Source organism: Microcebus murinus, chromosome X (assembly GCF_040939455.1).
Source record: "Microcebus murinus isolate Inina chromosome X, M.murinus_Inina_mat1.0, whole genome shotgun sequence".
NCBI classification, from domain to species: domain Eukaryota; kingdom Metazoa; phylum Chordata; class Mammalia; order Primates; family Cheirogaleidae; genus Microcebus; species Microcebus murinus.
Window position 1 is genome coordinate 55,881,883 of NC_134136.1, and position 69,678 is coordinate 55,951,560.

Here is a 69,678-nt window from a genome sequence, read left to right on the forward strand (position 1 = left end):
GCATGGTTCCCAGTACCAGACATGGGGGTGAAGATGTGTGGGCTGGTTGGAGTGTGGCCAGCCCTCGGGGCCCAGCTGCAGGGCGCAGGGCCAAGTTGACAATGCCAGCCACTGGAGACAGAGTGGCAACTGCTGCCTTCGCCTCCAAAATGCCAGTTGAGGTTTTCTCTCACTTTGAGGTTTAGAGACTATTTCCATTTCTATTATGCCTTTGTTTTGCCCTGTTTTCCCTTTTCTTTTTAATAGTGTTGGTGGTTGTGCCTGGAGGTGAGACAGGGAGGGCAAGGAAAGAGAACAGTGAAGTCAGCAGAGTGTGACCTACTGCCTTGTGGCTTCATTTCCAGCACCACCCACTCCCACCCAGGGGCCTGTGCCTCCAGGCAGTCCCTCCCAGGGCCTATTCTCCATGGACAAGGACCAGCAGGGCTCCCACTCTGCCCTATTTTTCCCCCATTGCAATTTCCCTATACTGTGGCCCATTCGCTCAGCACCCAGCTCTCTGCTGCTGCATGAGGACATTCACTCTGTCCTGGGCCACCTTCTCCTCTCATTGGACACCCTCTCTCTGAACAGTCTCACTCACACCCATGGCTTCAGTCACCATTTACATGCTGTAAATTCTACATTCATTTCTTTAGCCCCACCTCTCCTCTGAACCCCAGACCTACATATCCAGCTGCCCTCTCTACCTGGATGGCTCACAAGCACCTCAAATTCCACATGTCCACAACCAACCTCACCATCTCCACTCTACCCATCTACCAAATAAACACACCCCTCCACAAAAAGAAAAAAAAAAATCTTCTCCTTCCCCAGTCTTCTCCATCTCAGTGGAGAAGACTCAGCACTATCATCCCTCTAGTTGTTCAAGCCAGAAAACTGGGGGACATCCTGAACTCTGCTCTTTACTTCACCTGCCACCCACATCAACTCTATTAGCAAGTCTTGTCAATCCCACCTCTTATATAGCTCTCAAATGTTTTCACCTCTCTACAGTCGCACTGCCCCTCCTTTAGTGAAGACTACCGTCAGCTCATTCATAGACAAGTTAAATAACCTCCTAATTTGTCTTCCTGCCTCAGTATTTACCCCTGGCCCATCTAAGAGACAATCAGGTGGCCACCAGCTTTTCCTTAAAGACAAATATGATCTGTCTATCTTCTGCTTAAAAGCCCCCTCCTGCAACTTCTGCTCCTAACCACATTGGAGTAAGCTGTACCAGGCTTTTTCTCCTACCATGAAAACAAAACAAAACAAACAAAATCCCAGAAAACTGACTAAAATACACGAAGCAGCTGTTTTTAAACATTGGACAACAGGCAGTGCAGGACTGTGATTTCTGAGAGAAGGGGAACAAACGAGGTGAGGTCTATTGTGACCCTTAGTTTCTGCTTGGAGGCACATTCTGGAGCATGGGGTGGGAACAGGAAACCCCAAAATCACATAGTGGTCTCCATGAGTTAGTGAGAAAGACATTGGAGTTTGGGGGACTGAAGTGGCTGAAATTTACAGGGCAGAGTTCTGGAAAGGAAGAAGTAACACAGAAAAAAAAAAAATAGTTCTAGCTATCTGCATAGGGATCTTCTTGACTGCATTGCTGAATACCAAGCTACACATACATAGCGTGAAACTCTGCAAGTCTAGGCAAGAACTACCAAGAAACAGTAAGCTTAAATTCCCGGAGTCCTCACAAGCATGGGAGACATGCAATTTCCCACCAATCAGAGAAACCTTGTGTAAAATCCAGGGCATCCAATGGAGGCTTCAGGAAGGCTCACACCTCAGCAGCACGAATAAACTAGTCCTAGAATAAATGCTGCTCTAGATCTTCTCTAATAAACCTTAAAAACAAGCCTTGAAAGGCACATGCTGCTGTACAGGAAACATAACTGCCTTCCCAAACAAAGTTCAAAACTCCTTAAGGTAAGACACAAAATGCAGACACTCGACAATGAAACAGCCACTATGTCTAGGATCCAATAAAAAATTATTAGACATGTAAGGAAACGGGGAAAACGTGCTGCTTCCATAGCCAGGAAAAATAAATCAGTCAATAGAAACAGAGCTGGAAATGGCAAAGATGATACCATTAACAAACAAGGACTTTTAGAACAGCTATTATAAATATGCTCAAGGATTTATAGAAAAGCATGAATAGAGTGAGGAAAGAAATTTTTAAAAAAAATATTTTTAAAATAGCCAAAATAAATTTTAGAGGTGAAAAATAAAATATTTGAATTTAAAAATTTACTACATGGACATAACAGTAGATTAGACACTACAGAAGAAAATATTAATGAACTAGAAAAAATAGCAATAAAAACTATCCAAAATGAAGCACACAAGAGCCAGATGTGGTGGCTCATGCCTGTAATCTTAGCACTCTGGGAGGCCGAGGCGGGAGGATTGCTCACGGTCAGGAGTTCGAGACCAGCCTGAGCAAGAGAGAGACCCCATTTCTACTAAAAATAAAAACAAATTAATTGGCCAACTAAAAAATATATAGAAAAATTTAGCTGGGCATGGTGGTGCATGCCTGTAGTGCCAGCTACTCGGGAGGCTGAGGCAGAAGGATTGCTTGATCCCAGGAGTTTGAGGTTGCTGTGAGGTAGGCTGACGCCATGGCATGCTGGCCGGGGAAATAGAGTGAGACTCTGTCTCAAAAAAAAAAAAAAAAAAAAAAAAAAATGAAGCACACAGAGAAAATAAAGACTTAGAAAAAGTTAACAGAATGAATGAATGAGTAGACAAAGTGTAGTATATTCATACAATGGAATACTATTTGTCCATAAAAAGGAATGAAGTACTGATACATGCTATCACATAAATGAACCTTAAAAATATTATGCTGAATGAAAGAAGCCAGCCACAAAAGACCACAATTTCTATTATTCCATTTATGTGAAATGTCCAGAATAGACAAAACCGTAAAGACAGAAAGTGAATTAATGGTTCCTTAGGGATAGGGGAGTCAGGGGGATGAGGGATAGCTTAAGGGCATAGAGTTTCTTTGGAGGTGATGAAAGTGTTACAAAATTGACTGTGGTGATGGTTGCACATATCTATGACTATGCTAAAAGCCATTGAACTGTACTCTTTAAATGGGTAAGTTGTACGGTATGTGAATTATATCAATAAATCTGTGGTTTAAAAAATATTAATAGAGCCTCAGTGATCTGTGGTTCAGCATCACACAATCTAATATATGTGTAATAAGTGTTCCAGGAGGAGCTGAAGGCAGAAAAATATTTGAATAAATAATGGCTGAAAATGTGACAAATCCAATGAAAACTATAAACTATAGGCCGGGAGCGGTGGCTCACGCCTGTAATCCTAATACTCTGGGAGGCCGAGGCGGGTGGATCACTCAAGGTCAGGGGTTAGAAACCAGCCCGAGCAAGAGTGAGATCCCGTCTCTACTAAAAATAGAAACAAATTAATTGGCCAACTAAAAATATATAGAAAAAAATTAGGCCGGGCGCAGTGGCTCACGCCTGTAATCCTAGCTCTCTGGGAGGCCGAAGCGGGCGGATTGCTCGAGTTCAGGAGTTCGAAACCAGCCTGAGCAAGAGCGAGACCCCGTCTCTACTATAAATGGGAAGAAATTAATTGGCCAACTAAAAATATATACAAAAAATTAGCCGGGCATGGTGGTGCATGCCTGTAGTCCCAGCTACTCGGGAGGCTGAGGCAGGAGGATCACTTGAGCCCAGGAGTCGGAGGTTGCTGTGAGCGAGGCTGATGCCACAGCACTCACTCTAGCCTGGACAACAAAGCAAGACTCTGTCTCAAAAAATATATATATATAGAAAAAAATTAGCTGGGCATGGTGCCTCATGCCTGTAGTCCCAGCGACTCGGGGAGCTGAGGCAGGAGGATCACTTGAACCCAGGAGTTTGAGGTTGCTGTGAGCTAAGCAGATGCCATGGCACTCTAGCCTGGGCAACAGAGTGAGACTCTGTCTCAAAAAACAAACAAACAAACAAACAAAAACTATAAACTATAGATCCAAGAAGTTCAATAAACTTCAAGAAGGATAAAAATGAGGAAATCAAACCAAAGCACATCATAAGCAAATTGCTAAAACCGATAAGGAGAAAGGAGAAAATGCTAAAAATAGCATTCATACTATACACAGGAGAACCAAGCTAAAGATTAGCACAGACTTCACAACCAAAATATTGCAAGTCAGAAGACAATGGAATGATATCTTTAAAGTATTCAAAGGCTTCTACTGTAAGAAATGTTAAAGGAAGCTCTTCAGATTGAAGGGAAATGATACCAGTTGGAAGCACAGATTTGCAAAAAGAAATGATTAGTTCCAGAAACAGTAAACCTATGGGTAAATATGAAAAGACTTGCTTTCTCCCATTTTAAAGTTTTTCTTTAAAAGATAATTGGCTGGCTGGTCTGAAGGTAGTGAGTTATCTCACGTGATTGTTCACAGTCAGTTACAGATTGAACTCCTTGTTCTACTACTTTCCCCCCTCCTCACTACTGCACTTAACTAGCCTTAAAAAAAAAATTTAGAAAAAAGATAATTGGCTGCAAATACCAATGAATTATTCACTTTAAAATGGTTAATTTTGACTGGGCGCGGTGGCTCACACCTGTAATCCTAGCACTCTGGGAGGCCGAGGTGGGCGGATTGCTGGAGGTCAGGAGTTCGAAACCAGCCTGAGCAAAAGCGAGACCCCATCTCTACTATAAATAGAAAGAAATTAATTGGACAACTAATATATATGTATATAAAAAAAATTAGCCAGGCATGGTGGCACATGCCTGTAGTCCCAGCTACTCGGGAGGCTGAGGCAGAAGGATTACTTGAGCCCAGGAGTTTGAGGTTGCTGTGAGCTAGACTGATGCCACGGCACTCACTATAGCCTGGGCAACAAGTGAGACTCTGTCTCAAAAAAAAATAAAAAAATAAAAAATAAAATAAAATGGTTAATTTTATGTTATGTGAATTTCATCTCAATAAATTATTTCAAAATGTATAAATGACTGTTTAAAGCAAAAATATTAATATGCTATAGGGTTATATGTAGGAGCAAAATGTATTACAACAATATCACAAAGTATAAGAGGTACAAAAATATGCTGTTGTAAGGTTCTTACTTGTTCAAGAAGTCTTATAACAGTATCTAAAGGTAGATTGTGATAAGTTTAAAATGCTTGTTTTAAACCCCAGAGCAACTGCAAAACAAAGCTGTAGCTAATGAGCCCATGGTGGAGATAAAGTAGAAAATTAAAAGATTTCAATAATTCCTTGATACTCATCCCTCCAGGAGATGTAGCTTAATTCCCATCCCCTTGAGTGTGAGCTGAATTTAGTGACTTGCATATAATGAACAGAATTTTAAAAGGGAAAATCAGTAGCTTTACAGTAGAGAAACCTGGCAGACACCACACCACCTTAACCAAGTGATCAAGGTTAACATCGCCAGGAAGTCATGCTGATATCACGTACCCCCTGATATGACAGGATGACAAAGGCACATCACCTCAATGGTGTTCTTCACAAAAATCCATAACCACAGAACAACCAAAAAAAATCAGACAAACTCAAATTGAGAGACGTTCTACAAAACACCTTACTTCAAAACTGTCCGGATCATCAAAATACAGAAAAATCTGAGAAGCTGTCACAACCAGGAGGAACCTAAAAAGGCGTGATGACTAATTGAAATGTGACATCCTGGATGGGATCCTGGGACAAAAAAGACCTTCTTGGGAAGACTGGGGAACTCCAAGTGAAGTCTGTAGTCTAGTTAATAGCATTGTAACAATGTTAATTTCTTAGGTTTGAGAAATATATCTTGTTTATGTAAAGTGTTAACATTAGAGAAGTTTGGATGAAAGGTCTATGGGAACTCTCTGCGCTCTTTGCAACTCTTTTGTGAATCTAAAATTATTTTAAAATAGAAAGTCTTTTAAGAAAATATACAATCGAAATGAGAGCAGAAAAAGAGGAAAAAATTGACAGATAGGTGTGCCTTTAGGTAGGTTTTTGCCCCTCCCTTCCCCTCCCCTCCCCCCTGGTTGATTTCCACTGACTTTTACTTCCTTCTGTGCACCTGTGTTTTTACCAGTTAGTTCCAATTTAATAGTGAGTACATGTGGTGTTTGTTTTTCCATTCTTGAGATATTTCACTTAGGATAATGGTCTCCAGTTCCATCCAGATTGTTGCAAATGGTATTGATTCATCATTTTTTATGACTGAGTAGTACTCCATGGTGTATATATATATATATATATATACCACATTTAGAATGGCTGAAAATTTTTTTAAATAACAATACTAAGTGGAAATAAAACAATGGGGACTCTCTTACATTGCTGGTTGGAATATAAAATGGTAAACCATTGTGGAAATCAGTTTGGTAGTTTCTCATAAAATTAAATATAAGCCAATGATTTGGCCCAGTAATTTCACTGCTAGGTATTTACCCAAAAGAAATAAAAATATGTGCCCACAACAAGCCTTATACAAGAATGTTCATAGCAGCTTTATTTATGAAAACCCCAAACCAGAAATAGTCCAGATGTCTAGCAATGGGTGAATGGATAAACAAATTGTGATATATCCATAGACTGGATTGATGGTATACCAATACAATGGTATATCAACATAATTATAATTTGTATCAATATACAACATATACAGTGGCATATTAATACAATAGATATTCAGCAATACAATGGAACAAACTACTGATACATGCTATAACATGGAGTACCTCAAAAGCGTTATGTTAATTGAAGAAACCAGACACAAAAGCTAGGTACTGTATGCTTGTATTTATTTGAAATTCTAGACTAGGTAAAAACTAATCTATACTGACAGAAATCAAGATGGTAGTTAGCATTCAAGGGTAGAAAGTGGGAGTGAGATGGATTGTAAAGGTCTTCAAGGAAACTTTCTACCATGATGAAAATGGTGTAAATCTTTATTTTTTCACTTTTCCAATTGAATTTTATTCCAGTGCAAATGGTTTTACAGCAAAGCTAATTTTAAATAGTACATTTCCCCACTGGTAACAGCTCCATCTTCCTTCAACCCTTTGATCCAAGGAATTGAAGCTACTGCTCAGCTTTGAGTTTGGCGTTAGCTACAGACTTTTAAGGAATCCAGAACAAAGCCTTGGAGCCAGGCCAGAAGTAGTAAATGACTCAGTCGGCTCCTCACTCTGTGCCCACAGGGAGGGAGCCAGTGACTCAACAATCTATGACCCCCAGTGTGTGTGGAGTGGGAGCCTCAGCTGAAGGGCAGGATAGTGTGATTTCAGCAGTGTCCCTACTTCCCTGGCCCCTGTGCTGCTTGGCTCCATCATCACTACACACCGTGGTAGGACACTGATGAGAAGCCAGCACCTGGGAGACACAGGGATAACCTTGAACCTCCCTGCTGCGTCCTTACCCCTGCCCGAACCCACCTGCTGGAACAGGCAAGCAAGGACAGTTCTGTCTGGGCCACAGTTGCTCAACGTGAGGGCTGCCATATGCCAGGCATCATGTTAAGCATTTAACATTTAATGCTCTTGTCAACCCTGTGAGGTAGGCTGGAACACTGTCCCCATTTTACAGAGGAAGAAACAGGCTCAAGAGGAAGCCACACCCTTGCCTAAGGTCTCAAAGCTAAATGACAAGCAAAGATGGGGCTCAAAGGTCTGTGTGACCTGAGCTCTTGGTTCCTCAAATACCTCAAAATTACCCCTTAAGAAACAAGGAAAGGTGCCGGGCGAGATAGCTCACACCTGTAATCCTAGCACTCTGGGAAGCTGAGGCGGGAGGATCTCTCGAGGTCAAGAGTTCGAGACCAGCCTGAGCAAGAGTGAGACCCTGTCTCTACTAAATAGAAATTAGCGGAACAACTAAAAATATATAGAAAAAGATTAGCCAGGCATGGTGGCGCATGCCTGTAGTCCCAGCTACTCGGGAGGCTGAGACAGGAGGATGACTTGAGCCCAGGAGTTTGAGGTTGCTGTGAGCTAGGCTGACTCCACAGCACTCTATCCAGGGCAACAGAGTGAGATTTTGTTTCAAAAAAAAAAAAAAAAACCAAGGAAAGAGAACATTTTCAGAAATTAGAAGAAAACCCAACAACCACAGTGACTGTCAAAGAGCTGAGTGGGCACCACATGAGCTTCAAGGACACAGCATAGCTGCCAACAACCTGCCCAAGCCCCAGGGGACATGTGGACTCTGTCACACTGGAGACCAGTGGCCCTGCTCTTTTTTTTTTTTTTTTTTTTTTTTTTTGAGACAGAGTCTCACTCTGTTGCCCAGGCTAGAGTGAGTGCCGTGGCATCAGCCTAGCTCACAGCAACCTCAAACTCCTGGGCTCAAGCGATTCTCCTGCCTCAGCATCCCAAGTAGCTGGGACTACAGGCATGCCACACCATGCCTGGCTAATGTTTTGTATATATATTTTTAGTTGGGCAATTAATTTCTTTCTATTTATATTAGAGACGGGGTCTCGCTCTTGCTCAGGCTGGTTTCGAACTCCTGACCTCGAGCAATCTGCCCGCCTTGGCCTCCCAGGATTACAGGATGCTAGGATTACAGGCGTGAGCCACCACGCCCGGCCCTGCTCTTAATAAAATAAATAAAAGTCAGGCCCATTTCTGCACAAGGGCCCCCAAATTAAAACCACTGCCTTGTTTCTCAGTCTTTGCTTAAGAGAGCATGGTGCCGGGTGGGCAGGGGTATCCCTGATTTGGGTCGGAACAAGTATGCTAGTTCTTATCCAAAGCTTAGCTGCCTTCCCATCTCCCTGAGTTGTGCCTGGTGACTTCTGATGTCAAATACATGAAGGGGCCAGCTCTTCACGGGAGGCCTGTGGGCTCTGCTATTCTGTCATTGCCTAGCAAGGAGGTGACAGGCCAGGCGGAGCACCAAGTTCCTATAATGGCTGTAGCCAGAGTTCAAGGTTGGAGAGATGGGGAAGAACTGTCTCTTTTAGAGGCCTTAACATTAACTTCAGGGCATATTTATTATGAATCTGACATTGACTCTGGAGGAAGAAGTAGGTGGCAACAACATGAGGAGAACTTTATCCCAAGTCAGAGAGTTGGGAGTGAGGAAGGCCAGTGACAACCTGGGAGAGTCTGTTGGGCCATAGGAGATAGTCCACCTGACTTCTTCTTGGAAACTATAAAGTGCCATTAGCAAAACCACAGGCATCAGGAGACATACCCAACAAGAGCGCTGGAGAGACAGAAGGCTGTGCTGTGGGCAGAGGGCAGCAAGGGGACAGATGGTCCTCATGCCTCTGGCCCTGGGGCTGGCTGGCTATATCCTGCCCTGCCTTTCCCAAGGGCTCGCTTGGCTCTTATCCCCCTCCCTCAACCCTGGGAAGGCCAGCCTGGAGCTCCCCTCCCCCTCACTCCCTTCCATCCTGTGCCTGCCTCCTTCCTCCGCTGCTGCCCTGGGCCAGGGCCTCAGGCCAGTACTGGTCCTCCGTGTACTGCTCCACGTCTGTGCTGCTGTCAGGCTCTCTGTCCTTGGGGCGGGCCCAGGAGCTGCTGGCCTCCTGCTGTTCCCACTGCACTTCCCCAACTGGTGAGAGCTCCATGGCTGTCGTGGCATCTTCCGCTGAGGAGTGCCCTCGCTGGTCCACCTGGATCTTCTTGTGTAGCAGCTGCAGGGCCAGGTCCTTCAGAGAGACGTGGGCCCCGGGTGTGGAGGCCAGGCGGGTTGAGGAGGTTTGGGATATAGGTGGCATGCCCCGTCTGGCTCTGAGGGTGGACGTATTTGAGGGCCTGGAAGTCATTGTGCAACGTGTGCCCCACCACCACCTTGCCCTTCAGGAGCTTAAGGATCTCTTCCTAGGCCACCTGGAAGGGGATGGCCTTGTGCATGTGCTGCCGAGTGATGTTGCTCCAGTGGGTGTGGGAGTCAACAAGGGGCATCTCAGGCCAGATGTACTTGTCATAGAGGATGTCGCCATGGTAACTCACCAGGGAGCAGCAGGCCAGCTCACAGACCCACCCTTGGGGTCCTGTGCCCACCATCTCACAATTGATAGCCACGTACTTGCTGGGCAAGGGCCCAGAGGCTTCCCTGGGGGCAGGCCTTCTGCTCCAGGGGCAGAACAAGCTCCAGCTCTAGGACGCTGCCTCCCTGCTGCTGGCAGCTTCTGTGCCTGGTGTTGCCCCCAGCGGGCTGGGCAGCGGGAGGCCCTGGCTCTGGAGGCATGCTCAGCAGCCCCTGCTCCTGCAACAAGGCCTTCCACGCCGTGAACCACTGGTGCTGTCGGCTCCTCCTCTTGTGCCATCTCCGAAACACATCCTTGGCATTCAGGCTGGCAAGGGAAGGGCACAGGCACTGGGCAGACTCAGGGCCTTCCTGGAGTACCATCCCAGTCAGTTCTCTGCTCGGGGCAAGGGAAGCCAGGTAGGTAATCCCCCAATGGGGCAGCCCCCAGAATCCCATGCGTGTCTTCTGGGCCGCTCGTGACATCCAGACTCTGGTGTAAATCTTGATCACAGCAGTCGGTTTACAGGCCACTTAGTGGCCTAGGGCCACTCCTAGGGTGCTCAGAGCCTGGGAAAATATATGTCATGCGGCCCCTGTCTATACATACTATTTGAATCACCCAAAATTACTGTGTCAGTACCATTCTGGTGGCTCAATTTCATGCAATTCTGCCAAAGAAATATTGCTCTGGCTTAGTGAAGCAATCCATTTGCCCTCCTGGAACAGGGTTCCAACCATGAGTCCCATAGATAATCCTATAGTTGAGAATCCTGGAATTCCTTGGGACATCTGGTAGGCCCCAAGCACGGGTTGGGGAGGGGCTAGAGGCTCAAAGAGTGCCTTGAAGGGGAGAAATGTGGACCAAGTCCTGTGTCTACGTGGGATCCATTCTGAGCTAAGAACAGCCCACCCCAATGATATTGTTGGCCCTGCCAGTCTCAGACACTGGAGGGCAACTTTGAAAATTTTAAAGAAAGTCCTATGAAGTACAGAGATGTCCCCTGAGGTGCAGGGCATGGATCAGGAACCCCATCTGCCGAGGTCTAAAGTGGTACTGGTACACATTTATCAAAACTCATTGAATCGTTCACTTATAATGAATGTATTTTATTGCATATGAATTATATCTCAATAAAGTAGACAATAATTACTAACAATAAAGAAAACTCGGCCAGACTCGGTGGCTCACGCCTGTAATCCTAGCACTCTGGGAGGCCAAGGCGGGCGGATTGCTCGAGGTCAGGAGTTCGAAACCAGCCTGAGCAAGAGGAAGACCCCATCTCTACTATAAATAGAAAGAAATTAATTGGCCAACTAATATATATAGAAAAAATTAGCCGGGTATGGTGGCGCATGCCTGTAGTCCCAGCTACTTGGGAGGCTGAGGCAGTAGGATTGCTTGAGCCCAGGAGTTTGAGGTTGCTGTGAGCTAGGCTGACACCACGGCACTCACTCTAGCCTGGGCAACAAAGCGAGACTCTGTCTCAAAAAAAAAAAAAAAAACAAAGAAAGAAAGAAAGAAAAGAAAACCCGGTACCTCAGATTCTCAGGCCCCATTCCAAACGAAGTCAGGCTGGGAAATTTTCATTTGTTTCTTCTCAATTGCCTACAAAATCATATCCAGGATGTGTTTCCCAGCCCAGCCTTGATCTACTGCTTCATCCTCAGTTCCTGATACTCCCTTCCTCACCCCACGCTCCAGACACACTGAACTTAGAGCCAATCCTAAAAAGTGCCCACACTGTCTTTGTAATCCTGCACCTCTACATATTACGTGTCCCCTGCTTGAACCTGCACCTTCGCCATGAAAGGAATGCCTACACATCACTCAAAGTCCATCTGAAATGTCCATTTTTATGTATAGCCTTCCCTGACCACTAAACAGAGCTAAGATGGAGGCAGGGAGGATGATCCTTCCTTGGTGACCCCACAAGTCTTGGAACACACTTTTTATGGCTATGACACCTGTCAAAATGGACGGTTGTTACCTGTCTGGGGGTCTTCTCCCATAACAAATTGCAAATTCCTCCAAGGCAGGGACAAGATCATCTTTAACCCAGAACATAGCACAGTGCCTGGCAACATAATAGGCTCTTGACACAAGCTGTTGAATGAATGAATCTGTTTCCCTTTGGGGACTCTTTAATGGGAGCCTTGGTTGGAGAGTGTATTCACCACAGAGTGACCTATAAACAAAAAATCTTAAGAGCTGGGACATACCAGAGAGGGGTGTATTTGGTCAGGGGTACATTTTAACCACACAGATTATGCCACCAAGGTATTTCAGCCTATTTGGGACCTGTATTTGTGAAATGGCCAGGGTCACGACTCATTCCGTGCCCTGTTAGATACCAATTATCATCACCAGCAACATCACTACCCTTTATTGGGCACTTATTATGAGTTGGGTGCTGGTATGAACACTTTTGTATATTATCTCATTTAATCTTCATAATAACCCTGCAAGGAAGGTGCTATTGGGCTGAACCATATGAAATTGGCAATATTTGCTTTTTTTCTGACCCAATACCATGTTTCCCCGAAAATAAGACCTACCCATAAAATAAGCCCTAGCAGGACTTCTAAGCATTTGCGCAATATGAGCCCTACCCCCAAAATAAGACCTAGTGATGGGCGTGGCTACGCAGCTTATCTGCACAACCCATGCATTTCATTGCGGAGCGGTAAAGAAGACGAGCAGCCCTTCTCATCTGCCCCACGAGAGCTCTATTGCTCCACATGAGAGATTAGACCCAATGATTCTAAAGGAAATAGAGACGCAAGAAATTCAGGATGGAATTCGGGGTTTGGGGAGTTATGATGATGTTCCAGAAGAAGACAACTTAACTATATTTGAATAAATGTAGATTGTTGGACCGTACTTAAAAAAAATAACACATCCCCTGAAAATAAGCCCTAGGGTGTCTTCTGGAGGAAAAATAAATATAAGACCCTGTCTTATTTTCGGGGAAACACCGTAGCACTATCATGTTTCAATCTAATATTACCATATCCTTTCTAGAGCTGAGGAAACCAAGGTTCAAGGAGGTGAGTCCCTTGCCCAGATTTGAACATTCATCTATATAACTCCAGAGCCCTTTTGCTATTTCCACCAGACTACCAGCTTCCATCAGCTGTGAAATTATTGCTATAAGCCAATCCATAGAGGCTAAGAGGTCGGACAGGGGCAGGTTTGGCTAGGATTTCAAATGCTCTTTTGCAGGAGGTATGAGCTGGCTTGGCCTGAAAAAGTTATTCTTTCAGTGGTCATGTTTACAATTTTTTTTTAGTCTCTCACTCATCCAGAATCCACCTCCCTCACCAGACACACACACACACACACACACACACACACACACACACGGAAGGGAAGAGCCAAGCAGCTGACTCACACACCACACCGCAGTGGCCTTGACTTTGTTCACGTAGGCCCAGCGGCTTGAGACTCCTGTCCAGGCTTAGGTGGTGTCCTCAGTTGGCACCCAGAGGAGCCACTGCATTCTCCCCACTACTATGGAGATGGCTGGAGTCAGTGCTCTGGTCCTGGGGAAAGACAGCCATCAGAAGTTGGCAGAGACTCAAGTCCAAAGTCAACGATGATGCCCGACATCTGAAAGGGTGCAGGCAATGGTGGGGAGTCCTGCCTGCTGGGTCTTTGAGCCTCCGACAGAACCAGCAGCACATAGGGCAGATCCCAACCCCACCGACATCTCCCCTGCCTGCTTACCAAGTCCTGTGAGCTGCCTGCTGGGGCAATAGGCCTAGCAGTATTAGGGGCTGGGAAGGAAGAGACATGGTACAGGATGAAATGACCGCTCAGGAAAGGCTCGCAGTGATTCCCGTTCATAGTAGGAGGGCAATGACAGAGCATTGCCTGGATTGGGGTTGGGCAGGGGATGAAAGCCAGGGAAATGCAGGCAGGCATCAGGTGGGCCTGAGAGGCCTGGCTGAGGAATGGAGGGGGAGGCTGGAAGTTCAGGCAGACCGCCAGGATGTTCCACTTTGAGATGAGTGAGGTTGGGGGATGAATCAGACTGTCTAGGAGGTTGGTCTGGGGCTGTAAGTCCTGAGCTGCAGGACAGAGGAACCGGAAGGGCTTCCTCCAAGAACCCCAGAAGCCTCTAGCCTTTCCGGGCATAACTAGAAAGAGAAGCAGACAGCCCCAGGAGCTTACTAAAAGACAGCTCGAACTTGTCTTCCTGTTTTCTCTCTCACGAGGGGGCAGACTGAGATACCACAAAGCACCCTGAGCCGGCAGTTAGGAAGCCTGGGTGTTGGTCTCATCCCTGCCTGTTGGAGCCCTCCCCTCTCTGGGCCGCCATGTTCCCCATCTGTACCAATGATTAGGCAGGATGGGTAGAGTGCAGAAGGCAGTTGATTAGACTAGAGTCATGGTTTTCAAACTTATGCAATTTGGAGCACTTTCTTTAAACAAAATCAATGTGTCAGCTCAACATGTAAAGCAGATGAAAGTAGAGCTGCTCTCGGCTACCCCCGCCCTACCCGGAGGTTCCCTCGAAACCTCCATGGCAGCCCAGAGCCCCTTTTAAAGATCACTGGGTGACAGCAGTGGCCCTCAAACTTGAGTACACATCACCATCACCTCGAGGGCTTATTGAAACAGACTGCTGGGCCAGCCCTTGAGTTTCTGATTCAGTGTATATAGGACGGGACCAAGAATCTGCATTTCTAACAAGTTCCCAGGAGATGCTGATGTTGTTGGCCCAGGGACCACACTTTGAGAACCACTGGCTTATTTTACACCAAAGGGCCCTTCTATGATTCATGTCCAATCATTCAATATTTACATTAATCCACCTTAGGTATGATTTTCTCAGGTTGATTTTCTGTGATATTGAAGCATGGGCGAGCAGCCAGCATTGTGCCTGGCACACATTAGGCACTTAGTCAAAGCTGGGAAGATCTAATTCTAAATGACCTGCCTACAAGGCTCTTTAGGTGTAAAGTCGTGTTAGCTACTGACAGAGGCAGAAACCTTTCCTTTAATGAGTTTACAGTCTGCCATGGTCCCCACCCCCCAGGAAATAACACCCCCGCTAATTCCACCATTAGAGGTTATTCCATGTTAAGCATTATCCTTTCCAGACATTCTCTTTTTTTTTCCAGGTAAACCCTCTGGGAAGGGGTAGTTGTTCGGTCCCTCACCCCTCAGCATTTCTCAGATGTTTTCCCTATGTGTAGGGAACACAGCCTTGATCCTCTGGGAGTTTTTCCAGGACAAGGGCCTTACCTGTATCATTCTTCCCAGCATGCCCATGGGTCCTAGCCTGGTGCCCAGAACACGGTGGGCACTCCATGCAAGTTCGCAGAATAGAATAAATGAAACGTGAGCACCAGCTTCATCCTGCCTACGTGGGCCACTAGCCCCCCATCATGGTCAAGGCTGCTCGCTTGGGAATTTTAGAAGGGCATGTAGGGAGGGCAGGTCTCCAGCCACATTCACCTGGGATTACTGCCCAGAAGGTTTTGCAAACTGGCTCCAGGAATGTTCAGGGCCTCCCACGTCCTCCTTTTCAGCCTTGCCACTTTCTTAAACAAATTGGCACTGACCCTGATGACAGACTTGATCATTTCCCTTTGCTTGGTGATTGTGTTAAGTGACTGCCAAAGGCCTGTTCCTGAATAGTCAGCACATTCCTCAGGACGGCAAGTGGGAGCCCATCTGCTCCTGGAGCGCTTCCTTTCCTTTATTGTGCTATTTTGGCTTCAATTTCCCATTTGGACAGGAGCATCTTCCAGCCGGTGAAGAAGGGGAGAGGGTGGGAGGAGCACCACAGCCTCCCTTCGTTTCTCACTCATCTCCCTGGTTTGTCTGGAATTAAATCAACAAATATGCTACATGCCAGGCACTGCTCTTAGCATTCTACATGTGTCCTCACAGTTAATCCTTACAACACCCCTGTGAGGAAGGCACAAATAGTATCCCCATTTTCCAGATGAGGAAACTGAGGCTGAGAGAGGTGAAGTGACTTGCCCAAGGTCACACAATGTATGATAGAGCTGGGATTGATCCCAGGCAGGTCTGGCTCTGCAGGCTAAGTTCTTACTCATTGGCTCCACCACCTTGCAGGGCTTGAATTCTTCAGGTTCTAGATCTGGACCCAATGGTATTTGAGGCCATAGTCCTCTCCTTCCTCCCTGTCTGTCAGCAGGACCTAAGGTCACTTACAAAAGATTTTCTCCAACCCTTGCCACTGACCCATTCATTTAATGCAATGTTTGAACTTGCAGATTCTAGGCCAATGTAGACTTTACCCTTGGGTTAGTTGTAAGGGGCTGATGTAATAATATAAAACAGCTGCTGGGAATCTGGAGCTCATTGTGTGTTCTTCTCCTCATGCCTTGTCTCATTTATGTCTCATGTTAACCCTAAAATAGGCTGTAGGGAGGAACTGAGGCTGAAAGAACTCCCAGACAACCACAGACCCAACTCTCGGGCACTTCACTGCTACACTAGATGTTAAACAGCAAGGTAGCCCTCACTAGGTGGCAGCTGTCGTCCAAACACTCTCCTGTATTGATTCATTCAATCCTCACACCAACCCCATGAAGGGCTATTATCCCTATTATTATCCCTCTCTGTGCCTACTTCATGGAGGAAGCTGAGGCATCGAGAGGTCAATTAACTAGCCCAAGGTCACACAGCCAGGAAGTGGGACATCTGGGGTTGGAATCCAGACTATTGGCTTAGACTGTTGGGTTCCTGGTGTAGGCTCTTAACCACTACACTGCCCTCTGCCTCTTGGCATTGAGGCCACCTCAGAGCATTTGAGGTGCCATATTGCTATAACCTCATCTATCTCTTCTTCTTCTTGTCTCCCTGCTGTTCCAACTTGACTTGATCTTCCCAACAACCATAACTCTTGTAGGCTCTGCAATTCAAATTACAGCTCTGCAACTAGCAGTGTCACCTCTGTTTCTTTCTGTGCCTTGGTTTCCTGATCTGTAAAGTGGGGATGATATGGTTATGAGCCCATAGGGTGGTTGTGAGCTTGTAGGCCAGACAGGGTGGAGTCCCCATTGCCACCACCAGCTCGTGTTGCATCTTCTCCAGCCCAGGCCCGACATCCTGCTGGGGGAAATGGTGCTTCGCGCCCTTTCACTTATCAGTCTCACCCTCCGTGTCTGTCTCTTCCTGTCCCAAATGAAAGGCAGCCCTCAATTACAGATTCCCCAGGCTTTTCAAAACTTGAGGATTACAATTCCTCCCAGGAGATCAGAGAAAACCATTTCCCTAGCACTCTAAGCAGGAATTCTATTGTCATTTGGTAATTCAAACATGGCCAAGGTGGCCCAGCCCATCTCCTTTCTTCCCCACCCTTACTAGAGATAAGGAACAGACAGCTTGACTAGAACACACCCCAGCAGCACCACATGGCCAGGGTCCCTGAGAAAGAATTCCACATTAAGGAAAGGCACCCATTTCAAATATTTATTTGGATTCTGAGCATTCCTTGCTATACCAGTGACTATGGAAGTGACCCTCTCCTTATTGCCTTCTTTATAGAAAATGCCGAGGTAGGCTGGGCGCAGTGGCTCACACCTGTAATCCTAACACTCTGGGAGGCCAAGGCGGGAGGATTGCTTGAGATCAGGAGTTTGAGACCAGCCTAAACAAGAGCGAGACTCCATCTCTACTATAAATAGAAAGAAAATTAGCCAAACAACTAAAAATAGAAAAAATTAGCCGAGCATGGTGGTGCATGCCTGTAGTCCCAGCTACCCGGGAGGCTGAGGCAGGAGGATCGCTTGAGCCCAGGAGTTTGAGGTTGCTGTGAGCTAGGTTGGCGCTACGGCACTCTAGCTTGGGCAACAGAGTGAGACTTTGTCTCAAAAAAAAAGAAAAAAAAAAATGCTGAGATACTGGTCATGGAATATAAATTATCCCGTATCCTTCTCCATTTTCCTAAGTGTCTTTGTGCTATAATTCCAGTGTCCTTTACTTGCTACTGGTATCTTGTGTCTTAAGTTCAGTGGGGTAGAGCATGGGGTTACTATCAGCAGGCAGCTAGGATAGGAAAAGAATGGCCCATTCTCTTAGTTCTTCATTCACAGGCCACACTCTAACCTTGGCCACTGACTGAGCCCTAACCCCAGCCTAGATGTTCCCTAACACTGTTCACAGACTGGGCCTAAAACCTGGTAACTGGCTTCCCTTAATCTCGTTCACAGGCTGAGTATATATGATAATTACAGAATGAAGGAACTTCACCCTAAAGAGGTAAAGCAACTTGGCCAGCATCACATGGAACCAATCCTCCATCCCGGCCATACACTGACCCTGAACTTCACCTTAAGTTGGTAGCCACTAAGGACAAGACTTCAAGTGTGTGGCTGTATCAGTGCAAAGGGATCCCTATTATAAAGGTTCCAACTCAAAGACAGGTGAGTGGACACCACATCTTTGTCTCTGAGGGAGAGCCTACTGTTCCAGTCTTCACAGAGTACTGGGGCTATTAAAAAGAATTCTTGCCTAGGGAGAGTGATTTGTATGATGAAAAAAATCAATAAGTTGCTATTTAATGCAGTCCAACTTCACTTACTCAAACTAATTGGAGATAGCCTTTCAAATTAGTGAGCCATTTGTATTGTAAGTTACTTGTAAAGAAATGAAGCTTTATTGCTTTGAATAATTCACAGTAGCACCAAGTAGGCTAACAAATTGTAGCCTAATCGAGGTCTTAGGAGACTTGCCTTAATGAAATGAAAAGAATCCCCAGCATCAATCATTTGTATGCAAATGATCCTGCCAAAGAAATGACAAAATTTGCTGCCTTAAAGAATGGAAACCCAGCACAGAGTCCATTTATTCAATTTATTTATTACTTTGCTAAGAGTGGCCAAAGTAAGGCCAGTTAGGGCCTAAGCCATTCCCATTTGGTACTAATGGAGTGTCTTCTGACAAAGTTTTACTGTAAAAGGAAACAATTGGAGAGTGGCCTTAGAAGTAGCAGGTGCAATCCATCTACTGATGGAATAAAAGATGGTTTTGGAATACTGTCACTTCCTTTAATTTTTTTCTTAAGAAGACATTAGGAAGAAAAAAAAAGTTACCAACACAAGTCAAGTACCTCAGTGTTTTGTCAAAACCCGGAACAAACATTAAGGGGAAAAAAATTCGAAGGTCGAGGAAGGGAAATAAACAAGAAGGATAAGTAAAGCATGAATCATCCATTACCACCTGATGGCTCCTTAAAAATAAAAATAAAACCATGGAAGGAAATAGAGTCAGTGCCATAGTTTGGCATTTTGATAGAGGGCCTGGCACAGACTCTGTGTCTTTTTATTTCACAAAGAAGGAATTGACCTTTGGCATCTGATTTGGATTGCCTTTTCGGCGAGGCCTTATAGAGCACAAAGTTACATGTGCTCCCCCAGCACCGGTGCCCACTGTCCTGGACACTGTGAATGGAGACAGGAGAAGCATATTTTATTTGCATGTAGTTAATAACCCCCGCCTTGTTTCCCAAAGGCTTTGAGATGGTTTACAACAATAAAAAATAATAATAGCAAAATAAAAACAGAGAATCAAGACCAGGGAAAATAACAATAGAAAATTTTAAAGATCAAGTGTTGAAGAGCTCAAAGACCATATAGAGTTGCACTACAGGTTGCTAAAAGAGGCAGAGTTGGGATTCAAACCAGCTCAGTCCACTGGACCACCTCCTGCAGGAACATGGGCTCCTCAGATGGACCTATCTATAAGTGTGATCTTGGGCTAGATACTCGACTTCTCTGAGTCTGTTTCCTCATCTGAATGATGGGCCTAATAAATACTATTTTATAGGCTGTTATGAGGATTCAATGTGATAATGTCAGTAAACCACTGAGCCCCACTCTCTGGCAGAGAATAATAAATGGTAGATGTGAAAACAGATAAGAAGAAAGTCTCCCCTGATGCAATATAAAGCATTTGCCCATCATGGCATCTCATTTGACCCTCACACCAGCTGGGCCTTGGGCCCCGGATCACAAAGAAGGGAGAGCAGAGGAAGGGGGGAACCTTGGAGAAGCTTCCTGCAGGAGGTAGTACTCCAGTTAGAGCTTCTGAAGGACAGGTAGGAGTATTTGAGGAGATAGAACCAAAGGTGAGGAACGAGCTGGCAGTGTATGGGGACAGTAAGAAGACCTGGAACAAAAGCAGAGGTAGGAAATAAGAATAGAGAGGGAAGGATGGGGCAGGATCCGCTCATGGTGTTGCTTGAATCTGGCCAGATGGTGAAGGAATGTAGATGCCATTTGACAGGAAACGGGGAGTCATTGAAGGATTTTGAGCAGGTTGAGCAGGGGAAGGATGTGACATGTTGGAAGGGATGTTTTCAAAGGTGGAGTCTGTCTGCTGCTGTCTGCTGCTCTCTGCTGTGTGCAGGCTGGGGTGGGGGTTGGGAGGATTGGAGACTGGCAGACCAGCTGCAGTGATCCAAGGAAGAGACACATGATGAGAGCTCAAGCTAAGGCAGTGGGGATGGAGAAGATAGGTAGTTCCCCATCCCAGTTAGGGGTACCTGAGATTCAACATACTTCCCTTCTAGACTTGAAATTTCATGAGGGCAGGGACCGTGCACTGCTTGGTTCATCACCATACCCCCAGGACCTAGCATAATACTTGGCACATAGTAAGCGCTCAGCGAGTGTTTTATTAATGAATGAATGAATGCCTCCATGCGGACAGACACTGAATAAGCATAAGAATGGTTGATTGATCAACAACAAGCAATAGCTCAAGGAAAACAAAATGGAGGGTCATCAGAAAAAAAAATAGCAACACTTTAACTGACTTTCTTTCATTGTCCATGGTCTATACCGACAACGTGGTATAGGAAGGCAGCCCAAAAGAAAGCCAAAGCTGGCCGGAAAAGAAGCCATCTAAAGCAGAACATGTACCCACAATAATGCTCTGTAGGCAGCAAATCAACCGTACGTCCCCTGGACAGTTCGCACAATGTAGGAGCACCACAAAGCAGGTAAATTACAGACAGGAGAAAATGAAAAATGGCATCATTTATCTCACAAAAGGATTAACTGAGGATCCATTTAAAGTAGCAAACTGCCTTTCTATTATACTTAATTTGAGACTAGGACTTGACATACTAAAATTGGATTCCCATTCAAGACAATAGAGAGTAATGGTAAAAGCTTTGATTTGGGAGTCCAGAGACCCAACCGCTGGCCTAGGCAAGTAGCAGAATGTGGTGGTTAACAGCACAGGCTCTCCAGCCTGGGCAACACAGTCAGATCACGTCTCTACAAAAAATCTTTAAGATTAGCCGGGCGTGGTGGTGTGTGCCTATAGTACCAGCTACTCGGGAGGCTGAGGCAAGAGGATCTCTTGAGCCCAGAAGCTCGAGGTTGCAGTGAGCTATAATCATGCCACTGCACTCCAGCTTGGGTGACAGAGTGAGACTCTGTAAGAGGAAAAAAAAAAAGCACAAGCTCTGCTCCCTGGATCTGCATCCTGGATGCAACCCTGACTAGCTATACAGCCTTGGAAAAATGGCTTAGCCTTTCTGAGCTTCAGTTTCTTCATCTGTAAAATGTGAGAATACAACATCTGATTCTGCCTCATGAGGTTATTGTGAGGATTAAATGAGTGTAATGCGTTCAGCAGCACCTATCAGGTCTCAGTAAGTATTGGCTTTCACTCTAAATCCTAACTATATGACTTTAGGCAAGTCACTGTCCTCTGGGCCTTGGTTTCCTCATGAGCCTGAGGCTTCTTTTATCCATACATTGGGGATGTGGTCCCTATCTGTACTACAAACTCATCATCTATCACACTTAAAAGGATCTCCACCCTTCGGGGCACCCAACTGATAACTCTGCCCTTAGAAGGACCATTGGGATTAAAAAAAAAAAAGAAGAAGGACCATTGGGACTCCTAGAAGAGAGAAAAGGTCAAATAGATACAAGACTAGGGTAGATGCATTTTCCTTAATATATTTTGTACAAATCCCAACTCTCTCAGCTTCCACCCCTAAATTCTAGCCTCTTCCTCCCTTCCCAAGCTGCCCTACTTTCTTAACCATCTTTATCCCAGGCCCTAAGGAAGGATGAGCCCAAAACCACAGCTTTTCTCTGGACAGCTCCCCTAGCCAATCCCCCATTTGGAATTAGGTCCTCAAGTACCTCCTTAGGTTTCTCTTACCACCCCCCAGTCCAACCCAGAAAACTGCAATCACATCAACCTCTGCTGCCCCCTGCTGTCTGGCTCCAGATGTGCTAGCTCCTGTTGGGCACATTAAGTCAGTTTCCAAAAGACCTGTCAGTTTTTCGAGACCCTACTTGCCACTCTGACCCCAGGAATACAACGCGGATGTCTCCCACAGTATCCATGCTCTCCCTTACCCTTCACAAATGAGCAATCTTCCCTATTCAGACCCAACATAGCCAAGCCACCTCACAGCTGGTGCAGTCCATGAGTTTGGATCTGTTATCTTCATCAAAGAAGGTAAGCTGCAAGAGCAGGCGTCCTCGAACTACAGCCCACAGGCCACATGCGGGTGTTTTTGCCCATTTGTTTTTTTACTTCAAAATAAGATATGTGCAGTGTGCATAGGAATTTGTTCGTAGTTGTTTTTAAACTATAGTCCGGCCCTCCAACGGTCCGAGGGACAGTGAACTGGCCCCCTGTTTAAAAAGATTCAGGACCCCTGTGCTAGAGACATCCATTGTTCTCATCTAAGTCCCTTTCTCAAACATTCCACAATCATTTACTGAGCATTTGCTGTGTGCCGGGCAATGTGCAAAGTGCTGCTCATGTATTATCTTATTAAATACTGGCACTGATCTTGCAAGTAGGTAAAATTATTATTATGCCCATTTTACAGGTGAAGAAATTGAGACCCAGAGAAATGAATGTCTTGTGCAAGGTCACAAAGCCAGCAAATGGTAAAGATGGTACATAAAAACAGATCTACATAGCTTTAAAGATCACGTTCTTAACCACTGGCCATGGTTTGGAGGGTAGTTTAGAAAGGAAGTAAAGCAGAGGAAGACAAACCAGTTAGGGTCTGTGGCAGGGCGGTAAGCAGAGAAAGCAATGCTCTTTACATGTAATTAGGAGGTGGATTTGACAAGACATGGTGACTAACTGAATGTGGAGTCAGGGAAGAAGGAGAGGTCTGAAATGACCCTCAGGATTCTGGCTTGTGCAACTGTGTGGACAGGGACATGTTGGGGTGTGAGGGAAATGAAGAGATCCATTGTGGACATACTGAATGTGAAATATCCAGGTAGAGATGGTCAGTTGGCACTTGGTTTTATGACACTAGAGCTCAGGAAAGAGGTGTGGGCTAGCATCAACTTGGAGATGGGTGAGCTTTATGGGGGAGAGTGTGATTCATCAGAAAAGAAGAGGACTGAGGCTGGAATATCAATATTTAAGAGGAAGGGAAAATAAAAGAAGTGGAGGAAGGAAATTAAGCAGCAGCAGCCAGAGATGAACCAGAGGAGTTGATCCAGAAACAATTGTCAAGGAAGTCAAAGAAGGGAGGGGAACAGTTCTCCTAGATCAATTACCACAAAGAGGTCAGTGCCCTTAAAACAGTTCTTTAGATTTTGTAAATAGAAGGTTGTTCTGGTTATCTACTACTATCTTCAAAAAAAAAAAGTCACCCTAAAACATAGTGGCTTACAAAAACAAAAATCCTTGCTCTTCTTTAAATATTTGGCAGAATTCAGCAGTGAATTCATCAGGTCCTGAGCTTTTCTTTGTTGGGAGACTTTTTATTATATTATGGCTTTGATCTTGTTACTCATTATTGGTTTATTGAGGTTTTCTATTTCTTCATGGTTCAATCTTTGTAGGTTGTATGTTCCAGAACTTTATTTCTTTCTTCTGGGTTTTCCAATTTGTTGGCATATAGTTGTTCATAATAGTCGCTAATAATTCTTTGTATTTCTGTGGTCTCCGTTGTTATGTCTCTTTTTTCACTTCTGATGTTATCTATTTGGGTCATAGCACTTTTTTTCTTAGTTATTCCAAAGGTTTGTCAATTTTGTTTATCTTTTAAAAAAATAAATTTTTCACTTCGTTGATCTTATGTATTCTTTGGTGTCAATTTCATTCATTTCTGCTCTGACCTTTATTATTTCTTTCCTTCTACTAATTTTGGGTTTGGTGTGTTCTTGCTTTTCTAGTTCTACGAGGTGCATTGTTAGGTTGTTTATCTGAAGTCTTTCTTACTTTTTTTTTTTTTTATTTTGGCATATTATGGGGGTACAGATTTTAAGGTTTCAATAAATGCCCATTTCCCCCCTCCCCCCAAAAGTCTGAGTCTCCATCATGACCATCCCCCAGATGGTGCACATCTCACTCATTATGTATGTACATACCCACCCCCCTCCCCCCTCCCACCTGCCCAATACCCTATTACTGTAGTACCTATGTGTCCACTTAGGTGCTAGTCAGTTAATACCAGTTTTCTGGAGAATATATCTGGTGCTTGTTTTTCCATTCTTGGGATACTTCACTTAGTAGTATGGGTTCCAGCTCTAACCAGGAAAATATAAGATGTGCTATATCACCATTGTTTCTTAGAGCTGAATAGTACTCCATGGTATACATATACCACATTTTATTAATCCATTCTTGGATTGATGGGCACTTGGGCTGTTTCCACAGCCTTGCAATTATGAATTGTGCTGCTATAAACATTCGAGTGCAGGTGTCTTTTTTGTAGAGTGTCACTGGATCATTTGGGTAGATGCCCAGCAATGGGATTGCTGGGTCAAATGGTAGATTCAGTTGTATCGCTTTAAGGTATCTCCATATTGCTTTCCACAGAGCTTTCTTACTTTTTTGATGTAGGTATTTATTGCTATAAACTTCCCGCTTAGTACTGCTTTTGCTGTATCCCATAGTTTTGGTATGTTATAGTTCCATTTTCATTTCTTTCAAGAGATTTTTTTAACGTCCTTAATTTCTTCATTGACCCATCAGTCCCTTATGGAGCATGTTGTTTAATTTCCATGCATTTGTGAAGTTTCTGAGTTTCCTCTTATTATTGATTCCTAGTTTTATTCCATCATGGTCAGAAAAGATACTTTATATTATTTCTACTTTTTGAATTTATTCAGACTTAAATAAATAGATATGGTCTACGATTTGGTCTGTTCTGGAGAATGTCCCATGTGCTAATGAAAAGAATGTGTATTCTGCAGCAGTTGTGTGAAATGTTTTGTAAATGTCACTTAGGCCTATTTGGTCTAGTGTGTAGTTTAACTCCTGTGTTTCTTTGTTGATTTTCTGTCTAGATGATCTCCCCATTACTAAGAGTGGGGTGTTAAAGTTCCTTACTGTTATCGTATTGCAATCTTTCCCTCTAGATCTATTAACGTTTGCTTTACATACTTAGGAGCTCCAGTGTTGGGTGCATAAATATTTGGAATTGTTATAGCCTCTTGCTGAATTGACCCCTTTATCATTATATAGTGACTTCTTTGCCTCTTTTTACAGTCTTATTTGTAGTCTGTTTTATCTTATATAAGTGTAGCTACTCCTGTTCTTTTTGGTTTCCAGTTGCATGGGATATCTTTTTTCCATCCCTCCACTTTCAGCCTATGTGTCTTCATAGGTGATATGGTTTCTTATAGGAAGCATATAGTCACGTCTTGTTTTCTTAATCCATTCAGCCACTCTGTCTTTTAACTAGAGAATTTAGTCCATTTATATTCAATGTTACTATCGATAGGTAAGGACTTACTGCTCCCATGTTCTTATTTGATTTCTGGATTTTTTGTAGTCCTTTCTTTCTTCCTTCCTTCCTGTCTTTGTATAAAAGTGATTTTCTCTGGTAGTGAGTTTTAATTTCTTGCTTTTCATTTTTTGTGTATCTGATTGGAGGTTACCACGAGGCTTGCAAAAAAAAATAAAATAACCATTGTTTTAAACAGATGACAGTGTAACTCTGCTTACAAAAACCAAACAAATAAGCAAAGAGAAAGCTAAAAGAAACTCTACACTTAAACTCCATCCCTGTCCCCACTTTTTGACATTTTGTTGTTTCCATTAATATCTTTTATACTTTCTAGCTCTTAAAAAGTTGTTGTAGTTATTATTTTTGATAGGATTGCCTTTTGGCATTCCTGTTGAAGATATAAGTGGTTTATACATCACAATTACAGTGATAGTGTATTCTGTATTTGTGTACTTACTGTTACCAGTGAATTTTATACTTTTAGATGATTTCTTATTGTTCCTTAATGTTCCTTTCTTTCAGATTGAAGAACTCCCTTTAGAATTTCTTATAGGGCAGGTCTGCTGTTGACAAAATCGCTCAGCTTTTGTTTGTCTCAGAAAGTATTTCTCCTTCATGTTTGAAGGATATTTTTATAGGATACAATGTTCTAGGATTAACATTTTTTTCCTTCAGCACTTTGAACATGTCATGCCACTCTCTCCTGGCCTGTAAGGTTTTCATACCCTGTTGGAAGGAGTGTGAACTGGTAAAGCTTTTCTTGGCAGGAAATTTGGCAGAATCTATTGAAATGAAAAAAGTATACTTTTCTACTTCTAGATATGGATCATCCCAGAGAAATCCTTCTGCTTGTGCATGGATTTTCATTCCTCTTGTTTGTAATAATGTAAAGTCAGAAACAACCTGAATGCCCATCGGTTATGATATGCAAGCAGGATAGGGATTTAAGGACAAGCATAAAGGTTTGGAATTGCACACAAGGGCAATGGGAAATGGTGCCAACTCAGAATAAGTAAAATGATTGCCAGACAGCATCAAGAGGCCTGCTGAGGTTAGACATCATGAATTTGGAGTGACCCCAACCCATAGAGTTGGGATATATTCTCCTATGGAAAAGACAGAGGGGTCAAATGTCCTGGGGTTCAGTTATTCATTCAACAAATATTTATGAGTGCCTACTAAGCTCTAGGCAATGTTCTAAGCCCTAGGATACAGAAGTGGACAAAAATAAATAGAAACACAATATAATGTCAGCTAAATGCTCTGAAGAATAACTAAAACAAAATAAGGGATAAAGAATGACAGAGGCACTACTTAAATAATGAGATCAGGGAAGGCTTCTCTGCAGAGGTGACATTTGAACAGAGATCTGAATGAAATGAAGGAATGAGCCATGTTGACAACTGGAAAAAAAAGAGGGAATGGTATGTGCAATGGCTCTAGTGCTTTCCTTGGGATTGGCAGGATGGAACGGAAGGACAAAGAAATAAGACAGTTAAATGTGCTAGTAAAAGGGAGGTTGTGGTGATGGGTTATATAGTTTGGATCAAATAAGGAGGGAAGGGAGACCAGGGGATGCTGATAAAATGGAGAGGAAGAGCATAGGGTAAGGGACAGGAGGTTTCAGTGAAATGAAAAGTCACGTGCAGTAAGGGTGAGGGACAGAGATTTAAACCCCCAGCACCTGGGGCTGCCTCAATTTTCTGAGCTTCTTGCAGCCCAGCACGAATACTTTGGTCTGGTTCTTGGCGTTTCCTGGCAGCATGGCCCCCGAACGCCAGTCTCCGCTCCCGCCTCAGAAGAAGAAACCAAGACCGCCTGGCTGCCCCGAAGCCAGAGGACACCTCGGCCTCTCTGAGCTTGCTGAAGAAGAAAGAAAAAGAGCAGCAGGAAGCAATTGAACATATTGATGAAGTACAAAATGAAACAGACAGATTTAATGAACAAGCCAGTGAGGAGATTTTGAAAGTAGAACAGAAATATAACAAACTCCGCCAACCATTTTTCAGAAGAGGTCAGAGTTGATCGCCAAAATCCCAAATTTTTGGGTAACAACATTCGTTAACCATCCACAAGTGTCCGCACTGTTTGGGGAGGAGGACGAAGAGGCACTGCATTATTTGACCAGAGTTGAAGTGACAGAATTTGAAGATATTAAATTAGGTTACATTTATTTTGATGAAAATCCATACTTTGAAAATAAAGTTCTCTCCAAAGAATTTCATCTGAATGAGAGTGGTGATCCATCTTCAAAGTCCACTGAAATCAAATGGAAATCTGGAAAGGACTTGACTAAACATTCCAGTCAAACACAGAATAAAGCCAGCAGGAAGAGGCAGCGTGAGGAACCAGAGAGCTTCTTTACCTGGTTTACTGACCATTCTGATGCAGGTGCAGATGAATTAGGAGAGGTCATCAAAGATGATATTTGGCCAAATCCATTACAGTACTACTTGGTTCCTGATATGGATGATGAAGAGGGGGAAGGAGAAGATGACGATGACGATGAGGAAGAAGAAGGTTTGGAAGATATTGGTGAAGAAGGGGATGAGGATGAAGGTGAAGAAGATGAAGATGATGATGAAGGAGAGGAAGGAGAGGAGGATGAAGGAGAATATGACTAACAGAACACTGATGGATTCCAACCTTCCTTTTTAAAAATTTTCTCCAGTCCCTGGGAGCAAGTTGCAATCTTTTTTTTTTTTCCTCTTGTGCTCAGTGGCCCTGTTCTTGAGGTCTCTTTTCTCTACACCATGGTTCTCAACTTATTTTGGGGGGAAATACCTTGCAGAATACAATGGGAAAAGAATCTCTACCCCTTTCTGTTCCAAATTCATTTTTATCCCTTCCTATCTCAACAAAAACTGTATGGATCGACACCACTGAGCTTTGTGGGAAAAAAGAAAAACCTGCTCCCTTCACTCTGCTGGAAGCTGGAGGGTGCTAGGCCCCTGTGCAGTAGTGCATAGGATTCTAGCTTTTTTCCTCCCTTCTCTATATATTGGGCTAAGACAGTACACTGTGTCTCTATGTGAATATGGACAGTTAGCATTTACCAACATGTATCTGTCTACTTTGTCTTGTTCAAAAAAAGAAAAAAAAAACTTTTGGCCAGGCGCTGTGGCTCACGCCTGTAATCCTAGCTCTTGGGAGGCCGAGGCGGGCGGATTGCTCAAGGTCAGGAGTTCAAAACCAGCCTGAGCAAGAGCGAGACCCCGTCTCTACTATAAATAGAAAGAAACTAATTGGCCAACTGATATATATATAAAAAAAAAAAATTAGCCGGGCATGGTGGCGCATGCCTGTAGTCCCAGCTACCCGGGAGGCTGAGGCAGAAGGATCACTTGAGCCCAGGAGTTTGAGGTTGCTGTGAGCTAGGCTGACGCCACGGCACTCACTCTAGCCTGGACAACAAAGCGAGACTCTGTCTCAAAAAAAAAAAAAAAAAAAAAAAAAAAAAAAAAAACTTTTAAAAAATGGGGTTATAGAAGGTCAGCAAAGGCTGGGTTTGAGATGTTTGGGTGGGTTAAGTGGGCATTTTGACAACATGGCTTCTCCTTTGGCATGTTTAATTGTGATGTTTAATGGGCATCCTTGCAGTTTAAGGTGACACTTTTAAAATAAATTCTCTCCTAATGATGACTTGAGCCCTGCCACTCGATGGGAGAATCAGCAGAATATGTAGGATCTTATTTGGAATTGACATTCTCTATTGTAATTTTGTTCCTGTTTATTTTTAAATTTTCTTTTTGTTTCACTGGAAAGGAAAGATGATGCTGAGTTTTAAACATTAAAAGTGTACAAGTTGCTTTGTTATAATAAAACTAAATGTGTACACAAAAAAATAAAAGAGTGAGGGAAAGAAGGACAGGAGGCTGTAGTCAGACAATGGAGGTTGGAGTTCAGTACGTCAGAGCACAGCAATCCAAAGCACAAACTAGGCTCAAGATGCTGCTTTGGGTGTGGGAAGCTGAGAGTGGAGGAGAAAGTGCTTAGAACTGAGGAGCTTTGGACTTGAAGAACTAGGATAGACATTAGGTGGGTCATTGACAGGAATCTTGATATCACCCAGGGTAATGGCAGACATGTGGAAGAGAGGCAGCCATGAGCTAGGTCCTCTTCATGACTGGGGAAGTGTTAGGAGGCAGATGATGGGTGTGACAAAGGCAGTAAGAGGACTAATATGGGGAGTCAACCTAGCCAGGAGGTCAGGGAAGTCTTCCAAAGCAAGTGACACTCCAGGCGAGACTGGAAGGAGAAGGAGATCACAGGGCAAAGAGAGGAAGGAAGGGCGAGCATCCCAGGCAGAGGAGTAAGAACAGGCAAAGGCCCTATGCCAGAGGGGACATGGCAAGAGGGACTGAAAGAAAGGCAGTGTGGCTGGAGTGGAGATGGTGTGGGGAGGGAAGTAAAGAGATCAGGCTCCCAAAGAGGATGGATGGTTGGGAGAGTGCCTGAGTAGAATCGACTGGAACCTTGGTGAGCCCCAGCTGCCTGAGCAGGCCACCGTGAGACTGCAGTGCCTCAAGAGTCCTCCAAACAACTCTGATGCAAGAACTGTTGGCCTGTTCAACCCTCCCCATCCTGAATCATCTCTTTCCACTTCAGGCCTGTTACCAACTTGGGTTCAATTCTCTCAACTAATGAGAGTAAAGATAGTGGTTTCAAGATAAGGAGATAAGGAAGGATCTGAGGGCAAAGGCAGGTGAAGTCATCTTTGCCACCAAGGCCAAGGCAGGGACCTGGGGCACGAAACCAGAGGGCTGAGCACTGTGTGGGGACCATCCCCGGGCAGAGTCCAGAAGATGGGACAGGGATCCTTGTTCAGTTTGTTTGTTTCTGAGGTTGACCCTTTAGCCCAGATGATCTCGGCTATAATATTAACTGACATTTCAGCAGCGATGGAAGCCAGGGACAGAAAGAACAAGGTACAGATGAGACTGGCTTTAGTTCCTGTATGTACTTGAGTTAACAAACATTTGTATAACATTTACTCTTTACTCTCTGTGAGGAATGTTCTGAGAATGTCACAAATATTAACTCATTTAATCCTTCCCCATCAGCTCTGCCCGCGTGCCCTTCAGGGTGGCTAATTCGGTGCACAGAGGAGGCAAAGGCCTTTGAGGGGGCACTTCCCAGTCCTCTAGTCTCTGGGAATAACTTCATCACCAGTGCTGGAAGGGGTGAGAGCAAGAGGCCAGGGAGAAAGACAGCGGGACCTCCAGCAGTCATAGAATGATACAGCCTCCTCGCAGACCTTGTCCCTGGCTGTCCTCTGAGGCTGTGGGCTTCTGCCCTCTGCTTTTTTATTATTGTTGTTTATTTCAGGATATTATGGGGGATACAAGCATTTTGGTTATATGTCATGACTTTGCCACACCCAAACCATGATTTGGGGCGTGCCCTTGCCCCCCTACAACACCCAGCCCCTACCCCCACCCCACAAAAAATATTACTACCGTGCGAGCCCTTTAGTGTTGATCAGTTAGTGCCAATTTGATAGCAAGTACATGTGCCCTCTGCTTTTATTCCTGAGGATGGAGTTGGCTGAGACTCCTCCCTCCCTTTGACTCCGCCCCTTCAGGAAGTCCCAAGAAGGTCTTCTTTCCCTCTTCAAAACGGCCTATTTTATCATTCTTGAATGGATTGTTGAAAGCTGCTTTCAACTTGTTTGGGACATAACAGAGTGTAACTACATTAGAAATAAAATCCAAAGGAATGGGCGGTTTGCCGCTGGGGCCCTCCAGGCTAGGTGAGAGCACCCATCTCCACTGGGTCTGTCTTCTGGAGACATTCCTCGCTGGAACATCACCTTTCTTGAGCCCCAAAAGCAAGAATTCTAGAAAACATTTACTAGGAGCTGCCTGGGTGCTGGTGCAGCACACTGCCCTCTGACCCAGCTGGGTGTGAAGACAACACTGGCTTTGGCTTCTTCACTTCCCCCATTGGGAGTCATGCTGTTTAAGAGTGACCTGACATTCAGGGTAAACAAATCCTTCTTCTAGGCCTGGCGCTTTGGCTCATGCCTGTACTCCTAGCACTCTGGGAGGCCGAGGCAGGTGGATTGCTTAAGGTCAGGAGTTCGAAACCAGCCTGAGCAAGAGCGAGACCCCCGTCTCTACTATAAATAGAAAGAAATTAAATGGCCAACTAATATATATAGAAAAAATTAGCTGGGCATGGTGGCACATGCCTGTAGTCCCAGCTACTCAGGAGGCTGAGGCAAAAGGATCGCTTGAGCCCAGGAGTTTGAGGTTCCTGTGAGCTAGGCTGATGCCACGGCACTCACTCTAGCCTGGGCAATAAAGCAAGACTCTGGCTCAACAACAACAAAAAAATCCTTCTTCTAGGAGCTGTGGGATAAAGGGCATTTCCAGTTAACCAAATTTGTCTTCTCAGAGCACCCAGACTCCCCTTTCTGGGTCTTCTTCCCTCTTTGGTGTCATCTCCTGAACCCTCCAAATGGGGGCCTCTTTGGATCTTCACTCGCTCGCAGGTGTGACTGGCCCTAATAGCTTGGATTTTCTGGAGTGTAGAATGTGCAGCTCAATGGGACTCCCAGGATCCCAAGGGAAGGGCTGGTGGCACTTTTACAGGCTGGTGGCACTTTTACAGAATGGACTTTCCTGAACAGAGTCAACTCAGCTCAAGAAAGTAACTCTCCAGCTGCAACCAACTTCCACAAGGGGTACAGTGGGGCTTCCCAGGCACTACGGGGGTGCGGGGGGGGGGGGATGCCAACTTTTTCTGAGATAGGCTATCTCGGAGAAGGAGGGAGGGGGTGCAAGTATCCATCCCCAGGGCAGAGCTGTAGCCAGAGCCTGGTGGGGAGCTAATGGGAAACAGCTTGCTGGAGAGAGGGGGACAGAATTTGGGAATGGCTGGAGCCAGGCTGCTGAAGAGGGGGGTTGAGAAAAACAGGCTGATTGAAACCAGCTGTTACACCTTTATCTTGAGATCTTTGGACTCTGCCCAGGGCGGGCTCACGCCCTAGCCTAGGAGACTAGGAGCCTGCACAGACAGCCTGGAGCAGTTCAAGGCTCTGCCCACCCTGACTCCCAGAGCCCTCCGAAACAGAAGACCAGAGAGACCAGACATCTCACCTGTCTGTTCCTGTTCAGGAAAGGCCTGGAGGAAGAGGCCAGGGAGACAGCCTTCCCTCTCTCTCCAATCCCTCTATCCTCCCAGCACCGGCATCTGGAGACCCTATGGCCCGGGCTCACTGGGGCTGCTGTCCCTGGCTGGTCATCCTCTGTGGTATGTGCATCCGGGCCTCTCCTGGAGAGCAGTTCTGGCCTCCTCCCCTCTGGGCTCAGAAAGGGTTGGAATGAGGGCTGGGGTCCAGGTGTCTCTTTCTTTTTTTTTTTTTTTTTTTTTTTTTTGAGACAGAGTCTCACTCTGTTGCCCCGGATAGAGTGCCGTGGCATCAGCCTAGCTCACAGCAACCTCAAACTCCTGGGCTCAAGCAATCCTTCTGCCTCAGCCTCCCGAGTAGCTGGGACTACAGGCATGTGCCGCCATCTCCGGCTAATTTTTTCTATATATTTTTAGTTGGCCAATTAATTTCTTTCTATTTTTAGTAGAGACGGGGTCTCGCTCTTTCTCAGGCTGGTCTGGAACTCCTGAGTTCAAGCGATCCACACGCCTCGGCCTCCCAGAGTGCCAGGATTACAGGCGCGCCTAGCCCCAGGTGTCTCTTGTTCTCTTGGTCCCCCTGTCTATCTTGAGGCAGACAAACCTCAGGGCCAGTCTTTGGGGTCCTCATCACTTAGGTGGAGTCTGGTTTGACATCTTTCTATTTTCCTCTGTTCAAGGTAAAAGTATTCTGGCACTTGTTAAAACGCTAGGGAAAACTTTATTCAAGACTACTGCAATGGGCTGGGTGTAGTGGCTCACACCTGTAATCCTAGCACTCTGGGAGGCCCAGACAGGAGGATTGCTCAAGGTCAGGGGTTCAAGACCAGCCTGAGCAAGAGCGAGACCCTGTCTCTACTAAAAATAGAAAGAAATTAATTGGCCAACTAAAATTATATAGAAAAAATTAGCCGGGCATGGTGGCGCATGCCTGTAGTCCCAGCTACTCGGGAGGCTGAGGCAGAAGGATTGCTTGAGCCCAGGAGTTGAGGTTGCTGTGAGCTAGGCCGACGCAATGGCACTCTAGCCTGGGCAACAGAGCGAGACTCTGTCTCAAAAAAAAAAAAAAAAAAAAGACTATTGCAGTGGGGCACTGCAATAGGGGAGAGAGGTGGAGCTCCACTCTCCATACAGCAAAGAGCTCTGGGGATTTGCAGCCAACGACCAGAGTGAGGTGTCAGTAGATGGAAAATTACTAAGAGGAGACAAGGGCAGGAGGATTCTAGCTAAACCAATTAAACAGGGTTCTTGCTGAAGGCAGGCCAGGGTGATCAGATGTCAAGGATGGGAAGTTCTCGCTAAACTTACTTAGCAAGATTCTTGCTAAGAATGGGCAATGCAGGCTCAATAAGGGCAAGACAGACACCAAAGGCCAAAGTCAAGGTCAAGAAGAGGGTCTGGGGGAGTCTAACAAAAATTTAGTCAGGGAGAAAGTCTTTCATCACCCCTACAGTGCCTCGTTTGTCCTCAGCTAGGTGCCCAGCTCAGTGCCTACATCCCAGCCTCCTTTCTCTTTGCTCTGTCAGCCTGACCCTGCTGAATCACTCAGTATCCAATTTGTGAGCACCTCCCCAATACCTGGCCCATAGTAAGCACTTAATAAATGTTTGCTGGCCGGGTGCTGTGCCTCACGCCTATAATCTTAGCTCTCTGGGAGGCCGAGGAGGGAGGATTGCTCAAGGTCAGGAGTTCGAAACCAGCCTGAGCAAGAGTGAGACCCCCGTCTCTACTATAAATAGAAAGAAATTAATTGGCCAACTAATATATATATAGAAAAAATTAGCCGGGCATGGTGGCGCATGCCTATAGTCCCAGCTACTCAGGAGCCTGAGGCAGGAGGATCGCTTGAGCCCAGGAGTTTGAGGTTCCTGTGAGCTAGGTTGATGCCATGGCACTCACTCTAGCCTGGGCAACAAAGTGAGACTCTGTCTCAAAATAAAATAAAAATAAAAAAATAAATAAATGTTTGCTCAATGAATATTGGGTAACTGTCCTTGAGTCATACCAGATTTGGGGCACAGTCCAAACTGAAAACTAGGTCTTTGTACTCTGTCCCTTCTGTGGTCACCCCCCTTTCCAGGCCCACTTCCCATGGTTGGCAGAATGGGAGGACAGAAAGGACATGACCCTCTTTTGTATTCAGATGGCCTGGGTTCAAATCCTTATTCTACCATTGATTGACTTATGGTGACAACACTTGAGCAAGTTACCAAATGTATCTGGGCCTTGGCTTCCTCCTCCATAGAAAGTGAACAATAATATCCACCTCATAGGGTTGTTGGCAGTATCAAATGAGATATTACAGATAAATTGCTGAGTTCAGTATCTGGCACATAGTAGAAACTCTTTAAATGTTAATTAATCCACCTTTTCCTACCAGGTGATAATGCCAAACTGAGATTTCTGTCATATATTGAAAATGAGCCTGGAATGATAGAGGCTTGGATTGTTTAAAAAGATGGTACAAGTGGGCTTTGAATTTAAGTAAACCCAATATATCTATCTATAAAGTTAGATTTCTAGGAGGCTAAAACTAAGGCGGGGGTGACAATTTAGTGACATCCTCTAGACCATTTCAAAGAAAATTTGATTACAAAAATTTAATTTACACACTTTTCCACTTCACTAGACCCTGAAAGGACCCAATTACATTGGACGAAAAAATTGATTTAATGAGCACTAAAACCATCCAAAAGTGGCAGTCATTTGTCTATGAAACAAATTTCTTTGATTGTGACCCAGGGTGCCATCCAATTCAGCCTGATTTCCTATGAAATGTGATTATTTTTATCCTCAAGTGGGGTTGGCCAGCATCATGTGTTTCAAAGGATGGAGGCCCTGCAGGGCGGCAGAGGAGCAGGGCTGAGGGAAGATGTCCCTGCACTCTCTAGGAACTATCTGGTTCCCCAAATGACCCTAGATTTTTCTCTCGGCTTCTAGCTTATGCCTGGGGCTACCCAGAGCCAGCGGACCTTGGAAGTGAGGATGTGAGAAACTGTTCCATCAACCCCCCGGTGAGGCTGCGCTCCCCGCCGTGTCCCATTAACCTCTCCATCCCCCATTGGCTCATTTGCTGGCCTCTCCCCTTACCAGGTTTCTCCTGATTTCCGGACTCCGGGGCCCCTGTTTCTCATTAATGTCCATCAGGGTGGGCAGCACCTTCTCAGGTGTCTAACACCTCCCCCCAACCCCTGCCCTCTCCCCTGCCTCCTCCCCGCCCCTCCCCCCTCGGTGCCTTCCCTTCCCGCCCACTCATTCCCACAGCAGGTTATCTGCTTCCGCCTAGTCCTGGGCCTGGGCAGCCCTGCCAATAGGAGGCAGGTGGGAGGAGAGAGAAAGGTGGGAGGGAGGAGGGTGGGAGGCCCCTAGCTGGCCTTTGGCTGAGGCTAGGCAGAGGTGAGGAGGAGGATGGGAGGAAAAAAGACAGTGTGTATAGTGATAGCCAAGAGGGACGTGGCGCAGGAGGGAGGAGAGAGGAAGATGGGGCCAGAAGAGCCCATGGAAGCGCAAGAGAGGGTGGCCTAGGGTGAGAAGACGAGAGGGAGCCCAGCAGGTTGGAGCCAGAGGGGATCAGGTAGCCAGCCCCTAGCTAGAGACTAGAGTGGTTCTTTCCACAACCAGAGCAGGGCTAAAGATTTTCTCCAGGCAGGGGCCGGCCTGCGGGCTGTACCCAAAGCCACAGGAGAAACGTAGTACATCTGTCAGCAGTGTCAACTTTATGGGGCAGGCAGGCGGGTGGGCAAAACACATTCCTTTTCTATTAAAATAAACATGGCTATATCGTTGAGTAGAAAGCAAAGCAAAACAAACAAACAAAAACCATGCTGTTTTGTTTTAAAGATAAAACAGGCTTTAATGAAATGTCTGGCTTGGGGAGGATCTTTCTGGGCAATGTCTCAAACTGCTGGGGGTACTTGTTCACTCTCCTCTGCCATCTGGTACCATGGGTGGCAACCTGTAAAAGCCCCCAAGGTAGGGTTGCCAGATCAAACACAGGTCACCTGTCCCATTTGAATTTCAGATAACAAATAATATTTTAGTACAAGTATGCCCCAAATAGTGCATGGGACATACTTATAGTAAAGCATTATCCATTGTTTATTTGAAATTCAAATGTTACTGGGTGGGCATCCTGTGTTTTAATCTGGTAAATCTGGCAACTCTACTCCAGTGTGTCTAAAGAGGGACCATCCCTGTGGCCTAGCCCAGTGCCAGAGCTCAGACCTTGGAGACTCAGACCCCATTACTGTCACAAAGGGTCCCTCTCCAAGCTGTTCAGCACCTCCACTTCCACTCCGCTCAGACATCTTAATCTAGAGGAACCAGTAATATCACCTGCCTTCCCAGGCCAGGCCAGCCTAATTATCCCCAACCCCTCCCCGCCTCAGGAGAGGCTGCTGGCTCCTCTGGAGGCTGGGGGCCCAGGTGTCATTTTCTCTAAGCAATGCATGTATCTGTTTGTGTGTGTCTCGGTGTCTTCCTGTCATCTCTCAGTACCTTCCAGTTACTGTGGTCAATACCACAATGCGGCTCACAGCCCTCCGCCAGCAGTTGCAGACCCAGAATCTCTCTGCCTACATCATCCCAGACACGGATTCCCACATGGTAAGGGACAGCTCTCCTCTCCCTCTTGCCCTCTCCCCGACCCTGGGTCGGCCTATGAGCACAGGCCACAGACAGGAGCTATTAAGACTCAGAAGATGAAGGCAGACAAAGGATCTGACAGGCGAAGGAAAGGAAGCGAGGAGCTCAGGTACAGTAGTTTTAGGGCAACTTAAAGAATGTATCCCTTTACATAGGAGGCAAGACATTGCCAAATCTCCTTGACCTCAAGGAATGAAACTATCAACCATTTCAGAATCAATTTTGATCAATTCCTTGATGGCAGCTCCAAAATGAATGTTTAGGGCATCCCTGCCCTGGGAGGTTGGAAGGTGGGCTGGAAATTGGACTGGACGAACTCCAAGCTCCCTTCCAGCCCAGGCCTTGCCATAACCTGTAGAATGGATCAGTGGAATGATCCAGAATCCTGGACTTTGCGACTGTGGGGCATAGGTTATGGGGGAGGGCAGACAGGAAACAAGGTGGTCTGAACAAGAACTGCTTTTCCCAAAGCAGCTCCCCTGTCCACCCATCCCACCCTTTCCCACCACTCGCTCCACCTCCACCTCCATCCGCCTGACCCACACCAGCCCAACTGGAAGAGAAGGCATTTTCAGTATCAAAGAGCTTGCTTGAATTCGTTTTCAAATTCCTGCTGGGAAGGGCTAGGAACCTTGGGTAAGTATCTGAACTTCTCTGAGCTTCAGTCTTCTGCAAAATGGGAATAATGAGGTCTGTCTCCAAGAATTATGGGGATCAAAATACAATAATGTGTAAAGCCAGGCCGGGCGCGGTGGCTCACGCCTGTAATCCTAGCTCTCTGGGAGGCCGAGGCGGGCGGATCGCTCGAGGTCAGGAGTTCGAAACCAGCCTGAGCAAGAGCGAGACCCCGTCTCTACTATAAATAGAAAGAAACTAATTGGCCAACTAATATATATAGAAAAAATTAGCCGGGCATGGTGGCTCATGCCTGTAGTCTCAGCTACTTGGGAGGCTGAGACAGAAGGATCGCTTGAGCCCAGGAGTTTGAGGTTGCTGTGAGCTAGGCTGACGCCAGGGCACTCACTCTAGCCTGGGCAACAAAGCGAGACTCTGTCTCAAAAAAAAAAAAAATGTGTAAAGCCGTCTGCAGAAGCTACCTATGATGTACCCGGTGTATGGTGCTAGACTGGGGATGGGGAGGGGATAGGGGAGGGGAAAACCTAAAAGAACCAAAAGACACGCCCCGAGACTGCATGGAATTTGCATTCTGGTTGGGATGACATGACTCCTATGCAGAATAGTTCATTGTGCCACTGCGTCCAGTGCTGGACAGTGGAGTTTAGACTCCAAGAAATATAGTTGTTCAAAGGAAGGGAAGATACTGAGGGCGAGGGTGGGGAATTGTAGAGGGCTTCCTGGAGGAGGTGCCCAGTGTGCTTGGTCTTGTAGGACTGGTTGGAGCTGACTGACAGAAAGAACCAGGGTGCAGTTGGGGGCCTTTTATGCAGGGTCTGACTCCCCCCAAAAGGCTAATGATGCTGTTGTTTATCTCCTAGAGTGAGTACCTCGGCACACCTGACAAGAGGCATTCATGGATTACAGGCTTTACTGGGAGTGCAGGTGACACCCGTTACCCAGCCCCATTGCTTCTGTTGTAAACCCAGAGGTGGTCACAGGGGACCTGGCATGGAGAGTTTCTCACAGCCAGGACCCTAGAACCTAGTGTCCAAAGACCCCTTGTACTCTCTCTCTGCCTCCTCTCCACCACCTCAAAACCATCAGGTTCCCCAGGGCAAAATCTCGTAGCCCAGCGGCCACATTTCTATGCAGAAACAAGGCAAATAATGCCCCTGGCTTCCTTCCCATGCTCACTGCCAATGCCGCAGCCCAGCCCAGCACTCCCTGGGCTCCATTTCTGAGACAGTTGCTACTTCCACATCTAGCCACTAAGGGCCCTCTGATGCTCATCACACGATGGCTCATTTGGGGGCAAAGTTTTACTTTGCTGGTCCTTTTACGTGCAACATTACTTTGCATAGCCAAATGAGACTCAGACATTTGAGGACTTTGATGAGGTCACAGTTGCTGAAGGGGCCTCCCACCCTGATCCGGCTGCCTTAAATAAAATCCAGTCTTCCCTCACTGATCATCAAACATTCCTCACTGGACTTCAAACTGCCCTGCCTCACCCATCACAGGCTCTTCTTCTTTTTGCCAAAGTCACTGGCTTTGTCGTCCCCACCAATCCTCAGCCAAGCCTCAGGCTTAACATCCCTGTGGGCCACCAAGTCTTGACACTGAGTCTGATGTTTCCTGAGAGCACCTACGTGCAGCATTGGCTCTTTTGGACTGCCAAAGGCAGACCCCACTTCTTCTCCTGCTGAGAGTCCTCATGGCCCCCTCAAGGTCCGGATTCAGGACACTCCTTCCGCCAATTTCCCCCCAAGACTCTTTTTAACAACCCCTGCCTTACTTCCTTCGAATGGAAGAGAGAAACCCTTTCCAGAGGCCCCTTGTGATGTTGTCAGAGCCAGCACTGTACTTACGGCACATCTACTGACTAAAGCCATGTTTCTCACCTTCGTCCTCACCTCCAAGTCTCTCTGTTCTGCCCCAGGAACTGCAGTGGTGACCATGGGGAAAGCAACTCTCTGGACCGACAGTCGCTACTGGACTCAGGCTGAGCGGCAGATGGACTGCAATTGGGAGCTCCATAAGCAAGGTAGAAGGGCCACATGGATTTGTGCCACAAGCCCTGGAACCCAGACTAGTTCAGGAAGGTATAGGTAAGGGGGTATATGCAAGGCTGGGTCTCTATGGGCAGCTTGGGAAATTCGAGGCCATCCCTGATCTTTGAGGCTAATATCAAGGAGGACACACACGGTAGGACTGTCACAGACAGAACTCTGGCTGGAGAGCCTGGGGGGCTGGCTCTGGAGGTGATCTCTCTGTTCTTTCCTGTCTTTATTTCAGTTGGCGCCACTCCCATTGCCACCTGGCTCCTCACTGAGATTCCTGCTGGAGGACGTGTGGGCTTTGACCCCTTCCTCTTGTCTATCGGTATGTTCTTCCCTCAGTCCCTGGATCTGTCCACACCAGCAAGGGCTCAGCCTCCCTGAGCTGTAGAGAAATGGACCTTGGTAGAAGGAGGGATGGTAAGACTATAGAGCATTTGAAGTTGTAGTCATAGAACATTTTGCAACAAGGATGTATTCAGGGATTGTGTAATTAAAATATATTTACAAGAATGAGTACAAATATTTGTAAATTCATGAGTGCAGAGACCCAACCTAGAAGACTTTAAGAATCAGTAAAGATCCAATGGATGAATAGGCCAGGGCATCCTTGAACTCAGAACCATCCTCTGTGCCCTGAAACTCTACTAATTATGGTAGCCCTCTTCTGGAAGGTGGCTTAGAAAGGTCAAAGGAGTTGGGAGGGCTGCTAAGTAAAAAAGGGCTCCTAAGGCCGGGCGCAGTGGCTCACGCCTGTAATCCTAGCTCTCTGGGAGGCCGAGGCAGGTGGATCTCTTGAGGTCAGGAGTTCGAAACCAGCCTGAGCAAGAGTGATACCCTGTCTCTACTAAAAAAATAGAAACAAAATTAATTGGCCAACTAAAAATATACAGAAAAAATTAGCCGGGCATGGTGGTACATGCCTGTAGTCCCAGCTACTCGGGAGGCTGAGGCAGAAGGATTGCTTGAGCCCAGGAGTTTGAGGTTGCTGTGGGCTAGGCTGATGCCATGGCACTCTAGCCTGGGCAACAGAGTGAGACTCTGTCTCAAAAAAAAAAAAAAAAGGGGGGGGGCCCCTGAGAATATAGCTCCCTGCTCCGGGGTCCCAGACAGCTGGCCATCCCACACCTGCAAAGATGAAGCCCTATTGAATGTGTACTGAAAGGCTAACACTTCAGAACTGGCTTCTCTGCCAGTCTGTCCAATGGCCTGAACATCACCATTTCTTTAGACTGTGGCATTGAAGCCCTATTAAAAAGTTTAGTACCCAAAAGAGGAACCACTCACAGCCACTGACACTGAAAAAGACAAACTAATCCTATTAGGGTAGTCAGTGTTGGGGTGCGCTCAGGGCAGTTTGACTTGGAAAGCAGAAAGAGGAGGATGAGGGGCACAGTCAGCATGGGGCACACATTCAAGGAGGGCTGGGCTGCAGGGAGGAATGGGTGGCAAAGGGAACCAGGACTAACTTTGCTTGAATCACAGTTTTTCCTGAGGTTTCAATGGGCGGGGGAACAAGTGACTCCTTCCTGTCTCTGCAGACTCCTGGAAGAGTTATGACCTGGCCCTCCAAGGCTCTGACAGACAGCTGGTGTCCATCACGGCCAACCTTGTGGACCTGGTGTGGGGATCAGAGAGGCCCCTGTTGCCAAGCCAGCCCATTTATGCCCTGCAGGAGGCGTTCACAGGTGATTCCGCAAGCCAGTTCTCTTTCCCAATTCGCAGCAAAACGGGTTCTTGCTGCTGCTCCTTAGGCTGAAAAATTCATTATCAGAGGTACCAAAGCAATGGTTTGTAAACTGAAGCATGCGCCTGAGTCGCCCAGGATGTTTGTTTAAAATGCATATTTCTGTCCGGGTGCAGTAGCTCACACCTGTAATCCTAGCACTCTGGGAGGCCAAGGCAGGAAGATTGCTTGAGCTCAGGAGTTCGAGACCAGCCTGAGCAAGAGCGAGACCCTGTCTCTACTAAAAATAGAAAGAAATTAGCCAAACAACTAAAAATAGAAAAAAATTAGCCAGGCATGGTGGCACGTGCCTGTAGTCCCAGCTACTCAGGAGGCTGAGGCAGGAGGATTACTTGAGCCCAGGAGTTTGAGGTTCTGTGAGCTAGGCTGATGCCACAGCACTCTAGCCCAAGCAACACAGTGAGACTCTGTTTCAAAAAAAATATGCATATTTCTAGGCCCTCTCCCCACAGGGAGACTGAGTCCAAAGTTCCTCAGAGTGTATATAGAAAATGCTAGATTAAAGAGTGTTAGCATTAGAAGCAAGATGAAGCAGGAAGGGAGAAAACAAGGGGGTCAGAGAAAGATGGGGAAAAAAAACATACCCTTTTCAGGAGAGAAGAAACACAGTATGATTGTATTGTCTGGTAGCAGTCACTGGTTCATATTGAATCACTCAAAACTTTACTTCTGACCCTCCCATGATGAGGAATTTAAATCAGTGAGATGGCTGGGGTCAGGGGAGCCTGGGGTAGATGGAAGAAGTAAATAACTAAGTTTGAGGTCAGTGTATAGCACAGATTAGGGCTCAGGTTTTGCTAGATCACAAAGGAAAGTTAACTGATCTAGAAAAATCTAACAGAAATACTCTTGACCTTATTGACACCATCTAAATATGTCATAAAAGAACAGTCTGCCATACGATTCTTGTAAGTCATAACTAAAATCCTGACCAGGACCAGGAATCAGTGTCTTGGCCATCAACCACCCATCTCCCTAGGAATTCTGAATGAGCCAGTGGGCTGGATTCCTAGTGATATTGGGCAATCCAAGAAGTCCTTTCCATATGCAAGTCCATGCAGATTTCTTGTTTGGAAAGGAGTCAAAAAAGCAGGAGGGAAATTTCAAAATAGCAGCTATGGCGAAACAAGTGAAAATTGTGTTCAATTTTCTTTATCTCTTCTGATGTAACTTGCAAAATCATTCTTGCTGCATCTTGACACCATTTTTAAAGAAACTTGCTATCCGAGACTGTTAAATCATACATAAAACTCATCTCATTCAGATAAAGAAGGTCACAGTTATGCCAGGAAGGGGAGAGGATAAAAGGAAAAAACCTTCCTGGGAGTGGGAGAGAATTCACATGGGTTTTGTCACTTCCCACAAGGGAGGGGATGCCAAGCCATCATGGGCTGCTAGTCTTCAAGAAAAAGCCATCTGGAACTTGGACTTGGAAGTCCAAGAACAGAACAGAGTTCAGCTTCAATGAGCTTATAGAGAGGAGACTTCTCTCCAGCCACTTGTAGGTTTTAAAGGGGAAAGGAGGAGTGCACAGAACACGAAAAGTTAGCTACTCAAAGATACCTGTATGCATCAGACCATTTAAATTTGGTGTCATTTGTTTTCTCAAAAGTGTATCATATTCATGAACCTTGAAAACATAATTCCAAGTGAAAGAGCCAGTCAGAGAAGGTCACATATCATACAATTGAAGTTATATGAAATATCCAGCATCAGCCAATCCATAGAGATAGAATATGGATTAGTGATTTCCTGGGGATGGGAGGAGGGGGTAATGCGAGTGACGGATAGAAGATTTCCTTTTGGGATGATGAAAATGTTCTGGAATTAGATAGTGGTGATGGTTGCACAACACTGTGAATGTACTTAAAGCTACTGAATTGTATACTTCAAAAAGGTTAAAATGATAAATTTTATGTTATGTGTATCTTACCACAATAAAATAAACCTTAAAAAAGTATTATACCCAAAGCTTTGGTTCTCGTTGAATAGGTTTACCTGTTTATGTAAAGTTTTTTTAATGACATTATTTATATGCATATCTGGACCCAATTAGGACCCTTAATGCTTAGGACCTTCTGCCAGCAAATTCCTGGTCTTGCCTAGGGGCAGGCTCTTCATATGACTTGCAGAGGGCAGGGATAGAAGGTGAAAACTAAAGTCCTAGAACCCGGATACAAGCATCCTACACAGGATGGGTTTGGAGACTGACAATGTTAGCAAGACAGTGCAGTACCTGTACAGATTGAGAATGTGATCTACGCAGTCAGGCAGACTTGAGTTCAAATCCCAGCTCCACTCCTTGCATCTATGAAACCCCAGACAAGTCACTTTACCTCTCTGAAGCCTCAGTTTCCTTATCTGTAAAATGGGGCAAGTCAGAATTATAACAATGTTCACAAAGTGCTTAGCCTAGTGCCCTTGGGTTAGTATAATAAGTACTGGGGTTACTACAGTGGAGAGGCTTAAACATGGCCCCAGCCCTATCTTTTTGCCCTTCAACTAGAGCTGCTCTCCTGATGTCTGCTCTGTATGTTTATTTATCCAACAGAAAGTTATACAAGACTTACTATTTACCAAGACACCATTCTGTGTGCTTTACAAATATTAATTCATTTGATCCTCACAACAACCCTATTGAGGTAAATACTATTATTATACTCCATTCTCATTTTATAGACACTCAAAATGAGACACAGAGGGCTTAAGTAGTTTACCCAAGGTCACCCAGCTAGTAATGTCAGAGCCAGAATTTGAGCCCAGTCTGAATCCAGAGCCCATGTCATTACTGACTACACAAGTAAGAGTTTGTTTGAAGAAAAGGTTCTACTGTTTAAAAACAAAAATTGGAAAACTGTTACCCTAAGAGAGCCCTTCCAGGAACTGAGTGCCAAAGACAAGGTGTGTCGCTTATGCTTTGTTTTGGCCCGTTTGCATCTAGGGAGCACTTGGCAGGAGAAGGTGTCTGACATCCGAAGCCAGATGCAGAAGCATCGCAAGGCCCCGACTGCCGTGCTTCTGTCGGCGCTTGATGAGACGGCCTGTGAGTGTAGATTTGCAGACATGGGCGGGTGCCTGGGACTCCGCAATCCCCCAAGCCTCCGGGGCCCTGCAGCACAAAGCTCTTCCCCAAACAACCATGAACATGTCAGTTTCCAAGAGCTCCATGGTCATGGCCTGTGGGAACTGAGAAGGTTAAGGGGGCAGGAGCTCACATCTGCAGACAAAGGAAACCAGGGAGCCATGAGCAAGCTGGGCCCAGTTCACAGGCCACTGGAGGAATGGGCTGACCATGGTGGCAAAGTGCTTCTGTCTCACTAAGAGGAAGAGGACCAGCTAACGCCTCCCTACAACCTGGCCACCATCCCAGGGCATTCCCACTCCCAACTTTAGCACCAAGTGTGACCCTACTTTGTCCCAACATGGCTCAGGCCTTCTTGCCTAATCCCTGTGGCTAGGCTTCAGATATTCTGGGACGCCACTGAAACTGTGTGCCGACCACTGGGTATCTGCATTTTTCTGGGGGAAAATATCCGTAGCTCTCACGAGCATCTCAAAAGACCCCCAAAAGATTGAGAAACTTGCAGAGGCAGGTGATGCAAGTGTACTACTGGTGATCTTTTGGGGCCAAAGCAAACAGTGGGGCAAAAATATCAGAAATGCTTGACCCCTGGCCGGGCACGATGGCTCACGCCTGTAATCCTAGCACTCTGGGAGGCTGAGGTGGGCGGATTGCTCAAGGTCAGGAGTTCGAAACCAGCCTGAGCAAGAGTGAGACCCCATTTCTACTATAAATAGAAAGAAATTAATTGGCCAACTAACATATATAGAAAAAATTAGCTGGGCATGGTGGCGCATGCCTGTAGTCCCAGCTACTCGGGAGGCTGAGGCAGGAGGATTGCTTGAGCCCAGGAGTTTGAGGTTGCTGTGAGCTAGGCTGATGCCACGGCACTCACTCTAGCCTGGGCAACAGAGAGAGTCTCTGTTTCAAAAAAAAAAAAAGAAAGAAAGAAAGAAAGAAAGAAAGAAAGAGAGAGAGAGAGAGAGAGAGAGAGAGAGAGAGAGAGAGAGAGAGAGAGAGAAAGAAAGAGAGAGAGAAAGAAAGAGAGAGAGAAAGAGAGAAAGAGAGAAAGAGAGAAAGAGAGAAAGAGAGAGAGAAAGAGAGAGAGAGAGAGAGAGAGAAAGAGAGAGAGAGAGAGAGAGAGAGAGAGAGAGAGAGAGAGAGAAAGAGAGAAAGAGAGAAAGAGAGAAAGAGAGAAAGAGAGAAAGAGAGAAAGAGAGAAAGAAAGAAAGAAAGAAAGAAAGAAAGAAAGAAAGAAAGAAAAGAAAGAAAGAAAGAAAGAAAGAAAGAAAGAAAGAAAGAAAGAAAGAAAGAAAGAAAGAAAGAAAGAAAGAAAGAAGAAAGAAATGCTTGACCCAGGCAGATCAGCCTCAAATAGTTCCTGTCAATTCTCTTCCCAGGGCTCTTCAACCTTCGCAGCAGTGACATCCCCTATAACCCTTTCTTCTATTCCTACACGCTGCTCACAGACTCCTCCATCAGGTATGGCTTTTCCTTGGCTTGCTGTCATGTACTTTCACCAACTTCCACCCTCTCACTGCCCCCCGACTGACCCCACCTCGGAGCTGCCCATGAGCTTGGTGCCTGCCCCAGCAGGACCTTCTAAGAAACCTCCTGTTGGCTTTTCCTGACCCCTTGACCTCTGTTCCTGTTGAATCCCAAATCTGGTCTGCTTGGTTCCCTGGGGCTGGCTTCCTCTTGCCTCCAGGAACAAAGGGACTATCTGTCTCTAGTCCTTGCGTTGCCCTTAGCAGTCGCTTAGGACCCTCCTGGTCTTCCCTCCCAACCCAGGTTATTTGCAAACAAGAGTCGTTTTAGCTCTGAGACCCTGAGGTACCTGAACTCCAGTTGCACAGGCCCCATGTGTGTGCAACTTGAGGATTACAGCCAAGTTCGTGACAGTGTCCAGGCCTACGCCTCCGGAGATGTGCGGATCTGGATCGGGACCAGCTATACCACGTATGGGGTTTATGAAGTGATACCCGAGGTGGGTTTGCCAGGCCCCAACCCACGCCAGCCACTGAACCTCCTCCAATCCTGATAAGTTTCAACCTAAAGTGGGGGCTAAAGGCCCTCAGCCATTTCGTCAGCTGATCAGTCAACAACTAACCAGTAAGTTGCCTTCTAGGCCTCACTGGGAAGAGATAAAAGAAGAGGAAACAGGTATATCTGTCCACATAGAGCTTACAAGATTGTCAAGGAGGCTAGAGAGAGTACGGCCTGGTCTAACAGAGGCTTTGGAGTCAGCCAAACCTAACACTGAATCCCAGCTCTTCCCTAACTGGCTAAGCTATGACCTTGGGCAAGTGACTTAGCCAATCTAGGTCTGTTTCCTCACCAGTACAATAGCAATAAGAGTCCCGACCTCACTGGAGTTGTTCTGTGGATATTTAAAGGAGACAGTGCATGTAAAGCCGAGTGGCAGACATGCGGCAGGCACTGAATAAACAGTAGCTGTTATGTATAGGGATTTACACCATCAGACCAGCCCATCAATTGGCGCAGGCCAGGCTCTGATTGCCCCCAGAGTGCTGGTGGGATCCAGGGGCAGGGAGTGAGTTGCCAAGCAGGGCAGTGTTAATCAAGGAAGCTTCCTGGAGGGAGGATTAAGTGGCACATGGAAGACTAGGAAAGATGTGCTAGCCAGAAAGCATGCAAAGGAGAGGACATCACCACAATAAGGTGGCAAGTCTCACCTCAGCAGGGGCTTCCTGCCAGTCCTTTGAAAACAGAACTGTGCCCTGGAGGCTGCTCCCAGCCCTCCTCTTTCCTTCCTGTGCCTAACAGGAGAAACTCGTGACAGACACCTACTCCCCAGTGATGGTTACCAAGGCAGTGAAGAACAGTAAGGAGCAAGCCCTCCTGAAGGCCAGCCACGTAAGTCCACATTCAGGCAGGTGCAGCCTTTTGGGGGCTCCCAGTCCAATGGGCTAGAAAGGAAAGCCTTCCAGAGAAGCCTGAAGAAGACCCTCAATGAAACAAAGAAGCAGACACCAAACTCCCAGGCTTCATCCCTTGTATCCCAGTATAGTACAGTGGTTTAGAGTGTGGACTCTGGAATTAGAGTGTCTTGAGTTCAAACCCCAGCTCTACCCACTTCCTAGCTGGGTGACCTTGAGCAAGTCATTTCGCCTCTCTCAGCCTCAGTTACCTCATCTGTAAAATGAGGATCATAAAAGTAATCCTACAGCCTAGGGTTGTTGTGAGGATTCAATAAGTATTTGTGTGTGTGTGTATAGCTTCAAGCAGTGCCTGGCACATTTTAAGTGTCAAATAACTGTTAACTGTAATGATTTCCTCACATTGGCAAGAAGATGGTTCACTTTTGGGAGGATAATCTTGTTAAAATTAAGTTCAATTGCCTCACTTAAAAAAACTTTTTTTCTTCTGGAAAATTTTAAAGTATACACAAAGGTAGAGAAAATAGCATAATGACCCCCTGTGTCCCTGTCACCCAACTTCACCAGTCATCAATTCACAGGCAATTTTGTTTAACCTACGACCCCCTATTCATCTGCTGCTGGATTATTTTAAAGTGAATCCCAGGTAGCATATCATTATTGCTGTCAACACTTCAGTAAGTATCTCTACAAAGTAAGAACTCTTTCAAAAACATGAGCATGCCATGATCGTATAGAAACACTAATGAGGATCCTTTGATGTCAAATAGCCAGTGTTTGTAAAGCTCCAGATTCCAGAGCAGCCATCTGATCGCCTTTATCCCAGAGCCCATGGCTGTAACCATACTCTAGTCGGCCTCTCTGCTTCCCCGCTCCAGGTGCGGGACGCTGTGGCTGTGATCCGGTACTTGGTCTGGCTGGAGAAGAACGTGCCCAAAGGCACAGTGGACGAGTTCTCAGGAGCAGAGATGGTGGACAAGTTCCGAGGGTAAAAGACCATCCTTTTTGGCTATCTTTTAGTGCAGAGTGGGGTTAGGAAGTGGGGATTGGTCCCCTTACTTAGAGGGAAGGAAGACACTCCTTTTATCTCTGGAACAAAGAGTGACAGGTTCTTGGGGGGCCAGAGTGCTGGGCAGGGGGTGTAGGATGACATTCCTCAGCCCAGCTGGAAGCAGGACAACTTGAAAGGCCACAAATCAACAGTACCCTCTAGTGTCTGCTTCAGGCACGGGCTCACTGTCCCTGGGGGACGCTGGCTCAGGCCAGGTCTGCCCCTGGACCATTTGAGAATATCAAGAGGGGAGGGAGGTTCCTGAGGGCACACTTGGCCTAAGCCAGGACCAGACTGTGGGTGGGAGGCACGGGCTGCTGGGCTGGGGAGTTTTCAGATACAGGAAGCTACGTGTCTTCACTCCTATCTGTAAAATGGAGGTGGAGGGGGAATAGTTGGTGTCTATAATCAGTCCTTCTCTGACCTTCAATGCTCTGTAAGTGACAGGACAGGGCTTGGGGAGATGGAACCGGGAGGTGGGGCTGGGAGTGCCAAATGGAGTCTGGCCAAGGTAGAGGCAGCTGTGACCCTCATTGGCACTGGTTGGATATCCTGGGCCCACTGATTGTCCATTGCTTGCCTTGTCATTTCCAGAGAAGAAGAGTTTTCCTCTGGACCTAGTTTTGAAACCATCTCTGCTAGTGGACTGAATGCTGCCCTGGCCCACTACAGGTACTTCAGGGGAAAGACTTTTCTAGGGCCCTGTGGGGGGGATACCCTTGTATGTACAGAGGGACAGGGTCGGGGGAATGCTCTGGGGCCTGGGTCCATGTTGAAGACTTGGGGCCCTCAGGACTGTGGAAGCTGGGGGAGGAGCTCATTCTGGGGTCAGCAGAGTCTTGAAATTATTATAAAAGGCCTGAGTGATTTTCCCTAAGGGACTGGGACTTTGTGAGCGCTCAGGACTGAGGGATCTGGAAGGGAAGCACTGATGCTGTTGGATGCGTTTTCTTGGCTTCCTGCGAGCTATTTCTGTTAGCTAATTCTTAAAGCTCAGCAGCTCCACAGAGAAAGGCCTGTTCACTCAGCACAAACCAACTAAAGTGGGGGCAAGACATAAGCTAGCCAGATGTTTGGCTCCATAGAAAACAAACCCCTGCAGTCCTGCCTGATGATATTTAGCGGGTAGAGCTGACCAGATGCCCCAGCCTGGCATGGGCACAGCAGGAAGAGGTCGATGCCTTCCAAGGGAAGGCCTGGCATATCCCACAATTCCCTTGCCTGGTATCCTCTGGTGTCTCTTGACCCCACCAGGGCTAGAAAGTGGCAGGGTGGGTACTCCTCAGCTTTACCACCTCTTGTTCTCCAGCCCCACCCTTGAGGTACCCTCCCTTCCTGTGCTGTAGCTTCTTGGGGCCCTCTGGTTTTGGAGGCAACAGGAAGTTAGAGACAGAGAGCTGGATGGAGCATGCGCCCCACACTGCTTTACCATGTGGCCGCGTGCAAGCCCCTTGGCCTCCCCAGGCCTGTTTCTCCTTATGTAAAACAAAATGGCTTGACCAGGTGGTCTCTAGGGCTTCCCCGGCTCCCACATTCTGGGCTCTTCCCTTTCTCCTCTCCCTGGGGACCAGGGCCTTGCTTGGCCAGGTGCAGAATAAACAGATGTGTGCTGCAGACAGTAGCAGCAGCAGCTGAGCACCCTTCCGGGGCCCTTTGGGAGGAATTAGCCTGGGAGCCTGGCCCCAGGGGCGGAGGGGGGTCCTCTGCTTCCACTCAGGACTCTCACACTTCCCAGTGCAGTGCTAGGCTGCTCCTCTCTCAGCATTTTTTTCCCTTCTCAGCCCAACCAAGGAGCTGAACCGCAAGCTGTCCACGGATGAGATGTACCTGCTGGATTCAGGGGGACAATACTGGTATGTACCCCCCACCCTGCCCTGGCCTGGCTGTTTCAGCTCAGACATCTTGGACTAGCCTAAAGCCTGGCAAAGCTTCCCCTTCCCAGGCCATGGATTCTTTGTCCAAGAAAAGAGAGACTTGGATTGAATGAGCCCTGAGCATCCTTCCCATTTTCATACGTGGGGGTCCCTGCACAGTGGGAAACACACAGAAGCTAAAATAGTGAGAATGTCCAGGCAGCACCTCTGTGAGAATTAGAAAAAGACTCTGCTTGCTCAAGTAAAATGTCTTTTTAAATACGTATATTATTACATAGTCTGAACAACTATACTCAGTGGCCCTGCCTGCCCTCATGAACACATACACCCATATTCTCACCCACTCATGCACACCTGGACACAGCCTACACACACCACTGAAGCAACCCTTTAGATGAGTTACCCTTGTACAGTGCACAGCCTGAACATTTGGACATGACAGCCATGCATGTCCAAGGCTAACCCCATTCCTTCCAAATGTGCAACCAATCATTCACACTGGAGCTCAGCTGAGATGAGCTTATCTGAAAGATTTTCCCTTGTCATCTAGGAAACAAGTGGACTGTGGGCAGCTAGGGGTGTGCTGAACTGATGGGAGAACAAGGAGTAGTTTCGATGGGTTCCCAGCCTCCATCCTGTGGAAATGGTGACCATGCTAATGACAGAGGCTCTCCGCTTATTCTTAGCACAGCTCTCAACCAGCATAGCAGGTGCTTAGCTTAGCAGCCTTTGCTAGTCACCAGTTCGATGCTGTGAGTATTTGAGATAGCCAGTGTGCAAAGGGAAAGTGAATTGGTGGGGGTGTTGCTGGATTGGGGTGTGCTTGGAGTAGAGTGAAGCCGGGGAAATGGTCACCTCACTTCCTCTTCTCTCCCTCTGAAGAAGAAGGTCACCACACCTGTGACCCATTCCCAAGGAGGAGCCCCCAGGGCCTTGGGAACGTTCTTCTTTTCTCACTCCCCCAAGGGCAAACTCAGGGGCCATCCTGAGGAAACCACTGCAGCTAGTGGTTGGGAGTCAGACCTTCTGGCTTCTTCTGGCTTCACCTCATTGGAACTCTGAGTAAATCACTGGGTCAGATCCGTGTTTCCAATGCAGAGAACTACGTGGAGAGTCAGGGTTTGCTCCCAGCCTGGCTTCAGTGAGGCTCAGAAAGGGAAACACTCACATGGCCTCAACTGCCTCATCTGTGAAATGGGGATAATGAGGCCTGCACTTCCCAGGGAACAGCAAAAGTGTCCTATAAATGGTAAACAACTATCTAAATGTGAAAGTGTTATGATAATGTAATCTCTCTGGACCTCAGTTTCCCCATCTGTAAAAAGGAGAAAATCCCTTCCTGCCTCCCAGGAAGGCTGGAAGAAGCTTTCCTTTTGCAGCTAGGCTGACCCAAGGAATCCCAGAGGTACAAAACAGCCAAAGTGGGTGGTATGGGAGAGGAATGCATAGGGGGAGGATTGTGATTGTCAGACAACATAGTGACTTTTAACTTGACAGCTTTGCAGAGCCCCTTCCTGCACAGCTGCTGAGGACAGGATTTTGATGATGGTAGCGATCTTCTTCCTTGCACCTCCTACCTTCCCCTATCCCAGCCCTGCCACTTGAAAGTGGAAAGCACACAGGAAGCACATGGCCCTGGTCCCTGCCCCCCAAGCATTCAGCAGAGCTGGACATACTGGTTTCCTTTCTCCACAGGGACGGGACCACAGATATCACCAGAACAGTCCACTGGGGCACCCCCTCTGCTTTCCAAAAGGTAAGCATTGGGCCCAGATCCGCCCTCTTCACTCTCCCCGAAGGGGCACCCAAGCAATCACCCCACCAAGAGCCCTCTCATTTTTGAGGCTCCAACTGAGGCCCAAAGAGGTTCAGTGGTTTGACCAAGGTCACACAAGTTAGTGCCAGAAAACCCAGTGCTCCTTACTGCTTCCCCAGAGATATTTCATGCTACCAACAAGGCCTCGGCCCAAATTTATCCTCATCCTATTTCAGCAAATCAAGGCACAAATATTTTTTTGTTGTTGCTGTGCTCCGTAGAAAGGAGGGAGAAAGGCGCTCCAAGTGGAGGAAAACACCATGAGCCAAATGTCAGAGATGGAAAGGAGCCAGAGGTGTTCAGGGAAACAGTGACAGTTAGCTGGGACAGAGGCTGGGACGTTGTCTCTGTGCATGACGGGCCTCTGGGGCTAGAGCAGGGAGCTGCGTTTATGCATTCAGCAAGCTGACCATGGGTCAGGCATCGTGCTGGAAACAGCGAGGGCAAAGATGCTTCCCAGGCCTCCAGGAGCTCCCAGTTGAGCGGGTAGAGTCTGCTGCCTCAGGCTGTCGTGCGCTAGATGACAAGTCTGTGCATGTGTGTGGGAGAGGGGATTGACCACATTGCCTCTGAGAGTGACCAGAACAGGCCTCCATCAGCCCACCTCCCTCTTCAGACAGAGGGAGGCTGACCTGCCAAATTATTAGACCCCGACCCAAACTTTAGGCCTTAAGACAACTAAAGGATGATCACAATCATAGGAATGAGCGCTAACCTTTATTGGAGGCTTAGATCTGTTTGCAGCACCTTATGTATATTAGTCTGCCTACCCCTCCCAACAACCTTAAGGCCTGGGTCCTACTATGATCCTATTACAGATGAGGAAATCGAGGCACAGAGTCATTAAAGTGGTTTGCCCAAGGTCTCAGAGTGGGTGAGTGGCCCAGTCAGGATGCTGCCCCAGGAAGTCCACCTGCCACCCCTACTGTCACAGCCTCAGCTCACCACCACACTACAAGTGTCTCCTCCACACATTATAATGACCCCTGTAGACCAGCCAAAGGGAGCCACATGACGGAGTCCCAGCTTTGGGGAGGCCTCCATCAGCCTCCTTTGGCCACTTTCCAGAATCTGGGCAACCACACATGAGAATGGGCCTGGGCCCCCACACCCGTGTTGCCCACAGGCCAAGCAGCCAGAAGGCCCCTGTTTCCCCCTCTCATCCTCCACATCAGCATTTCCTCTCCCCATCAGGAGGCATACACCCGCGTGTTGATAGGAAATATCGACCTGTCCAGACTCGTCTTTCCTGCTCCTACGTCAGGTGGGTTTCAGAGACTAGGCTGGACCTAGAGGCACAGGCCCTGATTTCACAGGATTCAGACCACCTCCTGGGAACAAGGATCATATCATCATCCTTCCCTATCCATAGATAAGAAAATCCAGCCTAGAGAGAGAAGGTAACTTGTTTGCCCAAGGTCACACAGAGGGTTAGTGGGAGAGTCAGGCCTCGAACCCAGATCTCCTGCCTCCTAATCTAACACTGTCACTCAGAGGTGGGGGTGATCACTGTGGGCTGCAGCAGTCGTGGGAGCATTTCTAGAAGAAGTAGGTGTCAAAAGGCTAAGTCTCGATGGGTGGGCAGAAACTGTAGTAGAGTCATCAGTCCAGGTAATAGGCACACTGTATGATATCCTGGAGATAGTGGGGGGCTGGTCTGGCCAGGGAGCCACTAACTCCATCCATCAGCCCCTGTCCATCCCAGTCAGCATCGTCATGTCTTAGTGGCCTCTCAGCGACCCTCTCCTTAGGCATTGCACTGGTAGTTGGGCAGGAAGGGGCAAGGTGGGCAGTCTGGGGTACAGCCAACTGACTGGAGGCAATCTCTCTTCCCTTCCAGGGCGATTGTTGGAAGCCTTTGCACGCAGAGCATTGTGGAATGTTGGGCTCAATTATGGTCATGGGACAGGCCATGGCATTGGCAACTTCCTGGGTGTACATGAATGTAGGTGCCTTCTCAGCACTCCCCTGGGATCTCCCTTTGTGTGACACCCCTCTGTGAAGGAGGTAGAGTATTTTGCAAGTATTGAGACTTGCAAAATGACTGAGACCCAGAGAGGTGCCCTGACCCACCCAAGGTCACCCAAGGTCATCCAGCTGCACAGGGTAAGTGAGGAATGCTGGCAGTGGGCCAATCCTGCTGGCTGCTTGGCATCCAGGAGGATGCCAGAAAGAGGACAAAGATCTAGTGGCTAACTTGTATAGACCCCGAAGAAATAAAAGCCAGAGTTGGTCCAGTGTGTACCAGCCCTAGGTAGAGAATGATGCATGAACAAATGCTACTAGAGATGCCCAGTACCTGTTGTTCCCTAGAGCCTGCTCGTTTCCAAGCTGGTGAGTACAGGAGAGCTGACATGACATCATGCCTATGTCTTCCCTTTCAGGGCCAGTGGGATTCCACTCCAGTGCCGTAGCCATGGACAAGGGCATGTTCACTTCCATTGGTATGGCTCCCAGGCCCCTCTACCCCACCACCCCCTCCCAGAGCAGGGCTAGCCCAGGACTGCAGTCTCGGGCACACTAACCTTCAGGAGCACACCCAGCACAGGCACGGCCCCAGGCTCCCCTGAGGTACTCACTCCCCACTCCCACCCCTACGCCTAGCCCCAGGTGGCTTGTCCCACCCCAACCCCAAGCCCCCACAGCCCAGACCCTCTTTGCCCTTGGAAGTTGGTTCCCAGCTGTACATCCTGACTCTGGAGTTGCCAATCAAATGCTGGGGTAACAGGACAGTGTCACTCAGGACCCAAGTAGGTTCTTAGGTCTTCCTTGCTGGGCTACAGGGGAGGGAGGGTGAGTCAGAGGTTCACCTGTAGGGAATCTGAGGCCCAACAGGGATGGGTAGCTTCTGTTTAGCCGATAAGCATCTAACAAGTCATGGGGCTGCCAGAGTCAACAGCCAGGGGGCAGCTATGTAGCCGGGCCCTCCAGCCATTCATCAGTTGGTACAGGAAGCCTGGGCTTGGGTCCTCCCCCTGCTTAATGCCACCAGCATCTCTGTGTCTCCCAGAACCTGGTTACTATAAGGATGGAGAGTTTGGGATCCGTATTGAAGATGTGGCCCTCGTAGTAGAAGCAAAAACCAAGGTAAAGTGCTGTCTAGATGGGCTGGAGGTGTGGGCAGCGTAGCAGTGACTTTGGGTTGCATGGGGGGGGTGGCATTTGGTGAGGAAGGTCAAAGGAGACGTGCATTTAATGTGCAGGCATGTATTTATTTGGAGTCTTCTTTAGCGCTGTAGGATTCCATAAATCAGAGATTCTCAAACCTGTTTGCACATTAGAATCATCTGGAGAGCTTTTTGGTTTTTAAATGCCAATGCCCAGGCCCCACTCCAGACCAAGTGAATCAGTATCCCTGCCCTAAATCATTGGTTCTCGATGTACATAATAATCACCAGGGGAGCTTGTTAGAAGTAAAAATCCGGTATAATAGCAGACAAGATAAAATGCCTACATATAAACTTAAAAAGGCTTACATGGAGAAACTCTCTTCTAAGGGACATAAAAAAGATTTAAGTAAATGGTGCTCTCTGGAGAGAAGCCTCAATATTGTTAAGATGTCATTTCTCCCTAAATTAATCTATAAATTCAAGACAACCTGAATTTCAATGCTAACTGAATACTTCTACAACTTCACAAAATGATAGTAAAGTTTATTTGTCAAAATAAACATGCAAAGATAGCTAGGTAACTGGGAAAATTCTGCAAAAGGAGAACAATAAGGGAAATTAACCCTATGAGATTTAAACACAAACTACCATAACTAAAACAGTATGACACTGGAGAGGAAATAGATACCTATAACAATGAAACACACTAGTTAGTCCAGAAATAAACCTTCTAATTCCCATAAATGACATGGGGATTTAGTTTGCCATAAAGCTGATGTTTTGAAACAGTACAAAAGATTATTCTATAAATGGTCAAGGGGAACTAATGGCTGATCACTTGGGATTAAACTGAATAACCTCCAAAATAAAATTCCAGGCCGGGTGCAGTGGCTCACACCTGTAATCCTCGCACTCTGGGAGGCTGAGGCGGGCGGATTGTTCAAGGTCAGGAGTTCGAAACCAGCCTGAGCAAGAGCGAGATCCTCGTCTCTACTATAAATAGAAATAAATTAATTGGCCAACTAATATATATAGAAAAAATTATCTGGGCATGGTGGCACATGCCTGTAGTCCCAGCTACTCGGGAGGCTGAGGCAGCAGGATTGCTTGAGCCCAGGAATTTGAGGTTGCTGTGAGCTAGGCTGACGCCATGGCACTCACTCTAGCCTGGGCAACAAAGCAAGACTCTGTCTCCAAACAAACAAACAAAACAAAATAAAATTCCAGATGGACCAAAGTTTTAAGGTGAACAATGAAACCATAAAAGATCTAGAGAAAAAATCTGTATAAATTCATTTATAATCCCAGGGTGGAACAGGGCCTTTCTATGCAAGACCCAGAAGCCATGAAGGAAAAGATTAATAACTCTGACTAAATTCAACATAAAACTTCTAGAAACAATACCATAAACAAAGCCGAAAGATGTGTGACAAATATAGCACATATCACAGAGAAAAGGCCAATGTCCTCATTTTGCCATAAGCTTTTACAAATCAATAAGACAAAAATAGACAAAACAGAAAAAAGCAAAGGACATGAAAAGGCAATCACTAACATGGTCCACACACATGTGAAACTTCATCCTTAAAGCAATACAAATCAAAACAACAATCAAATACCATGTTTCACCTATCAGATTGACAACAGTTAGGGACAATGATACCCAGTGCTGGTGAGTATGTGGAGAAATGGACACTCTCATACACTGTTGGGGGGATACAACTGGTGCAACCTTTCTGGAGGACAGTTTGATAATATCTATCAAAATACTTATTAAAAATACCTATACCTTTTGCCTCAGCAATCTCTGTACCAGTTATGTACCTTCTGGATATAGTCCTAAAAGTTCACCAAGATGTTGATTGGCAGCATTGATAATAATAGTAAAAAAATTGGAAACAGTCTAAATATCCGCAACTGGTTGAATAAATCACGGGACAGCCACATACTGTGGGGTCTTGCATAGCCCTTAAGAAGAGTGAGGTAGATCTCCTTGTGCTACTATGGAGCACTCTCCTAGGTTAACTATTAAGTAAGGGGGAGGAGGAAGGTATGGAATAGTGTATACGGTAGGATCCATTTGCATGGATTTTAAAAACATATACATATATCACTATATATGCTGTATATGCCTGAAATGTTTTCAGGAAGGAAATTGGGCAGGGAAGAAACCTTCCATCTTTATTGTGTCTCTTTGTGTAGTTTGAGTTTCCTAACCACACACATGCAAGGGCTGTCTGGGAGATGAGAATTATAGGCTATTTTTTTCTTCTTTATACTTATTTTTATAGATAGATCAATAAATAGATACATAGATATATGGATGGATGGATAGAAAAACCTAATAACTTATTTTTAAATTATTTAAATGTAGGTCCCCAAGCCCTGCCCTAGAAATTCTGCCTCTGGTATGTTTGGGAGGTGGGCCCTGGAACCTACATATTTAACATGCTTCCTAAGTGCTGCTGAAGCACACACTTTGAAAAACACAGACCTGGGTGGGGCGCCATGACCCACACCTATAATCCTAGCACTCTGGGAGGCTGAGGCACATGGATCGCTCAAGGTCAGGAGTTCGAAACCAGCCGGAGCAAGAGCAAGACCCCGTCTCTACTAAAATTAGAAAAAATTAGCTGGGCATGGTGGCACATGCCTGTAGTCCCAGCTACAGGCTGAGGGAGGCTGAGGCAGGAGGATTGCTTGAGCCTAGGAGTTTGAGGTTGCTGTGAGCTAGGCTGACGCCACAGCACCCTAGGCTGGGCAACAGAGTGAGACTCTGTCTCCAAAACGAAAGAAAAAAAAGAAAAGAAAAACACAGACCTAAGTTGAAATTTCAGGAAACAGGAGGGAAGCACCAAAGATGGGGCACTAAGTAGTACACAAGGGGGCTGGTTAAGAGAAGAGACTCTGGAAGGTTAGGGCCTACCCGGAGTGGCCAGGGTTGACGAGGGTCAGCTGCCTGTGCCTGCAGCTTCCTGGTGGTGTGCTCTCCCCCTCCCTTCAGCTTAGCTCCTCCTCCCCCATCGCTGTCCTGCTTACCCACCTTCCCTGTGGATTCCTAGTACCCAGGGACCTACCTGACCTTTGAAGTGGTGTCCTTGGTGCCTTATGACCGGAACCTCATCGATGTCAGCCTGCTATCCCCTGAGCATGTGAGTGCCCCTCAGCACTGTTCTTCTGCTCCCCGCCTACCCCAAGACCCTCTTCCCCTGCCACTCTCCCAGGAGGTTCCACACTGGTGGCACCTGTAGGCATACACTGGGGCATCCCTCCCCAGCTTACTAGAGACCCCAGAGCTTCTAGAACTTGCCTGCCCAACCTCAGGTAGTGAACACCTGAAGGGTCTGAGACCAGGCCTTTGAGCTCTGCCACTACGAGGAACTATAAGCAACCCCTTCCCCTCTCCAGGCCTCAGTCTTAGCTTTTGTAAAATGGGGATAATAATGCCTGCCCTGCTTACTCTCATACCTGGGCTTGAAAAGACCTTCAAGTCACTATGACATTAAACAGCCACCATGGGACACTGCCTCTGGAAGGCCCCAGGGAATGCCTGAGGCCTGATGGTGGCTGGGGACCTGTGCGCACCTGGACCAAGGTGGGCGGCTGGAGTATCACTGCAGGGGACTGAATGGCACCAAGACCTCACCTCTTGGTAGCTCCGCTTGGTGGGGCTCTCACCCCTTCTACCCTTTGCAGCTCCAGTACCTGAATCTCTACTACCAGACCATCCGCGAGAAGGTGGGCCCGGAGCTGCTGCGACGTCAGCTGCTGGAGGAGCACGCATGGCTGCAGCAGCACACAGAGCCCCTGTCCGCCAGGGCCCCAGGCACCGCCTCCTTGGCTTTTCTGTTGACAACCTCCACTCTTGCCATCCTGGGCTGGAGTGTGTAGACGCTCCCGACACTACTGCTAACCCTCCACCTCGATGTGGGGCTCACCTGCTTAGCTCCCTTCACCCTGCACCATACATGCCCCAAGAACCCCTGCCAGGGCTGGGCACAGTGGCTCATGCCTGTCATCCTAGCCCTCTGGGAGGCCAAGGTGTGGGGATCATTTGAGGTCAGGAGTTCGAGACCAGCTTGAGCAAGACTGAGACCCATCTCTTCTAAAAATATAAATAAATAAATAAATAGCTGGGCATGGTGGTGCGTGCCTGTAGTCCCAGCTATTGGGAAGGCTGAAGCAGGAAGATAGCTTGAGCACAGGAGTTTGAGATTGCTGTGAGCTAGGCTAATGCCACAGCACTCTAGCCTGGGCAACAGAGCAGAACTCTGTCTCAAACAAAGTAAATAAAATAAAATAAAACATAAAAAGGCCGGGCCCGGTGGCTCATGCCTGTAATCCTAGCACTCCAGGAGGCCGAGGTGGGCGGATTGCTCGAGGTCAGGAGTTCAAAACCAGCCTGAGCAAGAGCGAGACCTCGTCTCTACTATAAATAGAAAGAAATTAATTGGCCAACTAATATATATAGAAAAATTTAGCCGGGCATGGTGGTGCATGCCTCTAGTCCCAGCCACTCGGGAGGCTGAGGCAGCAGGATTGCTTGAGCCCAGGAGTTTGAGGTTGCTGTGAGCTAGGCTAACGCCATGGCACTCACTCCAGCCTGGGCAACAAAGCAAGACTCTGTCTCAAAAAAAAAGAACCTCTGCCAGCCCATTGCCTGGGAACCATTGTTCTCAGCCTCCTTCCCCAGAACCAGGCCCCAGGGACAATGGCTTCTTGGCTTCAGGCAGCGCCACCTGCACCCTGCCTCGGGGTTGTACACCTCGCCCAGGGCTCCCAACCCTAGGCCCCTGGGATAGGAGAGTCAACTAGTCCGTTCCCTCGAAATAAAAGATCAATAGGGTAGTGCCTTTAACCCTGGGGACTGCAGCCCAACCGTATCACCACCTGCTGGATATAGCCAGACCTGTTCCCACCCACACTAGCTCTTGACTTTTTGGTCTTCCCATGCCCTTGAGGCTGCCCTGGCCACCCCCACCTGCCAGTAGGACTACGATGGGGCTCCCTCCAGGTTGCCTGCTGTGCCTGTAGAAGGGAGGGTTGCTGAGTCCTGTGGTTGCAGACTATCACCCCAGGGTCAGGAGAACAGAGTAGTGGGGGCTGAGTGGGCCTGGAGCTGGAGACCAGCCAGGGGCATGCACCAGCCTCCCATCCATGAGCCCATCTCTCCTAAACCCTGGGTGGGCTCCATGCCAAGTGACAGTACAGGGAGTTAAGCCATGGGAATTTGGCCGTGGGATAGGCAAGAATGCAATGAGGCACTCTGGAATACCACCCTACTGGAAGTTGCAGAACAGCCTGGACAGCTGCACCGAGTCACTATCCCAGACTTCCCTGGCATTCAGGGAGCCCTTTGAACTTTCCCAGGCGCCACCGCAGTGCCAACACTATTAATATTTAATCCTCCCACATCCTTGGACGGCCTTTAACCTTGTGTGGACAGAGTGTGGTTCCCCCATTTTACAGACAGGAAAACAGCTCCAGACAGAGGATGGGTCCTGCCCAAGGACACATACATTTGGTTGCGAGATGGTGGGGCTAGATGGCCAGCAGTGCAGTTCTTTTGCCCTTCAGCGCAATGCGGTCCCTTAGCCTACCTCCCAGCCCCCTCCTCATTCTCTGAGTCCGCTGCGGTGAGAAGACTTTGCTCCAGCCAGATCAGCCGTTAGCCACCTGCGCTCACATCCTGCTAAGATGCTTAAAACAGCCTGGTAAAGACGCTGCCTCTGGGTTTTGCACTGTGTCTGCTGTGTTGCCAGCGACTGCTGTTACCTGTGGCTTTTGTGGTGCAGGAGGAAGAAGAGAGGGTGAGATGGGGGTGGGGACGTGACGCTTCCAGTAGGCCAGTGGGGGTGCACATGGGCTTGAGAACGTGCCTGTGAGCATGTGTGAAAGCATGTGTGCGCATGTACGAGAACGCACGTGCATGCCACGCCCCAGCCATCTGCAGCCTGTGCTAAAGGTGTTGTAACCTCGTGGAGGGAACAGAAGGGAGCCCCACACTGGGGGATCTGTCAATATGGTCCAGAAAAGCTGGGGCCAGCACCTTTGCCCAGCAGAGCACAGTTGGGTGGAAAAAGACAACCAAGGCTCTGGGTGCAGGATGCTGGGCAAAGGCGCCAGGCAGAGAAGTCCCCCAGTCTGGGACCATCAGGCCTACTTTGCTGAGTGTGAGGGTGACTTGTGACATTTACTACCACCAATGTTTGTATCTAAAGGCCCCAGCCCTGACCCACCCTCACTAACAGCCTGTAGCACTCAAAGACCTCTGTTTGCTGAGTCATTTGCACTTTCACCTGCTAGCCCCACAATGACAGCTACTAATAATACAATTAAATTCACCACCATCATCATCATCATCATCATCATCGCTGCCATTTACTGAGCATTTACTATGTGCCACTGTGCAAAAAGCTTTACATACCTTTTCTCATTTAATCCTCACAAAAGGTACTTTTATTCCCATTTTATTTTATTTTTTTTTTCTTCAATGACCAGTGGAAGAAATTTTATTCCCATTTTACAAGTGAGGGAACTGAAGTCCACAGAGATTGACCACCTGGCTCAAGGTCAGTCTTTTCTAATCAGGTAAATTAAAAAAGCAAGATTCAAGCTAGTCAGATGACTCTAGAATCCACTCTTTCAGAAAAGGATAAGTGGTAAGGCTCTCACCATTTTACAGATGAGAACACTGAGACTTGAGCAGGATCAAACGCCATACTACTTGCCCAAGGCCTGGCATACCTTTGCCTTTGCACCCTGACACTTGCTCCTGCAGTTATGGTAGGTCATGGGCAGAAGAAGGCCCTGGACATCTGACCAAGACCTCCTTGGAGGCCTTCCAGCTCAAGGCAGCTGATGTGCTCCCCTCTCCTCTCTTCAGCCCAAGACCCAAGACTCCACCTCGTCTCCTCCCCATAACATAACTGCCCCTTCCAACTCACCATTCTGGAATTAAGAACCTTGGTCCCAGAATAAGGCTGCAGAGGGGTCACAGCTACCACCTCAGCCCCTCCCCTCCCTGGGACCCAGATGGCTGGAACTGAGTGTTTCTGCTTTAAGGGGTTCACTCTGGGTCAGGCAGGGAGACATTCAGGGCACATGCAGCAGACTGACACATACAGGGCTCTTGTGACATCATTAGGAATTGAAGATAAATAACTGTTCACTTGGGCTCTGGCCCTTTGTTTTTATGTTAAAGGGTGGGGCTTACCAAACCTCCCCTCACCTGCTGATTGCTGCGGTGGAGCAGACCACGTAGAAAAGCCCCTTTTCCAAGGAGTTAGGATTCTGGGGTTCTAGTCCCAATTGTGCCAGCTATGTGGCCTTGGGCAAGTCACTTCATCTCTCTGGTCTTCAATTATTCCTTTCATAAACTACTCTTTCTCCCTTCCTGGTGAGGTTACAGTGAGAGGCCCATAAGACCCGGATGTGGCAGCACTCTAAACCAGGAAGCCACACAGACAAAAGATGATAATGCTATTATTCACCCAGCACAAGTTCAACCCTTGCTTCACCTTTGGAGGTAGGTAAGAAAACGGTTTGGGACCCAAGTTTTATATATAAATAGTCAAAACTAGAAAGGCTTTGGAGCAAGCATCTAATTTATGTTTTTCCAACTATGCTCCCTGGAGCCTGAGGTTCCTCAGAAACACGAGGAATGTCACAGAAGCAGCCCAGATGGGCTTCCCATAAAAGTGTACTTGAAGTAGTTGCAGGGCCAACTTCGTGGGTGTATGACCCGTGCAGTCGCTCAGGGCTTTGTGCTTAGAAGGGTCCTGTGCTTGCTTTAATGCAGTGCAGGTCCTGTCACTGTCTCGAAATTCATAATTTTTTAACAAGGGGCTCCACATTTCCATTTCGCAGCAGGGCCCACAAATTCCACAGCCAGTCCTGAATAGGAGCTTCACGACCAGACAAACAAAAATATGGTTTGATCGTTTCGGCATACAGATGGGAAAACTTCGAGGGCAGCCCAGAAAGAGGAAGGGACTCGCCCAAGGTCATACAGCTCACTGCGGCCAGAGTGGGGATTAAATCCCCAGCACCCTGACTCAGCTCTGCGATGGCTCCTCTCTCACTTTCAGTGCGTGCTTCTGCCACTCCCTTACTGCCTCTGATGAACAAAGTGAAGCCCAAGAAGACCTGTTGTAGGTCACACGGCTGTGACAACAATGGTGATAGTGGTATTGAGCTACGTTTCTTGACACTTGAAATCCTTTTTGCAATAGAAAAGGGCATGGGTAAGACGATAGATAACGTACATACACAATAGTCTAAATAGTTCATTTTTAAAATAGTAACTAAGTCCTCAGTCATTTGCCAGCCATCTGGCTCCAGCTGTTCAGGAGTTGGGACCTTGGAAGGGGCTAGGCTGGTCACTCTTCACCCAGCTAAACCACGTCAGCAGTGAATTTTACCAACTCACTGGGCACTTCCTCAAATCAGTGGTTGGGCACTCTTGGTACCAAAAAAAAAAAAATAGAAATATGAAAGGTTCAATAGCAACTATTTCCTCCCTGTTCATCCCTGCCCCACCCCCTTGGCTCATCACAGCTGGGAGTGGGAGGTGCTTCCCAAACCCCCACCCAGCCAGCCCTTGCCCTGAGGCCAGCCCATCTCTTCACTTCCTTGTTTCTTTGTAAAACAGGAACTGAGTAAGTGGCTCAAGGGGGGTAGGATGGGTGGTTGAGAAAGCCCCAGTGGTCCATGGCAAGGACATGAAGCTGAAAAGCTATTTTCCCGCCCAGCCAGGCCTGAGCAGCTTCAGGCCCTCTGGCTTATCACACCTCTTGTATTCTAGAATAGTTTGGGTGGAGGGACCTGCCTTTGACAAGGTGGAGACACACCGGATATGGGTCACAGGGTCATGTGGCAGAGATTCAGATGGGGTCCAAAAAGAATATAGAAGCAGATGCCAAGGGGGTGCAGCAGCCCCAGATAGTCACCAAGGGCTTCCTGGCTTTGGCAAGAGGAAAATCTCCTAGTGGAGCCCGAAGTGAACTGATGTGAAGTCACCCACCAGGTAACCAGCACTTTCCACTAGCTGGGCACTCACTGGGCTGAGAGCACTCCCGCTATGCATGTCATCTGGGTCGAACCCTAGTCTCTCTCTCTCTCTCTCTCTCTCACACACACACACACACACACACACACACACAAGTGGGGCCCACATTATCACTGTTACTGTCTTCACTAAGGCTCATGCAAGTGGTCACTTGTCCAAGGTCATGTGGCCGAAAGGTGATCCTATGACAATCTGAATCCAGTCAGACAACCTGACTCCATTTCTGGGAGGCATTCTCTTGCTTTTCTTCTTCCCTAGAGCTTTGGATAACTCTCCCCATGGGGCCAAGGGCCCAATGCTCAGAGACCTTTGTCCCTATAACCTTGAGACAAAGTTCTAGGCAGAATAGCCCAGCCCTCCCATAGAAAGGCCCTCCAGTGAGTCATGAGTGTGTTTTCATCTTAGCACCAAAGTACAGGTGTTTTTTGTTTTTAAACCAAGACCTTATCACGAGGTCAGAGATCACTCTTTCCCTCCCCATGAGCCCTGCTACCAGTGTTCCCCAAGTTGCCCACTGTGTGCACGTTGTGTGCATGAGGAATCGTTGCAAGAGCTGTCTGCCCCTTGTCTTGTTGCTCTCCTCTGCCCTCCTTTTCCTCCCAGCAATTTTTCTCTTCCTGCCCTCCTTGCCTAAGATAACCCCCATGAAATCTGCTAATGGGCCGAGCTACTAAGGTGAGCTTCACCTTGGAAATGTCCAGGTATTTTCAAGGGACTATGTGGTCTCTGCTTGGACATTTCTAGATATGGGGAGATAACCACTTACCAGGGCTCAACTGGCACCATCTCAATATCCAAATTTCTTCCTTGGAACGACCCAAACCTCCCACTTATCTGTCATTCCTAGTCATTCCTAGTCACTTGCCTCCCACTCCAATGCTCTAGGCTAAATGTGACAGGTTTAGTTCTTCACATGTTGACAAGGGCCTCCCTACATATTTCACCCTCACTTAATTGGCCCAACTATTGCAGCTATTGTACATAGGATGTGACTTCCAGATGCCCTCCCCATCCTGTTCCCTCCCCTCTAGGCCTACTTCGAGGTGGCCCTGTGGCACCTATTGTGGCACCCAAACCAATAACGGGTGCCAAGAGAGGGCTGTGAGCAGAGGGCCCCACAATTCCCTCATCTCCTCTGTAAACTAAAGTAAAATTTTAAGGCTCCCCCCCCCCACACACACAGTTGACTAAATAGACCCCCTCGTGGATCCTAAGACTAAACTGTCTGCCAGGAGGAGGGAGGTCACACATGCCTCATCATGCCCCCCTCTCTTCTTGGGGATATCCTTTGTAACCCATTAACAGGCCTAAGAGTATTCAAGACAAACCTGCAGGTCCTCAATTTACACAACAAATGCATATCCAGTGGCTTATCCCTGATAAACAATTCCTTATGTTGAAACATTCCAAGCCTTAGGCAAAGCTTCATGTCTTTATCCAATTACAAGCCAAAGAATCTTCAACCCCTCCTATATCCTGTAAGCCCCCCCTTCAGGATGGCCCACCTTTTCGGGCCAAACCAATGTGTGCCTCCCTCTTATTGATTTATGACTTTACCTGTAACCCCTGTCTCCCTAAGATGTTTTATAAAACCAAACTGTAACCCAGCCACATCCAGTCCACTTGCTCAAGGCTTCTTGGGAGTGGCTCCAGGTCATGGTCCTCAAATTTGGCTCAGAATAAACTTCTTTCAAATATTTCAGAGTTTGGATTTTTCCATCCACAATTTTGGCGTGGTTGGCAGGATCTCAGAGAAGACTCAGGACCCTTGAAGGAGTCACCTGAACCCAGACCTAAGGTACCAGCACAGGCCCATTGACGCCTGCCCCCCCCCACACACACACTTTGAGCTGCTCCAGTGGGAACTGGTAAGTCCTCCTGAGCTCCGGACCTCCCGCTTTTGGTTGATGGTCTTGGTTTACTCTGAGCTGGTTCTTTTCCTAGGAATTGTTGTTTGGGATCCTAACTTAGGTTTGGAGGTGCATTCTAAAGGGTCTTCTCCATTGTCTTTTTATCCTAAAATTAATCTCAATTGGCTTTTTTATAAGAAAAATGGGAAATCCTTTTAAAAACGAAGAAAGACAAGGAGAATGACCCCCGTTGGGCACCCCAGTTGGTTTGTGGCGCCTCTACTTGCAAGTATTTTTGTAAATGAAAAGATTCAGCTGGGCGCGGTGGCTCACACCTGTAATCCTAGCACTCTGGGAGGCTGAGGCAGGTGGATGGCTCAAAGTAAGGAGTTCAAATCCAGCCTGAGCAAGAGCGAGACCCCGTCTCTACTAAAAATAGAAAGAAATTAATTGGACAACTAAAAATATTTAGAAAAAATTAGCTGAGTATGGTGGCACATGCCTGTAGTCCCAGCTACTCAGGTGGCTGAGGCAGGAGGATTGCTTAGGCTGACGCCATGGCAGTCTAGCCTGGGCTGTCTGAAAAAAAAAAAAGAAAAGAAAAGATTCAAAGGCATGCCAGGTTTTCTAGGGCTCCAACTGGTTATAGCTAATTCTCGTGCACAAGTTTTTATGAAAGGACAAATTACATCAAGGAAAATTCAGAGCTGAAAAGGTCACACTATTAAAATGTCTTAAGCTATTTTGCTCTCTTCTTTCCTGGTTACTCTAAAACCTGCTAACTTTTTCTATTGATGTTAAGATAACTCATTGTTTACGGTATGTACAATTGAAAGGCTACCTGGAGACCCTGCAGCCAGTTCTAGCTAAAATGCTAACATTGAAAACTCATTTTGAACTGAAGAAAAAAAAGGGGGTAAAGGTTTTTTAAAAATCAAACTGCCATGGAAACTGCTTTACCCAAAACTTTGATCCACAGGCCTAATTAGGTTACCTATCAGGGCAACTAAAGTTTGCCATGTGAACAAGTTCCAGTCTCATCAGAAGAAATTTGAATCCAGCTGTCTTTTACAGACTGGTGAGTTTGCCTTACCATCTCATGGCTAGAGTTCTCGGGTGAAATCTATCAGAACTTTGTGTGCGGGTATGTGTGTGAGAGAGTGTATATGTATGGGTATGTTTTGTGTCTGTCCATGTATTACGCGTTTGTGCTTACATGGTTCCAGACTGGCTTAATAAGGGAGCGCTCATAAAATTAAACCTAAATGCTTCACGTATATTTAGTAATCTTTGGTAAATAAGCTGGGTTATTATTAAAAAATAAAAGGTTATTATTAAAGTAATAGTAGAAATGCTTTCAAATTGTCAGCATACATTTGTTTTTGCCTAAGTTTTACTGGACATTTTCATGTTCTTGAGGTGTCAAAATTTGATATAAAGATATAAAAATATAAACTCAGCCAAAGACAAAATAATGTGTGATTTTTGATAAGTAAAGTAAATTTAATATTTGGTCTAATGATAATCACTAAGTCTGAGTTACCAACAAAAATACCTATGTGTTTAACTTTAAGGTAAAAAAATGCAAATGTGCCTAAGTGTCAGCAAATTAAAATAAATAAAACACCAAGTAGAGCAAAAAACAAACTTAATGGTCAAAGGTTTATGAAAACATTTTTGTTTTGGTCTTTTAATCCTAACTATAGATATAGTTTACTTCCACCAATTCAGTGACTGTAGAGAGGTACACCAAAGGTGTTTCTAACTCACTATCATTTAATATTAACAGTACTGTTAGGGATTCAAAGTTGTCCTAGAAGTTGTAGTTAGAAAAACTTAAACTGGAAGCTTTAGTTTTCCCTTGATCTTGTCCATTTTTGTCCTACTCTTTACAAGCTAGCCGGTTATCTGTACATTATGTACTATAACACAGTTTTTGCCTAGGAAAAAAATTCTAAATTATTAATTTTTGTATAGTAATTTATTTTAAGATAAAAAGTAAATGATGGTTAAAAGCCATGAGAATCTCAAAGCAGTCTTACTCTTTATAAATATTGCATGTACTGAAGTTTACACCCCCCCAAAATTGTTTTGAGACTAATTTAGATTGTTTTTAAAACAGCTTAATCTTAATCTCCATGTAAAAAGCATGTTACCACTGTTTATCATTATTTGAGGTGCTACAGTCAGGTGATCTTATGTTGATGGGATTCAGAAAACTAACTTAAAATGAAGGCTTCAGAAGCAAAAATTTTCTGACCTTGCCTGCCTCTTATACCAATTCTTCACTGAAGCTAGCCATAAAACCTAAAATTATTCTATGTAAAATGGCAATAAAGTAATTATCTGACCTACTTTGTTTTTACTTTGTTTTACTGTAAAACCCTACTTCAGAAAGGGCCTGGGCCTAGCCCTAGCCAGAAGGAAGAAATGCACACTCAGAGACCAAAAAGAATCTAAATAGAAAAGCCGTGTTGGATTCTCCTACTCAGCCTATTAGAATTAGCTTTTTTGTCCAATCATATTTCTACACGGTTGTCCATACTTTAAACATGAAAAAAAATGGACAATTTCCCCTGCATCTTTGAGTGTTCATTCCAAAGGCATCAATGTATAAGTTTTAACTTTTGTTCCTATTAATCCTACTAATACTCATGTCAGTAAATTTTCAGCAAGCCTTTATGGGAACAATGGCCTTTGCTCCCAAACTTTGGGGGCCAGAGACACTTTGAGCCTTAGGATATCAATAGATTTTGTTTTGGGATGTGATGTTTTGGAAGGATCTAATTAACCACTTCGGTACGAGCAGATAGCCACAGATGAACACGCACAACGACTTTAGCCGACAGCCGTGATATGACTTTTCTAATTTTTTATTTATCAAAATAAAATTGTGAAAATTTAAAAATAACATAATGAAAACATATATGTATATGTTACCTATTCTGATTTACATTACAAGTAAAGCTGCCTGTAAAGTAAAGCAAGCTTTCAGTGCTTTAAAGCTTTCCTCATCACACAAGAGCAAAACGGATTTGTCATCAA

The 69,678-nt window shown here is 46.5% G+C and overlaps 1 protein-coding gene and 2 pseudogenes across 1 annotated transcript; 2 read left to right on the forward strand and 1 right to left on the reverse strand.

Moving 5' to 3' along the window:
- Positions 1-9,013: 9,013 nt before the first annotated feature.
- LOC105863400 (apoptosis-enhancing nuclease pseudogene) lies at positions 9,014-10,363 on the reverse strand (annotated as a pseudogene).
- Positions 10,364-27,464: 17,101 nt separating this feature from the next.
- On the forward strand, positions 27,465-28,654 carry LOC105863401 (protein SET-like; annotated as a pseudogene).
- Positions 28,655-32,699: 4,045 nt separating this feature from the next.
- On the forward strand, positions 32,700-60,031 carry XPNPEP2 (X-prolyl aminopeptidase 2). Its single transcript, XM_012750426.3, has 21 exons — positions 32,700-32,958; positions 35,776-35,849; positions 37,330-37,440; positions 38,976-39,039; positions 40,037-40,141; positions 40,393-40,479; positions 41,696-41,842; positions 44,843-44,944; positions 46,363-46,444; positions 46,754-46,949; positions 47,750-47,839; positions 48,741-48,850; positions 49,508-49,585; positions 50,695-50,766; positions 52,483-52,543; positions 53,798-53,867; positions 54,444-54,548; positions 54,988-55,047; positions 55,614-55,690; positions 58,776-58,865; positions 59,410-60,031. Exons 1-21 carry the CDS (start codon positions 32,910-32,912, stop codon positions 59,602-59,604), a joined length of 2,025 nt encoding a protein of 674 aa, XP_012605880.1. The 5' UTR covers positions 32,700-32,909; the 3' UTR covers positions 59,605-60,031.
- The last annotated feature ends 9,647 nt before the right edge of the window (positions 60,032-69,678 follow it).

Bases quoted from the DNA above. Each gene is read 5' to 3' on its own strand.
- XPNPEP2 (XM_012750426.3), top strand. From the start codon at position 32,910: ATGGCCCGGGCTCACTGGGGCTGCTGTCCCTGGCTGGTCATCCTCTGT. The intron at 35,850-37,329 runs GTGAGGCTGCGC...GTCATCTCTCAG, and splicing joins ACTGTTCCATCAACCCCCCG to TACCTTCCAGTTACTGTGGT. The intron at 40,142-40,392 runs GTAGAAGGGCCA...TCTTTATTTCAG, and splicing joins TTGGGAGCTCCATAAGCAAG to TTGGCGCCACTCCCATTGCC.